This window comes from Diabrotica virgifera, chromosome 3 (genome assembly GCF_917563875.1).
Source record: "Diabrotica virgifera virgifera chromosome 3, PGI_DIABVI_V3a".
NCBI lineage: Eukaryota > Metazoa > Arthropoda > Insecta > Coleoptera > Chrysomelidae > Diabrotica > Diabrotica virgifera.
The window spans coordinates 213626566-213687513 of NC_065445.1; the positions used below are offsets into that span (position 1 = coordinate 213626566).

Genomic DNA, 60948 nt, shown 5'->3' on the forward strand with positions numbered 1-60948 from the left:
TGCACGAACCCAGCATAGTGTCAAAGTATAGTTTATTAATAAAAATTAAATTTTTTGTCTGACTTTGGATTTGCCCCAATATTTTTGTCAGACACTTAGATTTTTTTATTTAGAATATAAAAACTTATAACCTGATACTTGTGTCGGAAATGTTTTTTTTTTAATTCGAGAAAAAAGCTATAGAACGACGTTTGTCGTTGTTCAAGAAGTATGTACACAAATTATCAGATCACAATTTTTCTAATATTTTCCCTATTGTCGGAAAAATTTTTAAGAAAGTTTTGGGTACAGCTCTTCGTCATACCCTTTTAAATGTTTTACTTAGCGTGTGTACCTATTTTCAGCTAAATGGATTAAAAAATAACCGAGAAAAACTGTTTTAAAATTTTTTTTGATAATACCTCATCGTCGATAGCCTAAAAGAATTAAGTTTTCTTTTCGTTTGCCCCAACATTTTTGTCAGACAATTACATTTTTTGTTTAAGAATATAATTACTTGTAACCTACTACTTTTGTCGGAAAAATGGTTGTAAAGATAAGGGATGCACGAACCCAGCATAGTGTCAAAGTATAGTTTATTAATAAAAATGAAATTTTTTGTCCGACTTTGGATTTGCCCCAATATTTTTGTCAGGCACTTAGATTTTTTGATTTTGAACATAACTACTTATAACCTGATACTTTTGTCAGAAATGTTTTTTTTTAATTCGAGAAAAAACTATAGAACGACGTTTGTCGTTGTTCAAGGAGTATGTACACAAATTATCAAATCACAATTTTTTTAAAATTTTCCCTATTGTCGGCAAATTTTTTGATAAAGTTTTGGCTACAGCTCTTCGTCATACCTTTTTAAACGTTTTACTTAGCGTGTGTACCTATTTTCAGCTAAATGGATTAAAAAATAAGCGAGAAAACTGTTTTAAAACCAACAGTTTTGTCAGACAATTACATTTAGTGTTTAAGAATATAATTATTTGTAGCTTACTACTTTTGTCGGAAAAATGGTTGTAAAGATAAGGGATGCACGAACCCAGCATAATGTCAAAGTATAGTTTATTAATAAAAATTAAATTTTTTGTCCGACTTTAGATTTGCCCCAATATTTTTGTCAGGCACTTAGCTTTTTTTATTTAGAATATAAAAACTTATAACCTGATACTTGTGTCGGAAATGGTTTTTTTTAATTCGAGAAAAAAACTATAGAAGGACGTTTGTCGTTGTTCAAGAAGTATGTACACAAATTATCAGATCACAATTTTTCTAATATTTTCCCTATTGTCGGAAAATTTTTTAAGAAAATTTTGGGTACAGCTCTTCGTCATACCATTTTAAATGTTTTACTTAGCGTGTGTACCTATTTTCAGCTAAATGGATTAAAAAATAACCGAGAAAAGCTTTTTTAAATTTTTTTTTGATAATACCTCCTCGTCGATAGCCTAAAAGAATTAAGTTTTCTGTTCGTTTGCCCCATCATTTTTGTCAGACAATTATATTTTTTGTTTAAGAATATAATTACTTGTAACCTACTACTTTTGTCGGAAAAATGGTTGTAAAGATAAGGGATGCACGAACCCAGCATAGGTTGAAAGTATAGTTTACTAATAAAAATTAAATTTTTTGTCCGACTGTCGATTTGCCCCAATATTTTTGTCGGACACTTAGATTTTTTGATTTTGAACATAACTACTTATAACCTGATACTTTTGTCAGAAATGTTTTTTTTTTAATTCGAGAAAAAACTATAGAACGACGTTTGTCGTTGTTCAAGGAGTATGTACACAAATTATCAGATCACAATTTTTCTAAAATTTTCCCTATCGTCGGCAAATTTTTTGAAAAAGTTTTGGCTACAGCTCTTCATCATACCTTTTTAAACGTTTTACTTAGCGTGTGTACCTATTTTCAGCTAAATGGATTAAAAAATAAGCGAGAAAACTGTTTTAAATTTTTTTTTTGATAATACCTCCTCGTCAATAGCCTAAAAGAATTAAGTTTTCTGTTCGTTTGCCCCAACAGTTTTGTCAGACAATTACATTTTGTGTTTAAGAATATAATTATTTGTAACTTACTACTTTTGTCGGAAAAATGATTGTAAAGATAAGGGATGCACGAACCCAGCATAGTGTCAAAGTATAGTTTATTAATAAAAATTACATTTTTGTTTGACATTTAGATTTTTTTATTTAGAATATAACTGCTTATAACCTGATACTTGTGTCGGAAATGTTTTTTTTTTAAATTCGAGAAAAAAACTATAGAACGACGTTTGTCGTTGTTCAAGAAGTATGTACACAAATTATCAGATCATAATTTTTCTAATCTTTTCCCTTTTGTCGGAAAATTTTGGCTACAGCTCTTCGTCATACCCTTTTCAATATTTTACTTAGTGTGTGTACCTATTTTCTGCTAAATGTATTCAAAAATAACCGAGAAAATCTGTTTTAAAATTTTTTTAATAAGACCTCCTCGTCGATAGCCTAAAAGAGTTAAGTTTTCTGTTCGTTTGCCCCAACATTTTTGTCAGACAATTACATTTTTTCTTTAAGAATATAATTATTTGTAGCTTACTACTTTTGTCGGAAAAATGGTTGTAAAGATAAGGGATGCACGAACCCAGCATAGTGTCAAAGTATAGTTTATTAATAAAAATTAAATTTTTTGTCCGACTTTGGATTTGCCCCAATATTTTTGTCAGACACTTAGATTTTTTTATTTAGAATATAAAAACTTATAACCTGATACTTGTGTCGGAAATGTTTTTTTTTAATTCGAGAAAAAAGCTATAGAACGACGTTTGTCGTTGTTCAAGAAGTATGTACACAAATTATCAGATCACAATTTTTCTAATACTTTCCCTATTGACGGAAAAATTTTTAAGAAAATTTTGGGTACAGCTCTTCGTCATACCCTTTTAAATGTTTTACTTAGCGTGTGTACCTATTTTCAGCTAAATGGATTAAAAAATAACCGAGAAAAACTGTTTTAAAATTTTTTTTGATAATACCTCCTCGTCGATAGCCTAAAAGAATTTTTTCTTTTCGTTTTTCCCAACATTTTTGTCAGACAATTACATTTTTTGTTTAAGAATATAATTACTTGTAACCTACTACTTTTGTCGGAAAAATGGTTGTAAAGATAAGGGATGCACGAACCCAGCATAGTGTCAAAGTATAGTTTATTAATAAAAATTAAATTTTTTGTCCGACTTTGGATTTGCCCCAATATTTTTGTCAGGCACTTAGATTCTTTGATTTTGAACATAACTACTTATAACCTGATACTTTTGTCAGAAATGTTTTTTTTTAATTCGAGAAAAAACTATAGAACGACGTTTGTCGTTGTTCAAGGAGTATGTACACAAATTATCAGATCACAATTTTTCTAAAATTTTCCCTATTGTCGGCAAATTTTTTGAAAAAGTTTTGGCTACAGCTCTTCGTCATACCTTTTTAAACGTTTTACTTAGCGTGTGTACCTATTTTCAGCTAAATGGATTAAAAAATAAGCGAGAAAACTGTTTTAAAATTTTTTTTGATAATACCTCCTCGTCAATAGCCTAAAAGAATTAAGTTTTCTGTTCGTTTGGCCCAACAGTTTTGTCAGACAATTACATTTAGTGTTTAAGAATATAATTATTTGTAGCTTACTACTTTTGTCGGAAAATGGTTGTAAAGATAAGGGATGCACGAACCCAGCATAATGTCAAAGTATAGTTTATTAATAAAAATTAAAATTTTTGTCCGACTTTGGATTTGCCTTAATATTTTTGTCAGGCACTTAGCCTTTTTTATTTAGAATATAAAAACTTATAACCTGATACTTGTTACGGAAATGTTTTTCTTTAATTCGAGAAAAAAACTATAGAACGACGTTTGTCGTTGTTCAAGAAGTATGTACACAAATTATCAGATCAAAATTTTTCTAATATTTTCCCTATTGTCGGAAAATTTTTTAAGAAAATTTTGGATACAGCTCTTCGTCATACCCTTTTAAATGTTTTACTTAGCGTGTGTACCTATTTTCAGCTAAATGGATTAAAAAATAACCGAGAAAAACTGTTTTAAATTTTTTTTTGATAATACCTCCTCGTCGATAGCCTAAAAGAATTAAGTTTTCTGTTCGTTTGCCCCATCACTTTTGTCAGACAATTATATTTTTTGTTTAAGAATATAATTACTTGTAACCTACTACTTTTGTCGGAAAAACGGTTGTAAAGATAAGGGATGCACGAACCCAGCATAGTTTAAAAGTATAGTTTATTAATAAAAATTAAATTTTTTGTCCGACTTTGGATTTGCCCCAATATTTTTGTCGGACACTTAGATTTTTTGATTTTGAACATAACTACTTATAATCTGATACTTTTGTCAGAAATGTTTTTTTTTAAATTCGAGAAAAAACTATAGAACGACGTTTGTCGTTGTTCAAGGAGTATGTACACAAATTATCGGATCACAATTTTTCTAAAATTTTCCCTATTGTCGGCAAATTTTTTGAAAAAGTTTTGGCTACAGCTCTTCGTCATACCTTTTTAAACGTTTAACTTAGCGTGTGTACCTATTTTCAGCTAAATGGATTAAAAAATAAGCGAGAAAACTGTTTTAAATTTTTTTTTTTGATAATACCTCCTCGTCAATAGCCTAAAAGAATTAAGTTTTCTGTTCGTTTGCCTCAACAGTTTTGTCAGACAATTACATTTTTTGTTTAAGATTATAATTATTTGTAACTTACTACGTTTGTCGGAAAAATGGTTGTAAAGATAAGGGATGCACGAACCCAGTATAGTGTCAAAGTATACTTTATTAATAAAAATTAAATTTTTTGTCCGACTTTGGATTTGCCCCAATATTTTTGTCAGACACTTTGATTTTTTTATTTAGAATATAACAGCTTATAACCTGATACTTGTGTCGGAAATGTTTTTTTTTTAAATTCGAGAAAAAAACTATATAACGACGTTTGTCGTTGTTCAAGAAGTATGTACACAAATTTTCAGATCACAATTTTTCTAATTTTTCCTTATTGTCGGAAAATTTTTTAAGAAAATTTTGGGTACAGCTCTTCGTCATATCCTTTTAAATGTTTTACTTAGTGTGTGTATCTATTTTCCGCTAAATGGATTAAAAAATAAACGAGAAAACTGTTTTAATTTTTTTTTTTGATAATACCTCCTCGTCAATAGCCTAAAAGAATTAAGTTTTCTGTTCGTTTGCCCCAACAGTTTTGTCAGACAATTACATTTTGTGTTTAAGAATATAATTATTTGTAACTTACTACTTTTGTCGGAAAAATGGTTGTAAAGATAAGGGATGCACGAACCCAGCATAGTTTAAAAGTATAGTTTATTAATAAAAATTAAATTTTTTGTCCGACTTTGGATTCGCCCCAATATTTTTGTCGGACATTTAGATTTTTTTATTTAGAATATAACTGCTTATAACCTGATACTTGTGTCGGAAATGTTTTTTTTTTAATTCGAGAAAAAAACTATAGAAGGACGTTTGTCGTTGTTCAAGAAGTATGTACACAAATTATGAGATCATAATTTTTCTAATCTTTTCCCTATTGTCGGAAAATTTTTTAAGAAAATTTGGCTACAGCTCTTCGTCATACCCTTTTCAATATTTTACTTAGTGTATGTACCTATTTTCTGCTAAATGTATTCAAAAATAACCGAGAAAATCTGTTTTAAAATTTTTTTAATAAGACCTCCTCGTCGATAGCCTAAAAGAGTTAAGTTTTCTGTTCGTTTGCCCCAACATTTTTGTCAGACAATTACATTTTTTGTTTAAGAATATAATAACTTGTAACTTACTACTTTTGTCGGAAAAATGGTTGTAAAGATAAGGGATGTACGAACCCAGTATAGTGTCAAAGTATACTTTATTAATAAAAATTAAATTGTTTGTCCGACTTTGGATTTGCCCCAATATTTTTGTCAGACACTTTGATTTTTTTATTTAGAATATAACAGCTTATAACCTGATACTTGTGTCGGAAATGTTTTTTTTTTAATTCGAGAAAAAAACTACAGAACGACGTTTGTCGTTGTTCATGGTTGTAAAGATAAGGGATGCACGAACCCAGCGTAGTGTCAAAGTATAGTTTATTAATAAAAATTAAATTTTTTGTCCGACTTTGGATTTGCCCCAATGTTTTTGTCGGACACTTAGATTTTTTGATTTGGAATATAACTACTTATATCCTGATACATGTGTCGGAAATTTTTTTAATTCGAGAAAAAAAATACATGTTTTTCGTTGTTCAAGGAGTATGTACACATATTATCAGATCACAATTTTTCTAAAATTTTCCCTCTTGTCGGAAAATTTTTTAAGAAAATTTTGGGTTCCGATCTACATCATACCCTTTTAAATGTTTTACTTAGTGTGTATCAATTTTCAGCTAAATCGATTCAAAAGTAACCGAGAAACACTGTTTTAAATTTTTTTTTGATAATACCTCCTCGTCGATAGCCTAAAAGAATTAAGTTTTCTGTTCGTTTGCCCCAACATTTTTGTCAGACAATTACATTTTTTGTTTAAGAATATAATTACTTGTAACCTACTACTGTTGTCGGAAAAATGGTTGTAAAGATAAGGGATGCACGAACCCAGCATAGGTTGAAAGTATAGTTTACTAATAAAAATTAAATTTTTTGTCCGACTGTCGATTTGCCCCAATATTTTTGTCCGACACTTTGATTTTTTTATTAAGAATATAATTACTTATAACCTACTAATGTTGTCGGAAAAATGGTTGTAAATAAAAAAATTTCAGGAAATTGACATCTTCGGCGTGTCCGACTGCGCATATGCCCCGTGAAAATTGTCCGACAAGGTTACCACATTATTGTAAATAGGTTTTATGGTAGATACCGTTAAAATTATCCATGTGGTAATAAATTTATTTTTTTCATAAATTTGACATCTTTAGCGTGTCCGACGCGTCATATGCCCCAATATTTGTGTCCGACGAAATTGTTTTCGCTGTTTATATGATAGAAACCATTGATTAAAATAAAATGACCAATGTGGTTATAAATTTTTTTCTTGCATAAAATTGACAACTTCGTCACCGCTTGACAGACAAACGCCCCACTACCATAAGGCGCCAAGCTCAAAATTTGTCCGACTCCACCCAAATAACAAGTACAAAAAGTTTCAACGGTGTGGTCATAAATAATAATTGTATATGTGGGCCCAAGGCCTATTTACAGACTTGCCACTACTGGCGCTCGTGAATTTGTAAATATCCCCTCTACGTACGAGCTCACAGCGTATATATTATACAGTGCTAGTCAAAAGTCCGTACCCCCCTCGTAACTTTTGAATGGTTATACCTATAATAGTGAAATTTGGAGGGAGGAAATAAACGGACGTAGGCTTCTTAACTAGTCATGACAGGTGACGTAATAGTGACAGATGACGTTGCAGAGCCACTGTGACCAATAATTTTAAATGGGACCTTATGGCAAGTGATACCTCGTTTGAATGGTATTCAAAATGCCTATTCAGTCATACTAATTTTTTTGGGTTTAAGTTGATTTTGATTTTGGTGAATAAATTAAATAAATATAATATCGTAGTTTCGCATTTAATTAATAAAAATTCAAATGTCCGCCTATGGTCTTTTTGTCAAAAAAGTTGACGTTTTTCAATTCTCTGGTAGTTTTTACGTCAACGTCAACCTTTTTGATAAGCAGCCATAGGGGAAATTTTGAATTTTTATTAATTAAACGCGAAACTACAATTTTATATTTATTTCATTTATTCATCAAAATGAGCTTAAAGTCAAACAAAATTAGTACAGCTAAAAAGGTATTTTGAATACCTTTCAAACGAGGTATCACTTGCCATAAGGTCCCATTTAAAATTGTTGGTCACAGTGGCTCTGTAACGTCATCTGTCACTATTACGTCACCTGTCATGATTAGTTAAGAAGCCTACGTCCGTTTATTTCCTCCCTCCAAATTTCACTATTATAGGTATAACCGTTCAAAAGTTACGAGGGGGGGTACGGACTTTTGAGTAGTACTGTATATAATAACGTATGACGTGGATATATTAATATTATGTGACGCATGACAGAAGCTCGAAACAAATGACTGTGAATGAAAAGCCATATGCACGCCTTAAGCTTAAGATCTGTTGGTGCAACCAGGCATAAGTATACAACAAATAAACTTCTAGATCATTCAATTCAATATTCTCTTATACTGAAAAACGTCAATGTCATGTTCTTAAATTCTTAATTTGTATAAAGTTGGATTAGTGATTAACATTGACAGTGGCTCCACTCCTTACTCATAATAAATATACCTATCTAAACTCTAAACACTCACTTTTCTAGCTTTTTTGGCTGCAAAATCTTTAATCAAATTTTTAAAGTCTAAGGCTTGAAAAAACTCAGCATTTGAAACAAGACTAGCCAAACTAGACAATCTAGAATCTTCGTCAGAAGTCGAGTTAATCAAGTAGTTTTTAATGCTTTTCAACACGCTGAATGATTTTTTTCCAGATGCATTAAATGTCATCATGCATAGTAGAATGCGCAAAGCCGTGTCCATATTCGGAAATAATGTTGTTAACTGTTTTTCATGAATGAGTTTCAGATACTCCAAAAGTGTATTCCTCGGAGCCTTGGTAATCTTGTTGTCATTCTCTTTCTTCATCAAATATACCTTCAACAAAGCCTTTGAACTGTACACACTCTTCTCTAAAGTCACCAACTATGTCGATTCGACACTTTTTAGTCAAAATAAAAACTTTTACCCTGATTTCTTCATTGGAAATTGACGATAAGTTGTTTAAAAATCCAAATTTTTCATTAAGACTGAAATAAATTTCGGGCGGAGGTAAATTCCTCACCAACCAGTAAAACCATAATATAATCCCACAGGTATTTTCCTCACCAAACTTAAGGGTTCCTATTAATCCGGTAGGTATTTTCCTCACCAACTCACTCAGGTAATAAAATAAAAAATATAGATGTAATTTAAGAATGTATATTATGAAAGCATTCGAAATCCGAATATAAAACGTTAATTTCCTTGCATTGTGCAAAACGTATACATTCTTATTTAATATTTACTACTTATAATAAGAGACACACTTTACAAAATATATTCAAGTCATTTGATTAGACTAATGTCTTAAAATTTTCTACATTTTGCAATTTCAGTTTAACTTGTTTATCTTTGATAGGTTTTGCAATATGCAAACTTTAAATTTTAACATACGTATCTACCTGAAAATCTTCCAGTTTTTTCTAGCAGTCATAGTACGAATAACAGAAGAATTTGCCTCTACCCACAAATATGGGGAGAATATGGCATTTTTGTCTATATTATAAGTTTCAACTAAATAATCAACTATCTAAAATTTCATTTTCAAAATCTACAAAAATGTTACTAGGATTAAACTCAATTTTGAAAGCTTTAAAAATTGCTGATTTAACAAATAAAAAATATTGTTGTATGTTTCTGTTTTTTTTTGTTTGACAGTTAACAGTATAATAAAGAAATATAATGCCCATTAATTAGCACATAAATAGTCAATAATTGCAAATAATTAGAAGTACAGTAAGAAAATGAGCAATCGATATAATAAATTCAATGTGGCTAAAAGTCTTATATTTGTTTCACAACTAAACACAATTTTATTACTTTTGACACAGTGTATCAAGAGAAAATTTTCCCCCCTGGTTGTTTTTTGAGCACACTCAAGAATACTTCGTCACTTTTTAAAACTTTCACTTAAAAAAATGAACTTTTCAAATACCAGTAAAGTTTTACCGCGATTACTTTCTAAAACATGCCATTTTTGTCAAAACTCCAATTGTGACTAAAAATAATATACTATAATTAATTAATTAATTATTATAAGTAACTACTGTAATTTTATAGCAGATAAATAACTCCCTTGAATGACTTTTAGTATTAGTACTATGTATAATAATTTGGTAGTAATGCCTACCTGAAATAACCATTTCGGATTTGGTGAGGAAAATACCTATGGGATTATGACATACCCTTCCAAACTCAGGCAAAAAATTATTTTGGTGAGGAAATTACACCCGCCGTAAATTTCGGACCTTTCCTTCAATTCTGAATAAAGCGTGTCAATTACAACATTGAATGTATTAATAATTAAGTCTTCTTTGCCAGTAAAGTGGGGTTCAGTGGATTCATCATTCATCTTCTTTGTCTTAGCCAAGTTTTGCAATGTTTTGCTACTCTTGTCAAAACATTGTAAAATATCGTACCACGTGTTTAGTAGAATAGCCATTCTCTTATTTGAAAAATTGTTAACTGATTTCAATTCAATTAGTAAAATTTTTTTTACCAAAAAAGTTTTTTTTACAAAACGCTGCGGCCCCCTTTTGCTTGCGGCCCTAGGCCGCGGCCTAGTCGGCCTAGTGGTAAATCCGGCACTGGCTCCTCAAATGAAATTAATCGCTACCGCTTTACAAACAATTTACTTACTTATCTATTTTTTATATGATCTGTCAGTCTCGCCGGTTTAAAGTGATTATTTTTGAAAGGATTATAGTTGAAAAAGTTTGAACGGGACACTAATCACGAGTGTATGAAAATTTTAAACAGCCATATCTTAACCAATTCTTGTCTCACGGAAAAACAAAATAAAACAAGCATATTTATAATAGCAAAATCTACATTTTTTTACTCTTTAAGATTTTTCTTATCACTAATACTTTCTAAGTTATTTTGAAAAAAGGAAATTTTTCAAAAATTTTTAGAAAATTTTTTTTGCTATAATACCAAATTTTTTAAAAAATATGCACTTTAAACCAATCAAACTTACAGATCATATAAACAATACACATACAGTTAAAATAAATGGTAAAGTGGTATCGATTAATTTTATTTAGGGTGACAAAAAGAGGGATTTTTTCACGATTTTTTTGCCAAAAAAAGGGGCAAACTTTTTTTTCAGTGTAACTCGGTTATTTTTTACGCTAGAAACTTTTGTAAAAAACAGATGTAAAGCTTTTTTAGATACTTTAAAAATGTTAATAAGCTTTTCCCGAAAAGTGCTTAATTTTTCGGTGATTTCGCGTTGGATTATTTGGTTTGGAATTAGACGAATACGAACGTATTTATCATGAGCCACAACTTCGCTTTTACTGAATTTATATACTTTACTGATACACCATTTTTTTCGTTTTTTTATAAGCTACGGTTTTTATAGGAATATTTTTTTCGATAAAATATTTACTTTTTGAGTTATTTGCGAAAAACGGTCTGAAAACGTAGTTTTTTTGTCGAAAAATTAACATCTTCAATCGCGAATAACTCGAAAAGTATTGACTTACGTAAAAAACTTTATAGATCAAAAGTTGCTTATAATCTGTCAGTTTATCTATTTCCGGGCTTATTTTAGACACGTGTTTTCCACCCTGCGAGAAGGGGTACCTGTCACCCCCCAGGTAAAAGCAACCAACGGCACAAATTCAACTTTGAAGTGGAGGGTAAGTACAACTTAAATCCAAATTTTCATGCAATTCAGAGTTGCCCCTGAAATTTACACTCCAAATCGGTCATTTATTGGGCTACAATTTTCTAATAACACTTTCGCGGACAATTTGCAAACCATACGAATACTGAGGCAAATAAATTTAGGGAGATAGATTTATGAAGTGAGATGCAACTCATAGATCTCCACTAGCCTTCTTTGCCTTAAGGGCTATTCATAGAGGTATATATTAACATAGAGGGAGCCTACCTTCCGCGCTTCCTGACGACAAGATATCATGGACTGGTTTGCTGCATCTCTTTCTAACACATTGTATCGAAAATCTATGATGACATTCAGTGTGAATATAGGCACGTAAGAGGAGGACAACTGTACCAGCTTTACTATGCGTAAGAGTGAAACAGCACTAATCCAAATAAAAAAGATGGTGTCGTCACTTCGCTCTGAATGACACTCTCTCTCTATGCTAATATATAACTCTCTTTAGTATTCGGTAACGCTCTTGCGCAGTAAACAAAATCCGTTCCAACAAAAATATGAGGTTTGTTCCAACACGACCGAGAACCGTCACGAAACGGTAACGCTCCTGCGCAGTAAAGAAAATCCGTTCCAACAAAAATATGATCGTCATCGGATCGTCCTTCCCACTGTTCCAACAAGAAGTGTGATCTTTCGGTGACGGTTTCGTGATGATCATTTCAGTAATCGGGCAAATGCATAATGTGCTGGTTGGACTGACTTGAGCACTAGGATTTAATTCTTTAAATTTTTTGAGCCTTTGATCGACTAAAAGCACACAAGCTGTAACCAACAAAAATGACAAATATATGATTACCGTCATGGGACGATAACTGGGCGATACAATTACGAACATGCGCACAACAAACGGTACAAGTAGTTTCGTGACGGTTTCTGGGCCGTCCAAAAGTTCATGTTGGAACAAACCTATGATCGTCATCGGATCATCCTTCCCACTGTTCCAACAAGAATTGTGATCTTTTAGTGACGGTTTCGTGATGATCATTTCAGTAATCGGGAAATAGGGTTTTTCATTGATTGTCATTTGTTTCGAGCTTTTGTCATGTATCACATAGTATTAATATATATACAGCAGGTTTGTTCCAACATGAACTTTTGGACGGTCCAGAAACCGTCACGAAACTACTTGTACCGTTTGTTGTGCGCATGTTCGTAATTGTATCGCCCAGTTATCGTCCCATGACGGTAATCATATATTTGTCATTTTTGTTGGTGACAGCTTGTGTGCTTTTAGTCGATCAAAGGCTCAAAAACTTTAAAGAATTAAATCCTAGTGCGCAAGTCAGTCCAACCAGCACATTATAGGTTTGTTCCAACACGACCGAGAACCGTCACGAAACGGTAACGCTTCTGCGCAGTAAACAAAATCCGTTCCAACAAAAATATGATCGTCATCGGATCGTCCTTCCCACTGTTCCAACAAGAATTGTGATCTTTCGGTGACCGTTTCGTGATGATCATTTCAGTAATCGGGCAAATGCATAATGTGCTGGTTGGACTGACTTGCGCACTAGGATTTAATTCTTTAAAGTTTTTGAGCCTTTGATCGACTAAAAGCACACAAGCTGTCACCAACAAAAATGACAAATATATGATTACCGTCATGGGACGATAACTGGGCGATACAATTACGAACATGCGCACAACAAACGGTACAAGTAGTTTCGTGACGGTTTCTGGACCGTCCAAAAGTTCATGTTGGAACAAACCTTATGCATTTGCCCGATTACTGAAATAATCATCACGAAACCGTCACCGAAAGATCACGATTCTTGTTGGAACAGTGGGAAGGACGATCCGATGACGATCATATTTTTGTTGGAACGGATTTTGTTTACTGCGCAGAAGCGTTACCGTTTCGTGACGGTTCTCGGTCGTGTTGGAACAAACCTAGCATAGGGCTTTTCATCGGCTGTCCCTTGTTTCAAGCTTCTATCATGTGTCACGTAATATTAATATATCTACACCATACGTCTTTGACTATTAGGTTTGTTCCAACACGACCAAGAACCGTCACGAAACGGTAACGCTCCTGCGCAGTAAACAAAATCCGTTCCAACAAAAATATGATCGTCATCGGATCGTCCTTTCCACTGTTCCAACAAGAATTGTGATCTTTTAGTGACGGTTTCGTGATGATCATTTAAGTAATCGGGAAATAGTGTTTTTCATTGATTGTCATTTGTTTCGAGCTTTTGTCATGTGTCACATAATATTAATATATCTACGGCATACGTCTTTAGCTTTTATCATTGGATATACCAACAACAATATACATATTGATAGATAAATCAGTTATCAGTCAGGTAACCGTTCCAACATCGGTTTCCAAATTACCGTCATGGGACGATAACTGGGCGATACAATTACGAACATGCGCACAACAAACGGTACAAGTAGTTTCGTGACGGTTTCTGGACCGTCCAAAAGTTCATGTTGGAACAAACCTATATTAACGTATGACGTAGATAGGTTTGTTCCAACACGACCGAGAACCGTCACGAAACGGTAATGCTCCTGCGCAGTAAACAAAATCCGTTCCAACAAGAATATGATCGTCATCAGATCGTCCTTCCCACTGTTCCAACAAGAATTGTGATCTTTCGGTGACGGTTTCGTGATGATCATTTCAGTAATCGGGCAAATGCATAAGGTTTGTTCCAACATGAACTTTTGGACGGTTCAGAAACCGTCACGAAACTACTTGTACCGTTTGTTGTGCGCATGTTCGTAATTGTATCGCACAGTTATCGTCCCATGACGGTAATCATATATTTGTCATTTTTATTGGTGACAGCTTGTGTTCTTTTAGTCGATCAAAGGCTCAAAAACTTTAAAGAATTAAGTCCTAGTGCACAAGTCAGTCCAACCAGCACATTATGCATTTGCCCGATTACTGAAATGATCATCACGAAACCGTCACCGAAAGATCACAGTTCTTGTTGGAACAGTGGGAAGGACGATCCGATGACGATCATATTTTTGTTGGAACGGATTTTGTTTACTGCGCAGGAGCATTACCGTTTCGTGACGGTTCTCGGTCGTGTTGGAACAAACCTATAATGTGCTGGTTGGACTGACTTGCGCACTAGGACTTAATTCTTTAAAGTTTTTGAGCCTTTGATCGACTAAAAGCACACAAGCTGTCACCAATAAAAATAGGTTTGTTCCAACACGACCGAGAACCGTCACGAAACGGTAACGCTTCTGCGCAGTAAACAAAATCCGTTCCAACAAAAATATGATCGTCATCGGATCGTCCTTCCCACTGTTCCAACAAGAATTGTGATCTTTCGGTGACGGTTTCGTGATGATCATTTCAGTAATCGGGCAAATGCATAATGTGCTGGTTGGACTGACTTGCGCACTAGGATTTAATTCTTTAAAGTTTTTGAGCCTTTGATCGACTAAAAGCACACAAGCTGTCACCAACAAAAATGACAAATATATGATTACCGTCATGGGACGATAACTGGGCGATACAATTACGAACATGCGCACAACAAACGGTACAAGTAGTTTCGTGACGGTTTCTGGACCGTCCAAAAGTTCATGTTGGAACAAACCTAATGACAAATATATGATTACCGTCATGGGACGATAACTGGGCGATACAATTACGAACATGCGCACAACAAACGGTACAAGTAGTTTCGTGACGGTTTCTGGACCGTCCAAAAGTTCATGTTGGAACAAACCTGATATATTAATATTATGTGACACATGACAGAAGCTCGAAACAAATGACTGTGAATGAAAAGCCCTATACGTCTTTAGCTTTTATCATTGGATATACTAACAACAATATATTACATATTGATAGACAAATCAGTTATCAGTCAGGTAACCGTTCCAACATCGGCTTCCAAATTACCGTCATGGGACGATAAAGTTGGATTTATAGTTTGACGTAGCGTAGACGTAGACGCAACGGAGACGCACTGGAAAAGATCAACACCGAATTTTGTGTACTCGTGTTTATAAATGAACGCAAGCGCCTGACGGAACGTAAGAGAAACGTAACGTAAGGGAAGAGATGACCAACTTTCATCTTTTACAGTGCGTTTCTTCCGTCTGGCCAATCATAAGGCAGAATTTTGTTCTGTCACTCAAAGTGGACCCGCCCCACCCCCTCATCCCTTGTGTTGTGTAAAAAGTTGATTGTCAACATATTTGAATTTTGTTAATTATTAATACAATGGATGTTAAGTTATTAATTTAATAAAAATATATCATAGAGTCATTTCAATATTTCAGATAAATATGAGTTGTTTATTAGCCTAATTCGTGGTTATCCACAAATATTATACGATAGGTAAATCCAATAAACATTTAAAGACCAGGAAATGAAACAAAATAGTTGGAAATCCCACGGCATGCGGCACCAAAGAGCATACTTTCGTTTATTTCCTAATCCATGTAACACACAAAACAGATAAATATTATAATAAATAATAGTATAAGTTTGTATAAATAAATAAACACAAAGTTTGTTTACTGTTCCTATAATTTATAGGCTATGTTGTTGAATTAGAATTAAGTCATTGTTTACTCTTTCTACTCATGCGCAAAAATTCCGCTACGTCGATCTATAAATTGACATAATATTTTCTTCCGCCTTTATGGATGGTTGCATTCGTCACCCGGTACAGCATGGCAGGACCGGGTGACGAATGCAACCATCCAAGAAAGGCTCCAGTACACACCACTGAGGGAGGTGGCCGAGAAAAGGACCCAGTACTTCTTCCACCAGGCCACAAGAAGACTCGTAAAGACCAGGAACATCCTCGAGAATAACAAGGCCCAGAGGATGTTTCGTGAAACACATCGTCTGATCGACCATATGATCAGACAATAGCCAGGTGGTTGCAAACCGGTCAGGAAAGTAGGTACAGAGCCAAATAAAGTACCTACAGAAGAAGACGTCCAGGACACAACAAGAGAAGAACCAACACCGAGAGGATGAAGACCAAAGGAGATGGTGCAACTGCGGAACATCTAGAAGAAATGAAATATCTTAAGATTGTGACATGTACATTTTATTAGGGCAATAAACATTTTTATTTTTATTATTCCGCCTCCAGTCCGTTTCTTACGTCTACGTTGCGTCTACGTCTACGCTACGTCAAACTATAAATCCAACTTAAATGGGCGATACAATTACGAACATGCGCACAACAAACGGTACAAGTAGTTTCGTGACGGTTTCTGGACCGTCCAAAAGTTCATGTTGGAACAAACCTCATAAAATTGATTATTTTATTATTATTAAATTAATATTAAAATATAAAACGGTAATAATAAAAATGGTCTACTATCGGACTACCTCCAACGTTGCCAATTTTCTCATTTCACGGCTTGATCGGATGCTCTGCCAAATGTCAAATAAATAAGAATTAAGTCATTTGTCATGTCTTCTGTCATGTCTTGTCATTTGTCATGTCAAAAGACAAAAATGAATATTTAGAAATTTAAATTACATTTTTCCATTTTTGCATACCTATTGGAACCAGTAATTTGGTTTAAATTCGACGAAATGGAGCTAAGTGACGATTCTATAAAACGAAACCAAAATGTTTTAATATGTGAAAATGATGGAGATCCTCAATATCTTAATGTACAAGTTAAATCAGAACTGGAAGAATGCTTGTCTGAAAGTAGTTACACACAGGAGGCTTTATCAAACTCGTATTGTGTGGACGATATTAAAATAGAAGAACGTGTATTACAATATGAAATAGGTAGCCCCTTCCCGGTCATCAATCAAGAAGTTAAGACAGAAATCAAAAAAGAACTGGATGAACAAAATTTAGAAGTGAATCATGAGTGTGAAACTCAATATACGAAAGAATTAGACTCAGAAGATGTAAAATTACAGATAGAAGCTTTAACTAAAATACATCATGAAAAACATTGTAGAAGTATGAAAACATCAAAATTACTATCCAACAAGTGCAAACAAAGTAAGTAATTTTGTACCTATACGCTGTTACTAATAAAAACTAAGTATAAAAGTTATAGGGAGAATAAATCAGGTCTAGGCAAAATCATTAACAATAAACATGGAATAACTTAGATATAGGTACAGCTTGTTGAACACCTTAGCTGCATTATAAGGCAAATATACCTTGTATTACATTAACAGTTGGCTGTGTTGATTGTATTGTAATGCACGGTGGCAAATTAATGGTAGGGGAGCAAAGTATGCTAAATGTGCAGTCACTCAAGCGCTTTGGGGACCTATTGGGATGTGAAGAGTAGGTATTAAAATCAAAAAAAGTTAAGTAAAGTTTTCCATTTTAGCAGGCGCTCGCCATTTTTTAATTTAATTTTCCATTTCCAACAATCGTTTTTTCCGATTATAACGCCATCTATCCATAATTCAAAAAAATGTTTCGAATAAAAGTTACTTATTTTTACGTAAGAAATCCAAATCTGCAATAAAAAATGAGGGTTCCTATTTAAGATTTTAAAGTAGCCCCCCACCCCACCTCCGTAGGGGGTCGTGTTTGATACCATTCGATAGATTTTTCAAAAATATTGAATAAGTGTATTTTACAGTTTTTCAATCTGATCTTCATTTCGCGAAATATCGCGGGATTCGTATTTAAAATATTAAATTTACCCCCACCCCTCTCCGTAGGAAGTCGTGTTTGGTATCATTCGATAGATTTTTAAAAAATATTAAGCACATATTTTTTAGTTTTTCGATCTGTCATTCATTTCACGAAATATTCGCTTTTTTCTTGTGAAACTTTGGGACCCACCCATTTCCTTATGCCCGGCTCAAATCGTCAGATTTTTTAAATATACACTCTTTTGCATGTGCTTAACTTACCTTATCTTAATCTGACAATTTCGAGTTTTTTTAAGGATAGATTTTTTTTTTTCGAGCCTCCCTTAACGAACTCCCCTGTGTTAAGAGCCAATATATGGTAGAAGTATATCTGCAGGGTACCAGATTTCTCCCCATATGATAATCTGACGCGCTCGAGTAACTGCAAAAATCCCCGCTTGGCTCCCCTACCATAAGTTCATTCATTCTCTTTGCCTTATCCCTATGCATGGTCGGCTTCCCTAATTCCATTTCTCCACACAGTTCTATCTTGGGTCATATCATATCAATATTCTTTACCAACATTTCCTGCCTAATCATCTCCCCCCAGGTCTTCTCTGGTCTTCCTTTCCTACTCCTTCCAGGAATCTACACTTCAGCAATTATTCGTATTGAGTGATTAATGTCTCGATGTTGAACATGACCAAACCATCTTAACCTATGATCTCTCATTTTGGCATCAATTAGTGCCACACCTAGACTTCCCCTAATATACTCTTTTTTAATTTTATCCTTTTTTGCCACTACACTCATCCATCTAAGCATTCTCATTTCTGCCACATGCATTCATTGTTCCTTTTTCTTTTTTACTGCCCAATTTACAGTTCCGTACATCATAGCCAGTCTTACAGCTGTTTTATAGAATTTTTCCTTCAGCTTCATTGGAATTTTTCCGTAACACAACACACTACTCGCTTCCTTCCACTCCATCCATCCAGCCCTAATTCTACTGCATGCATCTATTGCTCCATCACTCTGTAATACCGATCCTATAGTCTGTCCCACCTTGACTTTACAGTATAGGGCACATAGGCAATGCAGTCCTTATGAGCTTGGTGATACCGATTTTATCAAAAATAATGTGTAATCTAACATTAGAGAGATTAAATTAAAACTGTTTTAGAAAGACAATCTACAATTTTAGGATTCATATAAAAAATGCAGCACAAACAATACAAACAAACACTTAATCCTTTTGACTATCATAAATTTTGTGAACTACGCTTACAGTGTAAAGCTCTGAGTGAGATTTGTTATAGAAACTATTTGATTAAAACTGAAACAAATATTCAGAAAGATCCTAGTTGTTTTTGGAAATATGTCGATAATTTACGTAAATTTAATGGTTATCCCAATACAAAGTTTTTAAATGATGAACGTAGTTCTGATGGTCCAACTGTTGTTAACCTTTTTGCTGAAAACTTTAGCACAGTATATTCAGGTAAAAAAATAACATTACCAACTACTACCTCTATTGATGTAATTGACTTGAACAGGGTAACTCTAAGTATTATTGAAGTGTTCGAAGGTATTAACCAATTAAAAAACAAGTCTTCATTTGGCCCAGATGGTGTCCCTGCTCTTTTAATTAAATGTTGCAAAGGGTACCCCCCGTTAAGATAGGCAAAATGCCCTCACTCCCAGAATTCAATTTTATTAATTTTTTTACGTTCTATGCAACTAAAAAATGGGATAACGCAGATTTTTAGCTCGCCACCCCCCTTGCCCCTCCCTCCGCAGCCAAAAACGTAGATTTTTAGATTTAATTTTTTTTAGTTGGGTTGCAATTGATTTAAAAATTTCAAAAAATTCACACGTGTAGCTGAGGCTTTTACAAAACACGTCCATTTTTTATGGACCCATAGGTCGAGTGTACATAACCTCAAATTTTTTTTTTAACTTTTTTAAAACCTATAACTTTTTTTTGGAGGGGGCTGCAAGTCCAATTTTTTTTGCATTTTGTGTATTTTATCAAAAGCTATCTCTCTGATTTTTTTCAGATTTTTCCGTCAGGTGCGCCATCTTGAAAAATCAAGAAAACTGTTTTTTAGGGGGGTTTTTGTGGGTTTTCTCCATTTTATAGACTGCAACATAGATCAACTCAAGGTTTTATTAATAGATTATGTATAATTTAAAATAACTGAGTATATTAGGATATTCAAAAATTGGGCGAAACACTTTTAAACCCCCCAAAAACCATGTTTTTTTAAGTTTTAGGATTTTTGCGGGTCTAATTATATTTTTTGTGGTCGATACAGCCTAAATATTTTTTTTTTATTTTTTTACGTTCTATATGATTTTAAAAAATTAGGACTCACCGCAATTTTAGCCCATTTCCCCTATCCCCCACCCCAGCCAAAAATGTCAATTTTTCGATTTTATTTTTTTTTAAGTTGGTTTGCAATTACAAATGTGATTCTGAAGCTATTTCTTTGTGGCATTTTTGTAATTAACTATTCTAAATGGTCATTTTTTAGTTAAATTGGCTTATTTCCCATTTAGAATAATTAATAATTATTAATAAAAAAAATAATTATTAAATTATAAATTACAAAAAATTCACACGCACAAGCTGTGCGTGTACATATTATAACCTCTTTTTTTTTGTTTTTTAATAGGTACGTATATTTTTTTGGTGATGGCTGCATGTCTATTTTTTGTGTTTTGTGTATTTTATCAAAAACTATATTTCTTACCTTTTTCAGATTTTCCCGTAAGGTGCGCCATCTTCAAAAATCCGCAAAACTGATTTGTTCGGTGGTTTTTAGGGATTTTCTCCATTCTATATACTTCAAAATAGATTAACTCAAGGTTTTTTTATAGGTTATGTAGGTATAATTTGAAATAACTGAGTTTTTAGGGATATTTTATATAATTTGCTATTGAATAAACTTAAAAACAACCTGCTAGTTTTCACAATCATAAACTTGCCAGGATGACACGTTTCACAATTAAAATTACGTTTCACAATTAAGACTTCCCCTGTTTCCATACCTACATCAAAGTTTGTCCGACTAGACACCGTTAAACTATTAACATATTTTCAGCTTGCTATTAATCAACTTTTTTTGATACGCGGGATCCAGACCTAATATTTTTTGAGATCAATACAGCCTAATTTTTTTTTTCGTTTTTTTACGTTTGATGTGTTTAAAAATAAGCCTTAGCTCAATTTTAGCCCTTCTCCCTCTCAACCTGCCCAATAAATCATCATTTTTTCGTTTTCATTTTTTTCTCAGTTTATCTGTTGCTCAGTTTGTCCTCAAGTAAACTACAATTTAACAAAATAATTTCAAATTTTTGCAATATTTTTGTATAAAGTAAAGATGTCATTGTGATATCTTTAAGTAGGATACAAAAAACAAAAATAAAACAGAATAATCAATTTAAGAAAAATACATTATTTTAATATATCATACTTCTTGTCGTTTTGTGAATCAAAACATTGTGTTCTTTGTTAATTAGTTTGTATTTAGTAGGTACCCTAATATTACCTTACATTATACATATTCTAATTATTCAAACATGTGCTTGTACCACCTATATAACCTATATCTCTGCCCTGCCTATTAAAATTCATTTTGCTTCACGTTTACCGGCACGTAAAACACCATAAAAAGAATAAACTTTATATAATAGACTTTCTTTGGTAATACTTAGTATTACCAAAGAATATATAGCTCCGTATATACTCTTAGAGTATTCGGAGAGTATATTCGTTGGTATTACACTTTACAGTTCTAAAGTCTTCATCGCTGTCTTCGTCTATTACAGGTATAACATCTGTATTGTCAAAGAGTTTTGTAAGATATTCTGCAGGCTTGATGATTTTTGTAAAATATCTTCCATGCGATAAGTATTATCTTATGGCAGCTACATGCGAACAACAGCCTATTGTTATGTTACCGTTTCCGCAACACACATCTACAACAGTATCTATCGTTTAATGTTTTCCAAACCATCTTCGTTTTGCTCATAATGCGAATAGTCCATGCTGTATGCTTGTCCCCATTAGGTAAATTATTCCGATTCATGTTTTTGCACAAACTTACTCAAAAACAGGTTCTTATAACAAATCCACAAGGTGCCAGGCAGTACCGCGGTCGGAAAATTGTTTAAACAATTTTTTAAACGAATTCAAAAAATCAATTTTTTCACTTAGGACAAATTTGTTTTAGATTATCTGGATCAACCTGAGCAAAAAAGGTCTCTTGTGATTTTTCTATAAAATTGACTGTTGTCGAGTTACATGCAATTTAAAATTTGAAAAACGCGAAACAAGGCTTAATAGCTCAATTAAAAATTATTATTATGAAAGTCATAAAGTGACCAACTCAAAGTTTATATGTATTGGTTATAAAAGGTTATATGTATTGTACACTCGACCTACGGGTCTATAAAAAAATAGATATGTTTTGTAGAAGTACCATAAAATTTTTAAATTAATTGCAACTTAACTAAACAAAAAAAAAAATAGAAAAATTGACGTTTTTGTGGGGGCAGGGGAGGGGGTGGTGGGCTAAAAATGCGATTAGTCTTATTTTTTAATCACATATAACGTAAAAAAATGAAAAAAAAATATTCAGGCTTTATCGATCTCAAAAAATATCATTAAACCCGCAAAAACCCTTACATAACTTAAAAAAAAACATGGCTTTGGGGGGTTTAAAGGTGTTTTGCCCAATTTTTGATAATCCTAAAATGCTCAGTTATTTCAAATTATACATAATCTATTAAAAACACCTTCAGTTGATCTATGTTGCAGTCTATAAAATGGAGAAAATCCCTAGAAACCCCCTAAAAATACAGTTTTCCTGATTTTTCAAGATGGCGCACCTGACGGAAAAATCTGAAAAAAATTAGACAGATAGCTTTTGATAAAATACACAAAATTCAAAAAAAACTGGACCTGCAGCCCCCTCCAAAAAAAAGTTATAGGTTTTAAAAAAGTTAGAAAAAAATTTGAGGTTATGTACACTCGACCTACGGGTCCATAAAAAATAGACATGTTTTGTAAAAGCCTTAGCTACACGTGTGAATTTTTTGAATTTTTTAAATCAATTGCAACCCAACTAAAAAAAATTAAATCTAAAAATCTACGTTTTTGGCTGTGGGGGGAGGGGCAAGGGGGGTGGCGAGCTAAAAATCCGCGTTATCTCATTTTTTAGTTGCATAGAACGTAAAAAAATAATAAAATTGAATTCTGGGAGTGAGGGCATTTTGCCTATCTTAACGGGGGGTACCCTTTACTTTAGCCTATCCCATTTTATATTTGTTTAAATTGTCTTTGGAAACAGAAAAATTTCCTGATTTTTGGAAGGATAGTTTTATTACACCAATTTTTAAATCAGGTGATAGGGAAAATATTAAAAACTACAGGGATATATGCATACAATCAACATTACCTAAACTTTTGGATAAATTAGTGACTCGTTACTTAAATTGGGCATGTCAAAATATACCACAACAGCATGGTTTTCAATCAAGTAAATCTACTGTTACAAATTTACTTTGTTATCATAGTTTTATATTAGAGACTATTGAAAAGGGATTACAAGTTGATTGTATTTACACAGACTTCTCTAAAGCCTTCGATAGAGTCAATCATGACCTACTTGTAAATAAGTTGAAGAATCTTGGTTTAGGGAGTGGCATTGTGACCTGGTTCAGTAGCTTTCTTTATGGTCGTCAACAACGTGTTAAAATTGGCAGTTATATATCTAATGAAATTCAGGTTCATTCAGGAGTACCACAAGGCTCACATTGTGGATCATTAATATTTAACCTCTTTATCAATGATCTATCATCTGTAATTGAAAATGTTAACTTTCTACTCTAAAATTATTTCACATTGTAGAGAACTTATTGGATAGTAAAATTCTACAAAATAACTTGGATAAAGTATATGAATGGTCTATTTCAAACAATTTATTATTAAATATCAACAAATGTCATATTATTAGTTTCTCAAAAACTAACACTACAGATCTGTATGAATATAATATTGGTATAAATGTGTTACCTAGAGTTAATGAGATGAGAGATCTAGGAGTAATTTTTGATAAACAATTAAATTTTAAATCTCACCTGCATGTTCTATCATCTAATGCTAACAGATCTCTAGGTTTTGTAAAAAGGGATACAAAAGTTTTTTCTGTATCTGTTCTTCGAGTTTTATATTGTTCAATAGTTCGATCATCCCTAGAGTATGCTTTCATTATTTGGTCTCTTTATTATGAGGTTGACAAAGTCTTAATTGAGAATATTGCAAGTACGTTTTGCTCGATACACTAGATTTAAATTGCAGATTCTCAATACAGTAGACTCGCGATTATCCGAGTCTAGGTTATCCGAGCCCCTCGGTTAACCGAGGCAAAAGTCATAACTGGTGAGTTACAACTTTCAACCTTGGCGCAACATCGTTGTCTCAAAAAGAGGAATGAAACTTACGCAAAAAATTAATCAGACTTTTTAAACAGTAATATTGACAAGGCAAATGTTTTTATCTTTTATAGACAGTACTGTATCAGTTTTGTCATTAAAATATCCACAGTTATGGTCATTAGGCTGGTCCAAAAAACTAAAGTTTTTTTTAGAGACCTAGGGACCCTCCCATTTTGTTATATCTAATAAAAGAATAATCTATGCCAAATCTTAACACTCTAGAACATATGGAAAGCAGTGCTCAACAACATTTAATTTTCATAAATTTCCGTAAAACACTTAAGTTTAGAAAAAAAGTTAAACAAAGTTTTAGAGGCAAAAGCGAAGACGTTTCTGAACGAAAGGCTAAGAAGAGCCTTTTTGACATGAATGTGGCACCGGCTTTACACAGGAATAGATTTTCCGATCGTGAAGCTGTAAGGCTTATCATTCCTATTGCTGCCACACTTGGACATGATCCTGCGGAATTACCGCTTTCTAGAAGTTCTGTAAAAAGGAAACGAGAAGCAGCAAGACAGAATTTTTCAACAGAGATTAAATCAAAGACATCGAAGAACCAATTGTTGTTCCTTGGGACAGCTGTCCTGCGTGACATATTAGGTTCACAAAAGGTAGATAGACTACCAGTGCTAGTTTCCTATGCTAGTGGAAATGAGAAACTACTGGAGGTGCCAAAATTGGCTAGTGGAACAGGTTTGAACACTGGAGATGCAGTACTTAAAACTCTTAAAACATGATAAAGTCATTAGTATGGGCTTTGGCACAACAACCGTCAATATTGGTCTTAATAGTGGTGCGTGCATGTACTTTCCTAGAAAATAAGCTGAATAAAGAACTTCTATGGTTTCTGTGTCGCCATCACATAATGGAAATGATTTTGAGCAAAGTATTTGCATTATGTTTGGGACCTTCAAGCTCTCCTGAAATTCCCATATTTAAAAGGTTGAAGGAATCATGGAATGCAGTCGATCGATCAGATTACACACCATTAATTTTTCTCCCTGGAGAAGCTGAGTAAAAAACACTGCCATCGAGTCCTTGCTACATCATCTTAGTAAGAAAGACCAGGCTCGAGATGACTGCCTCGAACTTATTGAACTGACGCTGTTGGTGTTGGGACAACCAATAGAAAAAATTCACTGGAGAGCACCTGGGCCTATACACCACGCTCAGTGGATGACTAAGCTTATTGATGGATATAAGTTGTACCTTTTCCTAAGTCAAGGAGTTTACCATCTCACAAACAAGGAGAAAGAAAACTTAGACAGAATTATCCGTTTCGGTGCACTTTTGTATGTGAAAAACTGGGTTAAGGCTCCAATCAGCGCCAATGCTGCTTTCAACGACCTAATTTTTGGAAAGAGGCTGGGAAATATAGCGTCATTGATGAAGATATAGCTAAAACTATCAGAAAAGCCTTGCAGCCACATTTGTGGTACCTATCTGACGAAATGGTCAGGTTATCACTATTTTCCAATATAGTGAGCCTTGAAAACAAAGTGAGCATAGTGAATAAGATGTCTATCCCGGCACCGCCAAGGATGATTAGAGGAAATGCCGATTTCCTACGTGATGAATGTAAATTGGCAGATTTTGATAATAGTAGAACAGTGTTGTTGTTTACTAAGCTAAACATTATTCAACGCTTTTTAAACAAGCACCCAAGTGAATGGGAACACTGTCCAGAGTTTAAAGAGCCAAAAAATACAGTAAATAAAATCAAAGTGGTCAATAACATCGCAGAAAGAGGTGTAAAACTATTTCAAGATTTTAACAAACTCATAACAAATGATGAGGACGAAAAACAGCTGTTTGCAGATTGTAGAGGCTAATCGAAAACAAGTCCTGACTGAGCCAACAAAGAAGGCCGTTCTAGAAAGCCTACAGAAATCATGAATTTCCAAAGACAAAATTTAAAGAGTTCATTTTTATTATGGTCTTTACTATAAAATGTACTTAGTTAAACATGGGTTCCAATGTAAAATAAACAAATAAATGAAGTTTTTGTATCCTAACATGTCTTTTTTTTTAATTTAGTTTTTGTGTTATTTTTTTAAAAATCAATAAAAATATTCCCGTTTTCATTATTTAAACAGTATCGAGCACTGCCTTCCAAGTGACTTATGGCTTTCATATTTTGGCTCCTTACTTCTTTTATCAATTAGAAAAGAATTGGGGGGTCCCTTGGCTTTTACATTCAACTTGAGTTTTTCATATATAAGATCTTGGACCACCCTAATGGTCATTTATGTGTTTTTCTATCAATATAACCAAGCTCAGTGTTAACTGAGTTTTTCCGTATCCAAGGTAGTCACGGTCCCAATTAACTCGGATAATCACGAGTCTACTGTAATTTTAACAACAATGATGTCCTTCAGCATTTGAATTTGTCACTTCTTGTAAATAGACGAATAAAACTAGAAATGCTTTTTATCTATAAACTAATTAACGGCTTTGTTAACTGTCCTGTATACTATCAGAAATCCGAATTAATACAACCAGTTACAACTTACGAAATCCTTCTTTATTCTTTATTGAGTATCACTGTACTAATTATGGTAGAAATGATCCGACGACTAGAGCTCTTAGGCACTTTAACACATATATACTTTTGATCCATTTTTTAGTTCAATTTATTCTTTTAGGCAATTGTTAAATTGTGTTGATCATGTTTAGTTTGTTTATGGTATTACATCATATTTTTAACACGTTTTATATTGTTTTTTATTGTTTATATTAGAATTTAACTATGTCAACTATTTTATAATTCATTGTATTACTTTTTTTTAACAATGGTGAAACCGTTAATAAATGAATAATAATAATAATAACTGTGCTCCTCGGGACCAGACGTGGCACGGATAATTATTGAAAAGCACGGATAATCTGAACATGTCTTTCTTGTATACAGGGTGTCCCGAAAAGATTGGTCATAAATTATACCACAGATTCTGGGGTCAAAAATAGATTGATTGAACCTCACTTACCTATATACAATAGTGCACACAAAAAAAGTTACAGCCCTTTGAAGTTACAAAATGAAAATCGATTTTTTTTCATATATCGAAAACTCTTAGAGATTTTTTATTGAAAATAGACATGTGGCATTCTTATGGCAGTAACATCTTAAAAAAAAATTAAAGTGAAATTTGTGCACCCCATAAAAATTTTATGGGGATTTTGTTCCCTTCAACCCCCCAAATGTTTGTGTACGTTCCAATTAAATTATTATTGTGGCACCATTAGTTAAACACAATGTTTTTAAAACTTTTTGTCTCCTAGTACTTTTTCGATAAGCCAGTGTTCATCGAGATAATTTGAATATTTGTCGAATCCACCACATATTTGTATATGGTTAAGTACGATTATAGACCTGTTAATAATATCTGAAAATGTATTTATAATTTACATTTTTAGATATATTTTGAAAAAGAAGTCGCATCTCGATAAAAGGTGACTTATCAAAAAAAGACTAAGAGGCAAAAAAGTTTTAAAAACACTGTGTTTAACTAATGGTACCACAATAATAGTTTAATTGGAACATACACAAACATTTGGGGGGTTTAAAGGAACAAGATCCCCATAAAATTTTTATGTAAGTATATTAAAGAAGAAGCCGCATCTCGATAAAAACTGGCTTATCGAAAAAATACTAAGAGGCAAAAAAGTTTTAAAAACGTTGTGTTTAACTAATGGTACCACAATAATGAATTAGTTGGAATGTACAAAAAAGTTTGGGGGGCGTTTAAGGGAACAAAACCCCCATAAAATTTGTATGTGGTGAACAAATTTCACTATAATTTTGTTTTAAGATGTTCTTGCCATAAGAATGATACATGTCCATTTTCAATGAAAAATCTTTAATAGTTTTCGATATATTGAAAAAAATCGATTTTAATTTTGTAATTTCAAAGGGCTGTAACTTTTTTTATGAGCACATTTGTACTAAGGTAAGTTAGGTTCAATCGAACTATTTTTGACCCCAGAATGTGCGGTATAACTTATGACCATTCTTTTCGGGACACCCTGTATAATACATATGTACACACATGCATATTATGTATCTAGCATAAATAGATAGCAGAAAATATGAATCTTCTTCTTCAGAAAACAAAAATTCAATATAAGTAATAGTAAATTATAGCAAGGATAATCTGCAGCCTGGATAATCAGCTCACTGATAATCAGGGTTCTACTGTACTCCAGTCCCATAACCTGTCAATATCCTTTTGCAGTATGTATATGTATGTCAGCTACAGATTTTATACATCTATACCTATAACTTTAAGTCATCTGCAAAAAGTAAAACTAATGATTCAAGATTATCAGGAATATCATTTATAAAGAGATTAAATAGTAATGGTGAACAGCAGCCTCCTTGGGGGAATCCTTATAAAACCTCAAATGATTCAGATTATTAAATTAAATAGTTTCACCCTTTGTTTTCTATCCTTTAAAAAACTTGATATCCATTCTATGGCCTCCTTAGTAAATCCTAAATTTAGGAGTTTTGCAAGCAATATGTCAAAGGCCTTGGAGAAGTCAGTGTAGACTGAGTCTACTTGTTCTTTCCTCTCCGATGCCTCCAACAGATCCATTTCATACACTGCCAAGTTAGTAATAGTGGACTCTTCCAGTAATAGTGGAATAGTTTATTGAATTATTAGAGTTTTATAGCTCTGTATACTTCATAGAATTTTGGTTAAGACAGGAAGTACAATATACATGAAATTTAACTATAGTTTATCATAACAAGTAAAATAAACAAAGATAAGCAACGTATCTTTAAAGTAAGCATGTTTACTGATCAGCTAGAGAGTTGTCAGATGTGATTTTTTAAATTCCGCACTTAGAAACTGAAATTCCCTCAAATTGAAGCTCAAATTCCCCAAATTTTAATTTTGCTGCATTTTAATAAATTGGTAGTCAAATGTAGAGAGCAGTAAACCAATAATTATATTACTTATTTTTATATACAAGAAATGGACATGTTAACAGTATTTATTCAATTATATTTTATGACAGTGACAACATTATATTAATCTAGAAACATAAAAACATTAGTAACTAAGGTAGATATTAGTAGCCTTAGATCTTAACTACTAAATATATAACAGTCCTCCACCCCAATTCCCAACTACAAGACTAGAGGTGCTGGCAGCTGCTGATCTAAGTGACGTTTCCAAAGTAGACCATCATCTGTTCGTATTTCATAATGTAAGTAACCTATGCGTCTGATTACCTTTCCAAATACCCATCGTTGATCACTGCAGTACTTTCTAGCCTGAACTCTGTCTCCCAAGGCAAATTCCCTACCAGGTGTAGGCCTGTCTGATGGAAAGGAAGTTGTGCGTTTGCAAGGTTTTCTTAACATTGCATGAAGATCCGTTCTAATTTCTCGTCCGAACATAAGCTCATACGGGGTGAAACCGTTAACACCTGGTGTACGACGTAAACGTGTTCGTACTTTAAGTAGTTTATCAGTTAAGCTATTGCTCTCCCCCGCTAAGCTGCGCAAGGTCCTTTTTATAGTTTGTACAAATCGTTCTGCTTGACCGTTCGTTGCTGGGTGATATGGAGCAATAGTTCTATGGGTGATACCGCAATTGGATAGAAATTTGTTAAATTCGGCTGAAACAAATTGTCGGCCGTTGTCAGATACCAGCACATATGGATTTCCGAACGTGGCAAATATTTGTCTTAGCGTTTGTATACACCACGAGCTAGTTGTTACCTTTGTAGATATAATTTCCACCCATTTTGTATATGCATCTACCACAATGAATAGTTGAGAACCAGAAATTGGTCCAGCGAAGTCAATATGGATTCTTTGCCAGGGACCTGTGGGCTCTTCCCAGTGATATAAATGTGTCTTTGCTGGTTCATTTTGTTCTAAACGGCATGATCTACATGATTTCACTTTTTCTTCAATATCTTTATCAATATTTTTCCAGTAGACATGACTGCGTGCTAGTTGTTTCATCTTTAATATACCAATATGTCCCGCGTGCAGTTCGTTAAGAATAAATTTACGAAATTTATGTGGTATTACGACCCTTGTTCCTCTTAAAATACAGTCATCTTGTAAAGTAAATTCATTGTCGTTGTATCCATATTGTTTCAGAGATTGACCTGTTCTTAGTGCTTTAATTATTTTCTGTAATTCGATATCATTTTCTGTCTCCTTAGCGATTATATCTGGGCTAATTTCTAATATCTGAATTTGTTGTATTTGGTATAAGCCATGTTGATCTACTTCATATGTATTTGTGTTCTCAACAGGAAACCGCGACAAGAAGTCTGCGTTAGCATTTTTTGTGCTTGTTCTGTACTGTATATCATAATCAAATCCAGATAAAAAATGAGCATAATGAAAAAGTCTCATTGTACTCAGTTCTGGTAGATTATGGTGGGGATGAAAGATTGATGTTAACGGTTTGTGGTCAGTAATCAGAGTAAATTTTCGTCCATAGCAAAAATGAAAAAATTTCTTTATACCCCAGTATATCGCAGTCGCTTCCTTATCAATCTGACTGTAATTCTTTTCGGCATTGGTTAAGGTTCTTGACGCAAAAGCTATCGGTCTTTCTGAGCCGTCTTCAACTATGTGTGAAAGGACTGCTCCAAGTCCTGTTGGTGAAGCATCCGTGGCTATGATTAGAGGTTTTCTCGGGTCGAAATGTGTTAATACGTTTTCACTTGCAATTTCCGTTTTAATTCTGTTAAAACTTTCTTCGCATTTCACAGTCCAGGTAAACTTGTTATCTTTCTTCAAGAGTTGATTTAGAGGATTTGATATAGACGCAAGATTAGCAATAAATTTGTTGTAGTAATTAGCCATACCCAGAAAAGTTCGCAATTCGTTTATATTAGAAGGCCGTTCCATACCTATTATAGCTTTAATTTTGTCTTTGTTCTTATGGAGCCCATCTTTATCAATTTTATGTCCTAAATAGTTTATGTTCTTTTTAAAAAATTGGCATTTTTCTTTATTCACCCGTAGGTTATTTTCTTTTAACTTGGTAAGTACCTCTCTTAATCTTAGTAATAGCTGGTCTTCTGTTGATCCTTGAATTATTATATCATCAAAAAAACATTGTACGCCTTCTAAACCTTTAAGTAAATTATCCATGAATCTTTGCCATAAACTGGGAGCCACTTTTACACCAAACATCAGTCTGTTTACTTTGTATGTTCCCATATGAGTGCTTAAAGTTTGTATTAGGGCGCTGTCTTCGTCCATCTCCATATTAAGGTAAGCTTGTTTAATATCTAATGTGCAAAATAATTTACCCCCATTCATTTTGGCAAAAATATCTTCTATGATAGGTATCGGGTATTTTTCGTCTTTAATAACTCTATTTAAAGTTATTTTGTAATCGGCACATAGTCTGATACTCCCATTAGGTTTAACAATAGGTACAATAGGTGTACCCCAATTACTATGGTCGATTTTTGTTATAATACCTTCAGAACTTAGCCGTTCTATTTCTGCTTCTACTTTCGATTTTAGAGCGTATGGAATTCTTCTAGACTTAATGAAAATTGGTTGTGTATTTTCCTGTAAGTTCAAACGAGCTTTAAAATTTGGTATTTTTCCTAGGTCTGATCTAAATACTGATGTTGCAAATTCTTCAAGAAGTTGGTCTAATTTGGGTATTTCAACAGTTTGTAGTCTTCGTACATCTGCCAATTCAATATTTATTTCTTTCATCCAGTTACGTCCGCATAAAGGATCAACGTCCTTAGCTATAATGTATAATTTGCTGAAGAAGGTTTGGTTCTTGTAGTTACATTTAACATAAGCAACTCCAGTAGGTTTGATTACTTCTCCTGTGTAAGTTCTTAATATTAAGTCTGTTTTAAAAATTTTCTTTGGAATGTTCAGTTGTTTGTACAATTTTAGTGATATAAGAGATAGTGTAGCCCCTGTATCAAATTCCATAGTAACTGGCCTATTTTCAATACTGATTGTAATTGTATATTTTTCAGATCGTTCATCCTGAACAAGGTTTATTTCGCCGATAGATTCTTCACTTGTATTACTGGTACAATCATTAATCTGGAGTGCATTGTTTCTTTTTAAACAAACGTTTGCTAGGTGTCCCTCTATTTGACATTTGTGGCAAGTTCTTTTAATGGCCCAACATTCGTTGGACCTATGATCTGGTTGTCCACATCTGAAACATTTTCCCCTTAAGTCTTTTAATGTTATATTACCATGTTTTTTCTTGTAAGTACATGATCTTTGAGGGTTTTTTACAGATGTCGATAATTTGTTCACCTTTTCAATTTCATTACGTATGTCTGCAGATATTTTATTGTTTTCTATTTTTCCCATTTCAATTGATGTAGCTATCTGAACTAATTTTGAGAATGTGTGTATTTCTCTGTCTTGCAGAATTTTTATTCGAATTTCGCTGTCATGCAATCCTCTGATAAACTGTAACGATAAAAATCCATCTATTGTGGACTTACAACAATTCTGGCATTTAAATTCACAGTTAGAAGCAAGTTTCTTGAGTTCTGCAGCGTATGTTGCCACAGTTTCATTTTGTCGTTGTAAATGTGTAACAAATTTATGTTGTTGAGCCCACAAACTAGGTTTAGGATCAATAAAGTCATCAAGTAGTTTAATTAATTCTTCAAAGCTTTTATTTAATGGATCCTCCGGAGAACAAAGATTATGTAAAGTATCATAAAGTTGTGGAGAGATCGTAGATAATAGAAAGTAAATTTTACTTTGCTCATCTGTGATGTTATTTAATAGGAAAAATACCGTCAATCTCCTTGTAAAGTTATTAATTGTTTCTGTTTCTTGTAATGGTTGAAAATTAACTTTTGGTAATTGTATCTTATGGTCTATGTTTTGAATTTTCGTACTACATAAAACATCTTGGTCGTTTGATCCATTTTTCTTTCGCAAAATTAGGAGTTTGGTCTTTATCACTGTATATTTTTCTTCAAATTCAAATCTTTCTTGTGTTTCTTGTTCTATATCTGCGTCTTCAATTTCTTGTTCGATATCATATTGTATATTTTGAAATTTCTTTATGGTTTCGTCTAACGTATGTAATCTGGATTCAATTTCTTCGTTTGTGATTTCTCGTTCATGTAAACAGTTTTCAGTTTTTGTCAGAGTGCCTCGTAAACAGGCTCGTACTTTTTTTTAGCTTTTTAATGTCCATTCTACTAATCTCGTCGCCAATTTTATATACAAGAAATGGACATGTTAACAGTATTTATTCAATTATATTTTATGACAGTGACAACATTATATTAATCTAGAAACATAAAAACATTAGTAACTAAGGTAGATATTAGTAGCCTTAGATCTTAACTACTAAATATATAACACTTATCAACAGAGGGCCCTGGGATATATTTCATAGGTCCTATTGTCTTCGACAATACAAATATTGCTAACCAGATACAGGGCCGGCTTAATAATTAATAATAATAAATTAACAATTAATAAATAAACAAATCTGTTTTTCCATGTTTTAGTATTTTGGCATTTCTTCTCTTCATTTAATTAGGTATTTTACTAGTACATGAAGAGGGGTAGGAACGAGCATAACTCGTCACAAGAAGAGCAGGAATTTCTCAGAGAAAGCAAATTAGTAGCCAGATCACCTCAACATAAAGAAAAGGTAAAACAGCCGGAACCCAGCATGGATGAAATCAAGCAAATGCTGCGCGATCTTAAAAAAGACTTACATGAGGATATGGCACAAATAAAGAGAGAAATTAAAAATGACATCAGGGAAATGAGAGAGGACATAAATGACATCAAAAAAGAGCTGCAGAAGAACCGAGAGGAAATGAAAAGCATGGCGAAGGAAATCACCCAAATGAAGGAAGAATGGACGAGAGAAAAAGAAGAACTACAATAACAAAATAAAGGAAGTGGAGGACAAGATGGAAAGGATGGAAAAACAAAAAATTCGAAACAACTTAAAAATAACTGGAAGAAAACACTACACTCGAAGAAGCTTTGGAAAAAATGTTTCAGACAGAACTCCTTTTGAAAACAAAGATACGTAGAGCGCAGCAGATAGGACAAGATAGATGCATAGTCGAAATGGTAGAATGGAATGACAAAATAAAGATACTCCAAGGAAAAGCAAAGCTAAAGGGGAAAGACATTTTCATAGACTCGGAACTTACAAGAAATGAACAAAAAATCCAGAAAAATATAAGAGATATAGCCAGAGAAGAAAAGAAAAAAGGTACTATCGTAAAAGTGGGTTATCAGAAATTAGAAGTGAACGGGAAGAAAATGAAGTGGGATCATAGATCCCAGAAACTCACAGAGGCAAACAAGTTAAAAAACTAAAGGCCGAAACGAAGCCCAGAACTATGATGACGATTAGGCAAAGAAATTGGAAAAACGAGGAAGAAAATGAATTATCAGATAGAATGCAAAAAACATACAAAAATAAAACAGATTATTGGCAAAATGAAGAGGACAATCAGGAAACAGAAGGAGAAACGGACTCTCGGGTGCAGAGAGCTGATTACTCACTCACCTTAAACTCTAAAATCAATGAAACTGAAGCGAAGCAAAACAAACCCAATAATACCTTTTATCTCAAAAAACGTTACAGAATCGGAGCTTGGAACGTCAGGACCATGTATGAAGCGTCAAGACTAGCGCAAGTAGTAAAAGAAATGGAAGAATTAAGGATACACATTATGGGGCTATCTGAAATAAGATGGCCTGGGCAAGGAGAGACAATAATATCAAACGGAGGAGTGCTGTTACACTCAGGAAACGATATAAAAGAAGACAGGAGGAATGGAGTTGGGATCCTTCTAAGTAAAGAGGTAAAAAGAGGGCTAATAAAATGGCATCCTATATCAGACAGACTAATAGTAGCACAATTCAATTCTCAAATAAGAAAGATAACCATTATTGAATGTTACGCACCGACAGAGGTAAGCGCAGAAGATGAGAAAGAAAATTTCTACCAACAATTAACAGATAATATCGGAAAGGTGAACAAAGGAGATATACTAGTAGTCATGGGAGATCTGAACGCGAAAGTTGGCAAAGACAACAAGGGAGTGGAAACATGCATGGGAACACATGGACTAGGGAATAGAAACAACAATGGAGAGAAATTCATAGAACTTAGCCTAGAAAACAATCTTGTCATTGGAGGAACGATTTTCCCACACAAAGACTGCCACAAAATAACCTGGATATCACCAGATAATAAAACGCAAAATCAAATAGACCACATTTTGATTAATAAAAAATGGAGAAGTAGCCTTCTAGATGTACGAAATAAAAGATCAGCAGATGTAGGAAGTGATCACCACCTACTAATAGCAGAAATAAAAGTAAAAATTAAGGCAAAACGCGGGAGTAAACAATATAACAAACGAAGAAGATACAATATACAATGACTGAAAGACAGTGAAACCCAAAAAATGTGGAGTAACAAAATAAAGTTGAACACAGAAACTGTAAACAACACACAGATAAATATAGCAAACAAATGGGAGATGATCAAAGAGGCTGTACACCAAACCGCACAAGAAGTGTTGGGCTACAACGAAGAAAAGAAATCAGAATGGCTAAGTGATAACACATGGCAACTAATAAAAAAGAGGAAAGACTTAAAAGCCGAACTAAATAGAATACAAAAATTAGTAGAATCAGAATAACCCAAGAGTATGCAGATACAAATAAACAAGTAAAAAAGAGTGCTAGAAATGACAAAAGAAAATGGACAGAGAAGATGGCGCGCTTAGCAGAAGAGGCAGCCGAAACAAATAATCAGAGAGAGCTATATAGAACCACTAAACGTCTTGCAAATAAGAACTTCAACAGTGACAAACCACTAAAAAACAAACAAGGACAACTGCTTACAACAACTGAAGAGCAAACACGAAGATGGCATGAGTACTATAGCGAACTTATGACAGAAGAAAAAAATGAGCCGCCGTTCCAAGAGGGTAACGACGTAGAGCCAAATGAAAATTATCTAAGGATAAACGAGGAAATTCCAACGAAAAAAGAAATAGCTGAAGCAATCCGGCACCTGAGGAACAACAAAGCAGCGGGAATGGACGATATCCCAGCAGAACTGTGGAAAGCGGACACTGAGAGAAACGTGGACCTAATAGCACCATTATAAGCAGATGTATGGACTGAAGAAATCCTACCTAAGGAATGGAATAATGGAATTATAGTCAAGCTTCCATAAAAAGGGGACGTACAGCTATGCGAAAACTGGAGAGGAATAACGCTGTTATGTTCCATAAATAAAATATTAGCATTTATTGTTCATCAAAGAATCAACAATATAATAGACAAAACCCTCAGAAAAGAACAATCGGGTTTCAGAAGGGGAAGATCCTGTATAGACCAAATTTCGACGGCAAGAATCATCATAGACGAAACTATTAACTATGTCAACTGTTAGAATTTAACTATGTCAACTATTTTATAATTCATTGTATTACTTTTTTTTAACAATGGTGAAACCGTTAATAAATGAATAATAATAATAATAATAATAATAATAACTGTGCTCATCGGGACCAGACGTGGCATGGATAATTATTGAAAAGCACGGATAATCTGAACATGTCTTTCTTATATATAATACATATGTACACACATGCATATTATGTATCTAGCATAAATAGATAGCAGAAAATATGAATCTTCTTCTTCAGAAAACAAAAAATCAATATAAGTAATAGTAAATTATAGCAAGGATAATCTGCAGCCTGGATAATCAGCTCACTGATAATCAGGGTTCTACTGTACTCCAGTCCCATAACCTGTCAATATCCTTTTGCAGTATGTATATGTATGTCAGCTACAGATTTTATACATCTATACCTATAACTTTAAGTCATCTGCAAAAAGTAAAACTAATGATTCAAGATTATCAGGAATATCATTTATAAAGAGATTAAATAGTAATGGTGAACAGCGGCCTCCTTGGGGGACTCCTTATAAAACCTCAAATGATTCAGATTATTAAATTAAATAGTTTCACCCTTTGTTTTCGATCCTTTAAAAAACTTGATATCCATTCTATGGCCTCCTTAGTAAATCCTAAATTTAGGAGTTTTGCAAGCAATATGTCAAAGGCCTTGGAGAAGTCAGTGTAGACTGAGTCTACTTGTTCTTTCCTCTCCGATGCCTCCAACAGATCCATTTCATACACTGCCAAGTTAGTAATAGTGGACTCTTCACTAGGGACTCTTTTCGTATTGAGTGCCCACCACAGAATCTGTCGAGGAACTCGGTCATTTGCTTTCTCAAGATCAATGAATACCATATGAGCATTTTCAATGGGAAAATCCCAGTAGCTGGGTATAAGTATACCATAATTAAAAAATCATACAGAAGTAAAAAACTTCGTTTGTATAATGGTATAAAAAGTTTATTAAAAAGTCATCTAAATGGATTGCCAAACGTTTTCGATCTAGATCAGATCATCTTCAGTGCCTAGAACGAAGTATTTCCACCTTAGAATGAATGCAAAAGGTTAAAATTGCGACTACATAGTTAATAGACTAATAGTTTATTACATGGACAGGTATAACGATGGGTTTCCCCGTTCGTCTCATAAGCCTAAAGCAAGAAACCCATTATGAACGGCCGGCACGGCACAGCCCGGCCCGGCACTGGACAGTCCAAATTCATTTGTATAGTTTTAAATGCAACGTAACCCATTATGAGCGGCCGGCTCGGCCCGGCACAGGCCAGCATGCAAACGGAACGGCCAAAATTCTCCGAGGAGAATAAAATCCGTTGAAGTCGAACGGCCTGCACGGCCAGTCGGCCCCAGTGCGTCATAATTGTTGGTAATAAGCAGATATATTGTTGATTTTTTAATTGAAAGCGCGTTGTTTCTTTTGAAATAAAATAATATGGAAGAACTTTTCATTGAGAGTGTCAGAGAATACCCATTTTTGTATGATGCATCGGACCAAGTTATCATGATAGTAAGAAAAAGGACAATACATGGGTACAAATATCCGAAAATTTTGATCAATGGACAGGTACGTACATTATCTTTTAACCATGAATTCGTTTTTTTAACATGATGCATATTCATTAAAATTGTGTAGTTTATGTCTTTTAAAAACTTTTATTTTACGATAGTTTTTAAAATATATGATCATTTTTCCGGTGCCGTGCCGTGCCGGCCGTTACAAATGGGTTTTTGGACGTGCCGGCCTGTGCTGTGCCGTGCCGGGCTGTGCCGTGCCGGGCATTCATAATGGGTTTCTTGCTTTAGGGATTAAAATTCTTATGGTTTATTGAATTATTAGAGTTTTATAGCTCTGTATACTTCATAGAATTTTGGTTAAGACAGGAAGTACAATATACATGAAATTTAACTATAGTTTATCATAACAAGTAAAATAAACAAAGATAAGCAACGTATCTTTAAAGTAAACATGTTTACTGATCAGCTACAGAGTTGTCAGATGTGATTTTATAAATTCCGCACTTAGAAACTGAAATTCCCTCAAATTGAAGCTCAAATTCACCAAATTTTAATTTTCCTGCATTTTAATAAATTGGTAGTCAAATGTAGAGAACAGTAAACCAATAATTATATTACTTATCAACAGACGGCCCTGGGATATATTTCATAGGTCCTATTGTCTTCGACACCTAGAAGCGTCTGACCCGGAGCTGGCGGCTTCAAACAGCGTCGGTACTCACAATGAGCGACTGAATTAAAAACTCAACAACCCGCCTTGCCAGCGTGGTGTTTCAAGGCAAATACCTCCCAACAAAATGTCAGATTTTAAAACAAAAGCGGATTTACCCCAGGTGAGTATAGCGAGAAATCGAGACTCTCACACTATTTCAGTCTTAGGGCCGGTTGTTCGAACGCTAATCAAAAATAATCATTATTAAATATTTAATTACTGTCACAACTGTCAATGTCAACTTTGATTGGATTGCTGAAAACATAATTATTGATTACAATAATTATGAAATTACTTAATCAAATATGTTAATAATTGTTATGTTAATTGATTAACTAATCTCATAATTATAATCAATTATGTTTTCAGCAACCCAACCACAGTTGACATTGACAGTTGTGAACAGTAATTAAATATTTGATAGTGATCATTGTTGATTAACGTTCGAACAACCGGCCCTTAGTATGATACAATTGATTCAACAGATGACATAACCCAGACATCCAAAGTGAAAGTTATCCTTTAACACCAAATTGTTCTATATTGTCCATGTAATGTTCAGAAAAACGTCACACCTTTTTGAGCGTCGGGTGTGTGTGTGGGGGGGGGGGAGAAATCGGTAAATTCGTAGTTTTTTACGTCTTTCGTCAATATTTCTAAAACTATGCGGTTTAGCATGAACAACCTTCTATAAAAAAATATTCTACATTAAATTTTAAATCAAAAAGACCCTATGCATAATCCTTCTAAAATGAACGGTTACGGAGGTAGTATAGTATAATTGGTCCAAAAAAAAGCCTAACCCAGACATCCAAAGTAAAAGTTTTCCTCCAACACCAAATTGATCTATATGGTCCACATATTGTTCAGTAAAAAGTTACACCATTTCGAGCGTCCGGTTTGGGGGGAGATGGGCGAGAAGTCGGTAAATTAGTAGTTTTTTTTTATGTTTTTCGTCAATATTTCAAAAAATATGCTTTAGCGTAAACAATGTTCTATACAAAAACGTTCTACATAAAATTTAAAACAAAAATGGTCCTATCCGTAATTGTTATAAAATCAACGGTTCCAGTGTTACGGAGGGTGAAATGTGGAGGTTTTCGATACTTGTTATATTTTTTGGGCAATTGATGATGATTATGGGTGGTGAGGTTGACGTTTCTTCAAGGGCTTATTACTAACATACCATCGGCCACTGAAATAACAAATCATGTTAAAGAATTTTTTTCAGTCAGTAAAAATATTATAAATTGCCCAAAAAATATAAACAGTATCGAAAATCTCCACTTTTCACCCTCCGTAACTCTGGAATCGTTGATTTTATAACAATTATGTACCCGAACTTTTTTGTTTCAAATTTGATGTAGAAAATTTTTGTATAGAACATTGTTTAGACTAAAGCATATTTTTAGAAATATTGACAAAAAACTTAAAAAACTACTAATTTACCGATTTGTCCCCCATCTCCCCCCAAACCGGACGCTCAAAATGGTGTAACTTTTTACTGAACAATATGTGGACCATATAGAACAATTTGGTGTTGGAGGAAAACTTTTACTTTGGGTGTTTGGGTTAGGCCTTTTTTGGACCAATTATATTATACTACCTCCGTAACTTTGGAACCGTTCATTTTAGAAGGATTATGTATAGGCCCTTTTTTGTTTCAAATTCAATGTAGAACATTTGTGTGTAGAAGGTTCTTCATGCTAAACCGCATAGTTTTAGAAATGTTGACGAAAAACTTAAAAACTAGGAATTTACCGATTTCTTCCCCTCTACCCCCCAAACCCGACGCTCAAAATGGTGTGACTTTTTTCTGAACATTATGTGGACCATATAGAACAATTTGGTGAATTTGGTGTTGGAGTATAACTTTCACTTTGGATGTCTGGGTTTGGATCTAATTATACCATACTATCTGTCCCAAGGATTCTGGGGAGGGGGGGGGGACAAAAAACTGACGACGCGAAAGACGAAAATAGCTCTAACACTCTTTATCTGTACCTACAATGTCAGAACATGTCTGAAGAAAAAGTCACTGAAATGGAAATCGAGATGTCAAAAGTAAAATGGGATATCATTGGAGTCAGTGAAGTAAGACGACATGGAGAAAACCTGACAACACTAAAATCAGGGCATATGTTTTATAGTATAGGTAGTGAAACCGAATCAATCGGTGGAGTCGGATTCTTTATACACAAAAGACTTGCAGATGACATAGTAATTACAAGAAGTATATCCACAAGAGTAGCCTATTAAATCGTAAAGCTAAACCAAAGGTATAAAATAAAGATTATTCAGGTATACGCACCAACAACGGACCATCCGGATGAGGAGATTGAAGACTTCTACGGTGACATCTCAACGGCACTGAAAGAAACACCAACACACTACACCATTATATGCGTCGACTTTAACGCAAAGATCGGTCTAAATCAGGATGAACAGGAAACAGCTCTAGGTAAATTTGGATCCAAAGGCAGAAACGAGCGTGGACAAACACTACTAGAATTTCTATTACAATAAAATCTATACCAGATGAATAGTTTCTTCTCTAAAAAAGATCACAGAAGATGGACGTGGAAAAGCCTAGATGGTAAGACCAGAAACGAGATAGACTACATAATCAGTGACAAAAAATATATATTCAACGATGTCTCAGTCCTTAATAGCTTTACCACAGGCAGCGATCATAGAATGGTAAGAGCCAAACTAAAATTAGATTTAATAACAGAAAGATCCAAAATGATTAGGAAGAAAGCCAATCCAATATGGAACGACCCAACGAATTTAAATGAATACCAAGGCAATATCAATAAAATCCTACAACAAAATGAATGCATGAATAATGTAAATGCCCTTAACGAAAATATTGTAGAAGCTATTCGAGAGGCTCAAGTAAAATGCTGCCCTAAAGACGCCAAGACGAAAAAATAACCATTGAAACAAAGGAACTAATGGAAACTAGAAGAAAAATCAAAGGAAACGAAAGCATTGACGAAGAGGAACTGCGAAAAATAAACAAAGAAGTATCAAAAGCTATAAGGAAAGATTTAAGGAAATTTAAGAATGAAAAAGTCCAGCGAACTATAGAAAAGAATAAAAGTCTAAAAGTCCTGAGAATACGGCTAAACAATGGAAAATGCGAAATACACAAACTAAAGAACAAAGAAGGAGTCCCCGCATCAAATAGAGAAGAACTACGACACATAGTTGAAGACTTCTATCAAGAACTATACACAAGCCAAAGAGAAGACCAAAAGAATTTGGAAGCCGCCGCATCACGCCAAATTATCAACCAGGGTTCAGAGCTCATGCCAGAGATCACACTAAGCGAAATCCAGGACGCAATGAAAAAGATGAAAACAACAAAGCGCCAGGAGAAAATGGAGTCGTAATAGAAGCTATAAAGATGGGTGGACGTGCCCTTCTCAACCAAATAAAAGTTTTGTTTAACCTTTGTCTAACAGATTGTTGCATACCGGAAACATGGAACAATGCAGTAACAATTTTACTACAGAAGAAAGGAGACAAGGCGCCCCTAGAAAACTATAGACCAATCAGCTTATTGAACCACATCTATAAAATGTTTACCCGAATAATTACGACAAGACTAGAAAAAATGTTAGATTTCTAGCAGCCCCGAGAACAAGCTGGCTTCCGCTCAAAATTCGGAACAAACGATCACCTACAAACAGTAAAAACCTTAATAGAAAAGTCGATAGAATATAACAGACCACTGATACTTATCTTCGTAGACTTTCACAAAGTCTTCGACACTGAGGAATTAGACAGCATTATAACTGCTCTGAACAATATTAGAATAGATTACAGGTTTACAAAGTTAGTGCAAACATTATACCAAAACGCCACAATGCCTGTAAAACTACATGATACCACCAGAGAAATTCATATCAAGCGAGGTGTGAGACAGGGCGACACTCTCTCACCTAAACTATTTATAGCGGTCCTCGAATACGCCTCTAAAATGCCAAAGTGGGAAAATAAAGGAATAAAAATAGATGGAGAAATGCTCAATCATCTGCGTTTTGCCGACGATATAGTACTTATTGCCGAAGATCTGGGTGAAGCACAACAAATGCTACTAGAATTAGAAAACGTATCTTCAACAATAGATCTAAAAATGAACATCAGTAAGACCAAATTTATGACAAATTTAGTTCCCAGCGAACACCTAACCATCCAAAATCAAGTGGTAGAATTGACAGAAAATATATCTTGGTATATCTATATATCTCGGTCATGAATTCAGAATAGGCAAGGACAATCAGACCTGCGAATTTCAACGACGAATAACACTTGCTTGGGCTGCGTATGGTTCACTAAGAGACATCTTTAAGAGCAACATCCCGACAGCTATGAAACGGAAGACATTTGACCAATGCGTTCTTCCTATTATGACATACGGAGCAGAAACTCTCACGCTCACTAAAACAACAGCACTAAAAATGCGAGTGGCACAAAGGCGCATGGAAAGATCGATTCTCGGTGTGACAAAATAAGGAACCAAGACTTAAGGAAAAGAACAGGTATCACTGATGTCGTTGTATAGCCAAGCTGAAATGGAATTGGGCAGGTCACATAGCGAGACTGAAAGACTCAAGATGGACCAGAAAACTAATTGATTGGCGCCCAAGAGAAGACAAACGCACCACCAATACGCTGGATGGACGACATTAACCGAATATCCAAGAAATGGCAACAAGAAGCACAGAACCGTGAAGAGTGGCGAAGAATGGGAGAGACCTATGTCCAGCAGTGAACAGAAGAGGTGGCATGATGATGATGATTGTTTTCGACTATATGAGAGTATAATATAAAGTTCTATGTACATTAGCAAAATAATTTACCATGACCCCTTAAAATCATCCATAATTTTCCCCCACAGCCATTTCTGCTTAAAAAAATTCCCCTAGACGCTTTCAAATTACCCCAAAATTGTAGGAAAAGAGCCCAATCTGACAAACCTGTTCAGCGACGATCTTTCAGCAATTAACGCGCCAGCCGCTCCAGTAAAAACGTATCTTAGCCCCGGCGCATATTGAACCTAAGCGAGTCACAACCTGCGCCGGTGGGACGGGTGACCTGTGCAGTTATTTTTCTAGCGTACCGCATATTAAACACAAGCTAACCCGACCATCGGCTGTCGCCGTAACGAATAGAGACGGGCAAAATAAGTGCAAACGTGTAACGGTTACTATTGATACCGGTTCTCAGTGGTACTGAGTACAAATACTGATTACAAAATACTGATGTATCTGATCCTTGTACTGAATTGAGTAGGCAACTAAAAAACGGTAGTTCCGTACATGTAACTAGTAACGTTTTTTTTTTTTTTTTTTTTTGGTTTATTGGCTTTGGGAGGAACCCGTTTTGCCACGAAAATTTATACTGAACACAATTTGGTACAAATACAATTTTTACAAATCTGTACATATAAATACAGTAACTGAATACAATTATTTGGTACAAATACAGTTTTTACAAATCTATACATATATATTTAATACCTAACTGAATAAAATTTGGATTGGTTGATACAGACCTAAAAGTTGAGGAAATTATAAGCGTCTCCTCGTACGACCTAAAAAGTTACAAAAAATAGCTCTTACTTCGGGATTATGGATGCACTCCAGCATAATGGAAAGATAATTTTGAGGAAACGGGATTTTTAGTTTCGTTAGTTCCGTAATAAGGTAAGAGGTGGCATTAGAATTATGACTGCATTGAAAAATCCAGTGATTAAAGTCGTCAAAACTGTCACTGCAGTCACAGAGGGGGGATGTGGCCCATTTCATCTTATAAAGCTTAGAGTTGACTGCTCCGTGTCCAAAGAGGCACCTAATGTATTTGGTGTTAATTTTTCTATTGGGATGGCTTCTTTTAGCAAGCTTTGTAGAAGGAAGTGTTGGAAAAAGCGTGCAGTACTGAAATGCAGAGTGGCGAAGAATGGGAGAGACCTATGTCCAGCAGTGGACAGAAGAGGTTGCATGATGATGATGATGATGATTGTCTTTGACTATATGAGAGTATAATATAAAGTTCTATGTGCATTAGCAAATTTAATTTACCATGACCCCTTAAAATCATCCATAATTTTCCCCCACAGCCATTTCTGCTTAAAGAAATTCCCCTAGACGCTTTCAAATTACCCCAAAATTGTAGGAAAAGAGCCCAATCTGACAAACCTGTTCAGCGACGATCTTTCAGCAATTAACGCGCCAGCCGCTCCAGTAAAAATGTATCTTAACATTTAAAATTTACCTTATCTACCACCGTCCTTACCGTCGTACAAGTCTTATAGTTTGATTTTTTATTTTAGGGTTACGTCAGAACGCCATTAAACTGAAATCCGAAAGGTCGTTGGTAACACACACTGGAGAAAAGCGTTACCAGTGCGAAATTTGTTGTAAGCTGTTTAATGATTCGAGAAATTTGAAAAAACATTTGAGAGTGCACACTGGAAAAACACCTTATAAATTTGATATTTGTTCCAAGCAATTTAGTCGAAATGGTCATTTGAAAAGGCATTTAAGGGTACACACTGGAGAGATGCCTTACAAGTGCGAAATTTGTTCCAAGCAATTTACTCAAGACGGACATTTGAAAATCCATTTGAGAATACACACTGGAGAGATGCCTTACAAGTGTGAAATTTGTTCCAAGCAATTTAATCAAAATGGACATTTGAAAACGCATTTAAAGATGCACACTGGAGAAAAGCTTTACAAGTGTGAAATTTGTTTTAAACAATTTAGTCAAAATGTAGATTTGAAAAGACATTTAAGGATACACACTGGCGAAAAGCCTTACAAGTGTGAAATTTGTTTTAAACAGTTTAGTCAATATGGTCATTTGAAAACGCATGTAAGGGTACATAATGGAGAGATGCCTTACAAGTGTGTAATTTGTTCTAAACAATTTACAGAAGCAGGAAATTTGAAAAGACATTTGAGAATACACACTGGAGAGATGCCTTACAAGTGTGAAATTTGTTCCAAGCAATTTACAGAAGCAGGAAATTTGAAAAAACATTTGAGAATACACACTGAAGAGATGCCTTACAAGTGTGAAATTTGTTCCAAGCAATTTACTCAAGATGGAAATTTGAAAAGACATTTGAGAATACACACTGGAGAGATGCCTTACAAGTGTGAAATTTGTTTTAAACAGTTTAGTCAATATGGTCATTTGAAAACGCATGTAAGGATACATAATGGAGAGATGCCTTACAAGTGTGAAATTTGTTCAAAGCAATTTAGTCACGTTGCAAGTTTGAAAACGCATTTAAGGGTGCACACTGGAGAACTGCCTTACAAGTGTGAAATTTGTTCTAAACAATTTACAGTGGCAGAAAATTTAAAAAGACATTTGAGAACACACACTGGAGAGAAGCCTTACAAGTGTGAAATTTGTTTTAAATAATTTAGTCAAAATGGAGATTTGAAAAGACATTTAAGGATACACACTGGAGAAAAGCCTTACAAGTGTGAAATTTGTTTTAAGCAGTTTAATCGAGATGAACATTTAAAAAAGCATTTACGGATGCACACTGAAGAAAAGCCGTAGAAGTGTGAAAGGACCCCGCTACACTCCTTATGGAAAAGTGGCCCCGGTCAAATTTGACGAAAGTTTGGTCAATGATACTTCTCGATGGGTAGATTAAAAATTTCGTGGAACCTGATTCTGAATAACTACTATTCTCGAGCTACAGCCTTCTGAAGTTATTGGATTCAAGTGCTCAGTTTATTTTAAGTGCACTAATTCACGATCAAGTGAACGAAAATATTTATTATTGGAAGGAGAGAGACTCCATACTTGCGGCTTGTATATGAATTCGTGATGAAAATAGATGCATCGTATTTTAGTCTTCAGAAAACCTCCGAAAATCCCTCAGAAAACCAAAGAAGTGCTACTAGATCTATAGAGTGCTATATGCTACTAGTGCTATAAAATGTGCTACTAGAGCAATATAAGAATTATCACGTTTTTATGAATGCTTATCATCAACAGTTATCCAATAGCAGCAAAACTGCAGTTACGTTGGGAATTCCTCCCGTAGCACGGTCCAGAACTAAAAAAAGAGTTGTCGAAACATCAAAAATACATTAGCTGACATAAAACTTGTCCCGCATATCAGATATAAGACAAGTAGAGGACATGGTCTTGATCTCAATACGAAAAAACAATGTACTTGTAGTCAGTAAACGCTAAATATTAACTACAATTATCTATGGAAAATCGGTTTGTTAAGTCATCTTTGACTATCTGTACGTTAAGGTTTTGCTGATTTCGATTATATGCATCATATATGTCGTGTTAACTAACTACCTATCAGGATACTTAACATTGGGTTGATATTGGGTCTAAAAATATTGGCTTAGTGAAAAAACTCTATAGAGCTGAAGTTGCTTAGAATTAGTCGGTGTATCCAATTCCGGACTTACCTCAGGACAAAAGCTCACATTGGTACAATAGGTATCACTTTTTTTTGACATGTTAGCTATGTGTATGCCAAATTTCATTTTAATCCGAGCGGTTCGTTAAAATTTACAGCAAAAACCGTGAGTAAATAGACTATAAATTAGCTTGAATTTTTATAAATATACATATATGATATATGATGATTTATATTTAATGCTTATTAAAAACTTTTGATATACAATATGTGTTTTTACTAGGCGGGAGGGCCCGCATCCCAACTGGAACCAGGGCCCGCTGATCTATCGCTACCCCACTGCTTACAAATGTGAAATTTGTTCTAAGCAATTTAGAGAAGCAGGAAATTTGAAAAGAGATTTGAGAATACATATTGAAGAGGTGCTTTACAAGTGTGAAATTTTTTCCAAACAGTTTAATCGAGATGGACATTTAAAAAAGCATTTAAGGATGTACACTGAAGAAAAGCCATAAGGTACGTATCCATTAGGTTGGAGCTCCGTGTAGCTGCTCGAATGGATACAGCATGCGCTCCTCTACATTGTAAACCCCCACCGAGTAGATTGCAGCTGTATCCAGCAGCTGAAGGGAGCACCAACCTAATGGATACGTACCTGTAGAAGTGTGAAATTTGTTTTAAGAATACTCGAGAAAGTTCATTAAATCGCCATAAAATAACGCAATTTTCTCTTATATCATGCAAATACATGAAAACCTGGGTTTTGCGACGTAGCACCTACGAGTTTGGACGACAAAATACTAACATACGAAAATATACTTTTAGGCGTAAAGTGCAGGTACCGCAGCTGTCTGACAGAGAATATGCCGCTCTCTATAAAATATGGAAAAAAAATTATGAAAAAAACTGGATAAGGACCCCGCAGACACCTTATGGGAAATGGCTCTCTGGCAAATGCTCTTAAACTTTGGGTTCCGGTAGTCCTTGACGTGTAGAACAAAAGACTCAAAGGGCGCGCAGCTCCAAAAAAATCATGATTTTAAGATATAAGCCTCTGAAGTTATAGGTACAGTGAGGACGTTTGAGTTGGAATAAATTCATTTTCTCGAAAATGGGTGACTCTAGAGATGAAGTACGAATCAGGTCGATTTTACTTTTTAAATTATAATTTTTTGGCATATAGATCATAGTAGTGACGTCATCTGGGCGTGATGACGCAATCGATGATCTTTTTAAATAAGAAGAGGGGTCGTGTGATAGCTTCGGAGCTCCAAATAAGTATTCCATTTAGGCAGCCAATTGTTCTTCTAGCTTGTGTTACCCTTTTCTTTATTTCGTCATCGTCTTTTCCCGTTCTATCAAAGATTACTCCCAGGTACCTATGTGTATTCACTATAGGATGTGATTTCTTCATTATCTTCTAGTTCCATATTGGATAACTCAGTTCCTATGGGTAGTATTTAGTTTTTTCCACATTAATTTCCAATCCCCACTCAATTAATTTAATTAAAAACATTTTTTGGCCACCCTGTATAAATGATTATGTTAATGTTTATATTATTACATAGAAAATTAAATAACCTTTCAAGTGAGCTATGACACGACCTCTATTCTTATTTAAAAAAATCATCGATTGCGTCATCTCGCCCAGATGGATGTCACTAGTATGATATATATGCCAAAAAATTATAATTTAAAAATTAAAACCGACCTGATTCGTAATTTACCTCCAGAGTTGCCCATTATCGAGAAAATTTATTCCAGCTCAAACGTCCTCATTGTACCTATAACTTCAGAGGCTTATATCTTAAAACCATGATTTTTTGGAGCTACGCGCCCATTGAATCTTTTGTTCTACACATCAAGGACTACCAGAACCTAAAGTTTCAGAGCATTTGACAGAGAGCCATTTCCCATAAGGTTTCTGCGCGGTCATTTGAAACTTTGTTTATTTATGAAACATAACGTAAACAATTAACGTAAAAAGTGAAATTTTGTATAGTTCATATAATTAGCTACAATCTGTAAAAGTTTTAAGTTTCTACATTGTAAAAAACAAGAGAATTTAAGCATTTTCCATTAAAATCTTTTTTTTTTATTTAAACAATTAATAAAAACATAAAAAAAAAATTATTGACTATTCGTGTATTTTCCCGCGAATGCATATGACTGCAAAATTTCATTCATTTGCATTGAAGAAAAGGCAGTCAAATTAACGTCTAAAAATTTGACGCAAACGATTGAACTAAAGAAAAGCGTTTAATAAAAATACACTTCTTTCACAAAACATATTAGCAACAACTTATCAGTGTCATAGTTTCTTGAAGACATTACAAATGTTTGAAAAAATAACAATATTTATTTTTATTTAATTTATCATTTCACCCATACATAAGGGTGAAATGGCGAAGGCACTTGGGGTGAAATAGTGAACTTACTACTCCTGCTTTTTACCACATTATAACATACATGGGCCTCGATTTTTGACCATTCGCTTAGTTATCGAACGTATTTGTTTCGCATCTGTTTAGTATACGAAGCGAATACGTTCGATAACGAAGCGAAAGGTCAAAAATTGAGGCCCAGGATTTATATTTTGAACAGTCTTCGCGTCGTCAAAGTTGGCAGCTAATACATTTGATCCAATCCACGTCCTTTTTATTGTAACTGTACAGTTCACCACACCCTACTCAACAATAATCTTTATCGTCCGCGCCGTTATCATCGTCTTGCAAGTAGTTTGTTTTTGTTTAATCACTATAAACCAAACAGATCGGACCAAACCAATAAAAAAAATTGGACTTGGCCAAATTTGAAACAGCAGCGTCTCTAGAAATAGGTATACGTGTTGGAAAAGGCCTTCACCATATTGCCGTTGCCCGAGTTCACCATTTCTCCCATTTACCATGGGTGAAATGGTGAATAGCACGGCAAGTTCACAATGTTAGAGGCAACGATTTCTAGGTTGTGTTGTATACAGAGTGGGCCAAATAAAAGTGTCCACCTCGATATTTGGCAGTATTTATTAGATTTTAAGAAAATTACGAATCAGGTCCATTTCTGATCTAAGGGGAACACATTTTTACGGTACATACATCTCATTTGTCAACCCCCTCCCTTCCACATCCCCCGCCCCATATTTTTAAATAGGGAATAGAGGTCGTGTGCTGCTAGCTCATTTGAAAGGTTATTCAATTCTCTATTCAGTAATATAAACATTAACATAATTATTTATATAGGGTGTCCGAAAAAATTTTTTTTTTAATTAAATTAATTGACACAAAAAGAAGAACGTATGTAATTTATTTAATTCAAAATACATTCTACTGCTGTCACAAAACAGAAAAAAATATTTTTTGATAAATAAACATTGCTTTTTGCTTACTTTCAATGTTCAAGCTGCCACCCATCTGCCTCTTGGTAGGTTGAATATTGAATATAAGCAGCAAACAATGTTTATTTATCAAATAAACATTTTTTCCTCTTTTCTGTCAGCAGTAGAATGTTTTTCGATTTAAATAAATTACATACATTCTTCTTTTTGTGTCAATTAATTTAATTTAAAATAATTTTTCTTGGACACCCTGTACAAATAATTATGCCAATGTTAATATTACTGAATAGAGAATTGAATAACTTTTCAAATGAGCTAGTACACGACCCCTATTCCCTATTTAAAATTAAAGGGGTGGGGGATGTGGAAGGGAGGGGATTGACAAATGACAGATGTATGTACCGTAAAAATGTGTCCCCCTTAGATCAAAAATCAACCTGTTTCGTTATTTTCTTAAAATCTAGTAAATACTGCCAAATATCGAGGTGGACACTTTTATTTGGCCCACTCTGTATTCTGTATAAACAGTGCTAAGAAGGTAGAATATATCGAAAAATATCTCGCGGACTAAGCTACCTGAAGCAACTTCTACAAATGCATGCATTGTATAAAAATTATTGAGCACCGGATACAGTTTTGAACAAATTACTTACGGTTTTTAAAACGGGGATGGTTTTTACAACCTGCTCGATGCATAAATGATAATAAATGAGCTTGAGGCATGGGTGATGAATAAGCAGCTAGTGTGTGATTGCAAGAACATATTTTGATATTTGAAAAGAACAGAATTAGAGATTAGAATAAATTGGGTGTCCGTAAAATAAAGCTGTGTTATTTTATTCTCTCCCAGCCACTTAACATTGAAAATGTACCTTATCTACCACCGCTTTTACCGTGCCAGTCTTATAGTTTGATTTTCTATTTTAGGGTTACGTCAGAACGAGATTAAAACGAAATCCAAAAGATCGTTGGTAACTCACACTGGAGAAAAACGTTACCAGTGTGATATTTGTTGTAAGAAGTTTAGTAATTCGAGTAATTTGAAAAAACATTTGAGAGTGCACACTGGAGAAACGAATAAATGTGAAATTTGTTCCAAGCAATTTAGTCAAGATGGCAATTTGAAAAGGCATTTAATGTTACATAATGGAGAGATGCCTTACAAGTGTGGAATTTGTTCTAAGCAATTTAGAGAAGCAGGAAATTTGAAAAGCCATTTGAGAATACATACTGGAGAGAAACCTTACAAGTGTGATATTTGTTCCAAGCAATTTAGTCGAAATGGTGATTTGAAAAGGCATTTAAGGGTACACACTGGAGAGATGCCTTACAAGTGCGAAATTTGTTCCAAGCAATTTAGTGAAGCAGGAACTTTGAAAAGACATTGGAGAATACATACTGGAGAGATGCCTTACAAGTGTGAAGTTTGTTCCAAGCAATTTAGTCACGCTGGAAGTTTGAAATCGCATTTAAGGGTACACACTGGAGAGATGCCTTACAAGTGTGAAGTTTGTTCCAAGGAATTTAGTGAAGCAGGAACTTTGAAAAGACATTGGAGAATACATACTGGAGAGATGCCTTACAAGTCTGAAGTTTGTTCCAAGCAATTTAGTCAAGATGGCAATTTGAAAAGGCATTTAATGTTACATAATGGAGAGATACCTTACAAGTGTGGAATTTGTTCTAAGCAATTTAGAGAAGCAGGAAATTTGAAAAGCCATTTGAGAATACATACTGGAGAGATGCCTTACAAGTGTGATATTTGTTCCAAGCAATTTAGTCGAAATGGTCATTTGAAAAGGCATTTAAGGGTACACACTGGAGAGATGCCTTACAAGTGCGAAATTTGTTCCAAGCTATTTAGTGAAGCAGGAACTTTGAAAAGGCATTGGAGAATACATACTGGAGAGATGCCTTACAAGTGTGAAGTTTGTTCCAAGCAATTTAGTCACGCTGGAAGTTTGAAATCGCATTTAAGGGTACACACTGGAGAGATGCCTTACAAGTGTGAAGTTTGTTCCAAGCAATTTAGTCACGCTGGAAGTTTGAAAACGCATTTGAGGATACACACTGGAGAGATGCCTTACAAGTGTGAAGTTTGTTGCAAGCAATTTAGTCACGCTGCAAGTTTGAAAACGCATTTGAGGATACACACTGGAGAGAAGCCTTTCAAGTGTGAAATTTGTTTTAAACAATTTAGTAGAAATGGAAATTTGAAAAGACATTTAAGGATACACACTGGAGAAAAGTCTTACAAGTGTGAAATTTGTTTTAAGCAGTTTAATCGAGATAGACATTTGAAAAAACATTTACGGAGGCACACTGACGAAAAGCCGTAGGTAGAAGTGTGAATGGACCCCTCAACACTCCTTATGAAAAAGTGGTTCCGGTCAAATTTAACGAAAGTTTGGTCAATGATACTTCTCGATGGGTAGATTAAAAAAGTTCGTGGGACCCAGGTCTGAATAACTACTATTCTCGAGCTACAGCCTTCTGACGTTATTGGATTCGACTGCTCGGTTTATGTTAAGTGCACTAATTCACGATCAAGTGAACGAAAATATTTATTATTGGAAGACGAGAGACTCCATACTTGCGTCTTGTATATGAATTCGTGATGAAAATAGATGCATCGTATTTTAGTCTTCAGAAACGCTCCGAAAAGTCCTCAGAAAACTAAAGAAATGCTACTAGATTTATAGAATGCTATATGCTACTAGTGCTATACAATGTGCTACTAGAGCAATATAAGAATTATCATGTTTTTATGAATGCTTATCATCAACAGTTATCCAATAGCAGCAAAGCTGCAGTTACGCCGTATCTTTAGAATAATACTGAACAGTGGCGTGTCTAGGGGGGAATGGGGAATTCCTCCCGTAGCATGGTCCAGAACTAAAGAAAGAGTTGTCGAAACATAAAAAATGCATTAACTGACATAAAACTTGTCCCGCATATCAGATATAAGACAAATCGAGAGCATGGACTTGATCTCAATACGAAAAAACAAAGTACCTTGTAGTCAGTAAACGCTAAATATTAATTAAAATAATTGTCTATAGAAAAATCGGGTTGTTAAGTCATCTTTGACTATCTGTACGTTAAGGTTTTGCTGATTTCGGTTAGATGCATAATATATGTCGTGTTAACTAACGACCTGTCAGGATACTTAAGAGGATCGGTACGTATTTTCGGCTGCAATGCTATTCAAATGGGGATTCATTTTTTTTCGAATCCTGAGAAAACTAATAAGTATTTTTGAAAAATTTAAACGCAGAATGAAAGATTACGTTATTAGCCAGGGCCGAAAGTCCCTGAGAACTTCTATAATGTTTATTTTAATAAGTTACAGGGGTGAAAAAGTAAGAGAAAATTTAGTGTTATTTTTAATTTCAAATATATCATTAAAAATAAACTTTTTATTTATTCTAAGGGACTTTCGGCCCTCGGTAATAATTTAGTCTTTCATTCTGCGTTTAAATTTTTCAAAAATATTTATTGGTTTTTTCAGGATTCGAAAAAAATTAACACAATGCCGTGGTAATATTTTCCAAATCTATCTTTGTCTTACAAAGCACTCAGCCGAATATAATATTGTCAGCATATATTGTCAGTCAGACACTGACAATCAGTGACAATTTTAAATATTTGACATTGCATCGGGATTATGTTGAGTTATTGATTAAATATTATTGATATATAGTGTATTTGATAAATACTTGATTTAAGACGTGAACTTAATAAAAAGTTTTTTATTGTGTATTATTTGTGGAAGATCCAAGCAGAGAATACATCAGGATAATATATTCTGTGATCCAAGTATTTTGTTGTTAAAGATGTTCAAAATTGTAAGCGTTCCATAACAATATATTATTAAAAAATCACTTTAACACTTTTCCTCTTTTCTCGATTGAGTATTAGTCTTTGTTGTACAAATAAATTATTACAATCACTGAATACATAATAAGTGAAAAAATTATCACATTTATTAACTGAATTAATCAGAATCCTGCAAGCGAATCTCCAGCACAGTAAGTCAGCTTCGGCAGAACTTACTGTCGCCATGAGAAGGGTTGATGTAGCCTTGATACAAGAACCCTGGGTTTACAAGGGAAAAATAAGAGGTCTATCGGGTATTGGTGGAGAGCTTATATATAGCCGATCTGCCGATGTCCCGAGAACTTGCATAATAGTCAAACGAAACATCAAAACACTGCCGTTGTTAAATCACTGTTCCAGGGATTTAACCACGGTAAAGATGAAGATCATGGATGGAGGAGGGGTGAAGCAGATAGTTTTCGGATCAGCATACCTCCCATATGATGATCCCGAACAACCACCATCAAGGGAATTGGAGCAGCTAGTGAGAGATTGCAGGAAAAATGGATTGCAATTGATCATTGGCTGTGATGCGAATGCGCACCATCTGACTTGGGGCAGTACAAACACCAATGCAAGAGGTGAGTCAGTACTACAGTTTATAATGCAACATAATTTAGACATATTAAACGTAGGAAACAAACCAACCTTCGTGACTTCACGACGGAAGGAGGTGATTGACATAACAGTTGCCACGACTAACGTGGCTAGAACTGTGAAAAACTGGCATGTCTCAGATGAGGTGTCCTTTTCAGACCATCGACACATTTGTTTTGAAATGACAGGCAATGAGCTTATCAAGGAAACTTATCGTAATCCTCGTAAAACAAACTGGGAAGCATATCAAGCAGACATAGAATATAGCTTAGGCAGGATTAACGGGAAGATAAGGCATACATTGGACCTAGACATGGCTGCCGAACAATTTCAAGAGATTGTCACGTCAGCGTTCGAAGACAACTGTCCGGAGATAGTGAGGAATTCCAACAGGAAAGTTCCCTGGTGGAATCATAATCTTGCAAATCAAAGGACAGAGGTTAGACGAAAATTTAATTTCGCCAAAAGGTCAGGCGAGTGGGGCGATTATCGCAAAGCTCTGACTGACTACAATAAGGAACTGAGAAGGGCAAAAAGAGAATCGTGGAGAAGGCATTGTGAAGAGATAGAAGGGACTTCAGAAATGGCAAGGCTCCATAAAGTTCTCTCAAAGGACCCTCAGATAAGTATTCCCTCGCTCCAAAAAGAGTCAGGTGAATACACTCAGAATGGTGAAGACACCCTGAAAGAGCTTTTCAGGGTGCACTTTCCTGAGTCTGAGACAAAACTGATACCACTAGACACATGGCAAACCGGACTGGATATCATGAATTATGGTTCTAGGGAAAACTGGCATGTGGCAAAAGAAGTTATAAACCAGGACAAAATCAAATGGGCAATAAACTCATTCGAGCCATATAAATCACCGGGTCCGGACGGGATTTATCCAATACTTCTACAGAAGGGAAACGACCTTCTTTTCAAAAAATTGTGTAAGATACTGCAGGCTAGTTTAGGGCTGGGGTACATACCAAAAGCATGGAGGCTGATAAGGGTGGCTTTTATACCCAAACCTGGCAAAATCGGACAGGAAAGGGCCAAATCTCTGCGGCCATTAAGTCTGATGTCATTCGTACTAAAGACCTTAGAAAAACTGCTCGATAGGCATATCAGGGACGGTGTATTGGTTGAAAGTCCGATACATCAGGGACAATATGCATATCGAGCGGGAGTCTACACAGAAACGGCACTGCACCATCTTGTACAGAGAGTGGAGTACGTTCTAGAAAACCAAGAGGTGATGTTGGGTGCATTTCTCGATATTGAGGGAGCATTTGACAACACCTCCTACGAAGCGATCACAAGGGCGATGCGTCTAAAAGGAATAGACGAAACAAGCTGTAGATGGATAGACTGCATGCTGAGAAGCCGTGTGATATATGCTACGTTGCTAGGGGATACAGTGTCAGCTCAGGTAGCCAGAGGCTGCCCACAGGGGGGAGTCTTATCTCCTCTATTGTGGAATCTGGTCATGGATGGCCTGATCGCTAGACTCGACAACGATAGGCATCACGTCCTGGGCTATGCGGATGACCTAGTCATCTTAGCCCACGGAAAATTTAATGGCCTGGATTCGAAGCCAACACAACTCACACTGGGAGAGTGTACCCGGTCACACACATGGCAAGATGTATATCGGACGGACATGTGCTAGTAGAGCTGAGTTACTGCTGAAAACAAGCAGGAATCAGCTCAGAGTCATAACAGGTTTCCTCACTGGACATGCGCCAGTTAAGGGTCACCTGCATACAATGGGGCTGTTTCATGGAGACTTGAGCTGCAGACTCTGTAACAGAGAACCTGAAACAGTCAACCATATTTTGCATGACTGTGAGGCATTGGATCGGAGGCGGCAAACACTTTTCGGAGACATCGAAATGACTCCAAATTTATATGGCACCCACCCACTAGACCTGTACAAGCTGGTACAGGGTTCCAGAATTCTGGAATGGGTTTCATAAACGAATGGAAGATGTACAATAAGCCAAGTGGCTGCAGTACAACCGGTTCACAACAGACGGCTTCCAGGAAAAAAAAAAAAAAAAAAAAAAAAACAATTAATAATTTGCAATTATAAAAATAACAGTTATCCAAGAACATTCAAAACCCATCTCTTTAAATTAATGATGACATTTTCAAGTAGAATGACATTCTAGTAATGTTTACATATCCATACCAGTGTGAATTTTATTACACGTAATTTGCCGTGTAAAGACAGAAAAAGTAGGGATACACGTAAAATATTTGCGAATTATGTACCCATAGCCTTAACATTGGGTTGATGTCTTGCAAATCCTAAAAGCCATAACACCCTGGTTATATGAGCACAAGTACCCACAGCTCTCACACCAGATTGACAGGTACAGTACCCGCTAATCGGTTCTTCTGCAGGCTCATCTTCATAACCGTGTAGAAAATGAATATATGGTGTTGTGTAGCTTGCCGAAACCTAGAAAATATTCGAACTCTTATGAATCCTATTCCATCCATATATTACAAATGAGGTATGCTATTTGGTCTTGATCAATGTCATTCCAAATCTCGAGAGCTACTGTTTCTACCTCTTGTAAGGTTCTAGGAGGTGGCAAACGCTGTCGTAGTCTTCTGCCAATTATGTCTCACAAATTGACGATCAGGTTAAGATCTGGACTGTGCGATGAACAATGCAAAGTCTGAAGATTCATCTGTTGTACATATTCGGTTACAGTTCGTGAACGTGGTCTTGCATTATCGTGCATTAGCAAAAAATTGTTACCAATATACGGAGCAGATAGCGTGGTAGCTAAGTCCTTCGCTATGTACAATAGTAATAAGTGGGAATGATTAGTTAGTGTTGAGGTCAAGAGTGTCTGTTCTTTTTAGTCTTCTGTTCTGTAGGGGTGTCAGGAGATTGGTGACCAATATGTTTGGGTGAACCTGTAGTCTATTGTGGTACTTGGAGCACAGAGAAACAATTTCTTCTTTGACGGTTTGGACTTGGAGATCTCTCTGTATATTATCGTTGTAAATGTACCAAGGAGCTTGGCACAGTTGCCTTAGAACTTTTGATTGAAAGCGCTGTATCTTGAGTAAATTTGTTTCACTGGCAGTTCCCCAGATTTGGATGCCATACGTCCAGATGGGTTTCAATACACATTTGTAGATCAAAAGTTTATTTAAGGTCCGAGCCATTTTTCAAAATTTGAATTTTTTCACGAGCCGCAATTAAACAATTATTTAAAAAGTTTAAAAAAGGTATTAAATTTTTCTCAGTTTTTGGATTTCACGAATTTTTAAGTGAAATAAAATGGTTCCCATCGTTATTTCAAATATGCAAATAATTCTACAAGCAGCCTTTACTATTTCAGGATACTTTGATTCTTTATCATCCTTCTATCTTTTTCTGGGACGGCCTACTGATCTTCTACTGTCTCTCAAAAAATACTGTCTTTAACACTCTTCAGTCTTCCTCTAATCTTACCACATATAGACAAGGCGAAAACGGCGGATTCGAAGGGAAAAATATTCCCATGAGATTTTTTTTGCATAATCACATTCGTGAGACATCCCAGAATAAGGTTCAAGAAGTCGCCCATGTGAAAAGTGGGCCAATTTTTTTTAACAATTTTTTTTAATAAAATTGCAAGAATCAATATTTTTGCCCTGAACAATTTTTTCTTTAATTTTTTGGACCATTCTGGTCAAAAAAGGTCTCTTATAGTTTTTCTCTAAAGTTGATTGTTTTCGACTTATAAGTATAGCATTACGCTATAATTAGTATTTCTGCTAATTTTATTTTCTTATTTCTTTATTATTTTTTCTCAAAATGGAAACGACATTAGTCATTCGAAATGCATTTTTAAATACAAATGTTAAGAGGGATGCTTTTACCCATCTGTTTTCTCACCCACATAAATTAGTTAGAATATCAGACCATTATGTCAACAACTCTCTTAATGCATCCAAAATTGTTTTCTTCTTACTACAAAAGTGTACGCCAGACTAGTGATTTATTTGACAGCTGGTCAGAACCAGAACACAAACATATTAAGCGTTTGTGGTTTAGTAACAACTCGACAGGCAACCGCTTTGGGTCGCACCCAACGCTCTTATTTTTAACAATCGACCCTTCTTCCGAGAGACCTAAACAAAACACATTTTCGTTACAACAATAAAATTACCGTTTGTTTTATTATATCCATTTTTAATTAAATTCCGTCGTACACCTATCGGAATATTGGTGACCCCGCGAGTATTTTAAACCGCCGCGAAGATTTAAAAAAAAGTTAGTGTTAATAATGTATTTTTGCCGGTTAATAATATACAGTGAACATCGAAAATGACGGACGGTAATACCAGTGCCAACACTAGTGCTTCAGTCGATCGGATTTCAGTTAAAATCCCACCTTTCTGGCCCAACGATCCCGAAATATGGTTCCTGCAAGTAGAAAACCAATTTACACTGGCAAATATAACAAGTGACGCAACCAAATTCAACTATATAGTTGCCAATTTAGACACAGCCTACATATTAGAAGTTAGGGACATCATTGTTTCACCACCAGCCACAGAGAGGTATGCAAAAGTAAAATCAGAATTAATTAAGAGACTTAGTGCATCACAGCAACAAAAGATTAAAAGACTACTCGAACATGAAGAATTGGGCGATCGAAGACCTTCGCAGTTCTTACGACATTTACAGTCTTTAGCAGGCACAACGGTACCGGACAATATTGTAAGGTCTCTGTGGTTAGGTAGACTGCCAGCGTCTACACAGGCTATTCTAGCTACTCAAGCTAAAGCTAGTTTGGACGCAGTTGCCGAGCTAGCTGACACAATATCTGAAGCGATAGCTCCTAGGGCCCAAATTTCAGAAGCTTCTAACGCTCTTGAATGTACCATAGAGAAATTGACAGCCGAATTAGCTGAAATGAAAATCCAGCTATCTAGCTTGTCAAATGCTCAAGCACAAGCTAACATACCGTCGCAACCGCAGCAACTTAAGACGAAGACCATATCCTAGAGACAGTAGGGAACATAATAGTGACATATTATGTTGGTATCACTACCGTTTTGGTGACCAGGCCCAAAAGTGCTCTCCTCCGTGCAAGCTCCAGGGAAACATCGCGGGCAGTCGGTAAATGCGGCATCCGATCGAAGCCCAAAGTCTCGCCGCCTTTTCGTAACAGACTATGATACAAAAAAACAGTTTTTAATCGATACCGATGCCGATCTGTGCGTTTTCCGGCGAAAATATGTAAGGGGTGCACGCGAAAAGACTTCATACGAACTATACGCGGCCAATGACACTAAAATCGCTACATACGGCTATGTGAACTTGACATTAAACATCGGACTACGGCGTGATTTTACGTGGCGATTCGTAGTGGCGGACATTTCAAATCCCATTATCGGAGCTGATTTTCTTTCCCATTTCGCGCTTTTA

At 34.8% G+C, this 60948-nt stretch overlaps 2 protein-coding genes across 3 annotated transcripts; both read left to right on the forward strand.

Annotated features, from left to right (window-relative positions):
* The first annotated feature begins 16991 nt into the window (after positions 1-16991).
* Positions 16992-53897, forward strand: LOC114330806 (zinc finger protein 271-like). 2 transcript variants are annotated; one of them, XM_050645850.1, is made up of 2 exons: positions 16992-17500; positions 51975-53897. In XM_050645850.1, exons 1-2 carry the CDS (start codon positions 17074-17076, stop codon positions 53384-53386), a joined length of 1839 nt encoding a protein of 612 aa, XP_050501807.1. In that variant the 5' UTR covers positions 16992-17073; the 3' UTR covers positions 53387-53897. The 2 variants fall into 2 exon arrangements, with proteins under 2 accessions (XP_050501807.1, XP_050501808.1); XM_050645851.1 differs by lacking the exon at positions 51975-53897 and adding an exon at positions 45638-47924.
* Positions 53898-59841: 5944 nt separating this feature from the next.
* Positions 59842-60525, forward strand: LOC126882686 (uncharacterized). The gene has a single exon (XM_050647662.1). The coding sequence runs from the start codon at positions 59842-59844 to the stop codon at positions 60523-60525; it is 684 nt and encodes a 227-aa protein (XP_050503619.1).
* The last annotated feature ends 423 nt before the right edge of the window (positions 60526-60948 follow it).

Bases quoted from the DNA above. Each gene is read 5' to 3' on its own strand.
- LOC114330806 (XM_050645850.1), top strand. From the start codon at position 17,074: ATGGAGCTAAGTGACGATTCTATAAAACGAAACCAAAATGTTTTAATA. The intron at 17,501-51,974 runs GTAAGTAATTTT...TTTCTATTTTAG, and splicing joins ATCCAACAAGTGCAAACAAA to GGTTACGTCAGAACGAGATT.
- LOC126882686 (XM_050647662.1), top strand. From the start codon at position 59,842: ATGACGGACGGTAATACCAGTGCCAACACTAGTGCTTCAGTCGATCGG.